The 72089-nt window shown below is 40.9% G+C and overlaps 1 protein-coding gene across 1 annotated transcript; it reads right to left on the bottom strand.

Annotated features, from left to right (window-relative positions):
* Window positions 1–5367: 5367 nt before the first annotated feature.
* fgf11b (fibroblast growth factor 11b) lies at window positions 5368–46244 on the bottom strand. The gene is made up of 5 exons (XM_085288529.1): window positions 45220–46244; window positions 24928–25038; window positions 23851–23954; window positions 11676–11874; window positions 5368–11580 (listed from the first exon to the last, which is right to left on the bottom strand). The coding sequence occupies exons 1-5, from the start codon at window positions 45410–45412 to the stop codon at window positions 11444–11446; spliced, it is 744 nt and encodes a 247-aa protein (XP_085144655.1). The 5' UTR covers window positions 45413–46244; the 3' UTR covers window positions 5368–11443.
* Between the last annotated feature and the right edge of the window lie 25845 nt (window positions 46245–72089).

Below are 72089 nucleotides of genomic sequence, written 5' to 3' on the forward strand. Positions count from 1 at the left end.
CACTCCTTAGACATGTGCACAAAGTTTTTCAATTCATACAGTACAAACCCTCCCTTTATTAAGCAGACTCGGCACAGAGCATCATGTACCCCATTCCAAAACACTTGCAAACTAAAAAACACATGCAAAATCCAAAACACGTACAAACGCCAAAACACATGCAAACTCCAAAACACTCACAAACTAAAAAACACATGCAAACTCCAAAACACGTACAAACTCCAAAACACTTGCAAAATCCAAAACACTTGCAAACTAAAAAACACATGCAAACTCCAAAACACGTACAAACTCCAAAACACAACGGAAGTGCTCCAGGACACTAGGGGCAGTGTTGAGCTTTTGTTACCTAGTAACTACACAAGCCAGGAGGTACCAATGACCGGATTTGGGGTTTGCAGCTGTCACTGTCACTACCCGATCCGTACCGGAAACCCGATCGGTACCCCGCATGCGCAAATCTTACGTCACTTCCTCTCTTTGCCAACATTGCGACATTCAATATATTTGAATGATACGGTTAGTGCCCAGTTAGCTCCTAGCATTTCTCAACAGCTCTGCCTCCTTTTCGACTGCCCGGGACATTTAAACAATGGATAATCCGTATACAAAGAAATTCATGCTTTTCTCCTCAACAGAGAGTGTCATTACAAACACACGTTTGTAATGACGCTAATTCAGTTTATAACAGGGTTTATTCGCTCGGTCAGCAGGTGGCGGTATCCTCGTACACTGGGGAGTACACTGCCATTAAACTAACAGAAGAAGAAGAAAACATCTGCACATGCGCGGTACGGATCGGGTAGACCCAATTTGTACGGTCAGACTTTACACATGCGCAGTAAGGATCGGGGAGTCCTGATCCGTAACTATCTTTTTATTTTTCGTTTTTGTCTACATTGTACTGAAATGCTTCATTATTGCAAACATTTTAAGATATACTTGTTATTCTTAACATCTTAACAGATACTCTGACCTGTAACTATCGTAAAACGCTACGACCGGAAGTAGAAACCACATGCGGGGTACCGATCGGGTTTCCGGTACGGATCTTGGTGGTTTATTTTGCAAATCGAGCTCAACACTGCCCCTAGCGTCCTGGAGCACTTCCGTTGTGTTTTGGAATTTGCATGTGTTTTGGATTTTGCAAGTGTTTTTGAGTTTGCAAGTGTTTTGGATTTTGCAAGTGTTTTGGAGTTTGTACGTGTTTTGGAGTTTGCATGTGTTTTTGAGTTTGCAAGTGTTTTGGATTTTGCAAGTGTTTTGGAGTTTGCATGTGTTTTTTAGTTTGCAAGTGTTTTGGATTTTGCAAGTGTTTTGGAGTTTGTACATGTTTTGGATTTTGCAAGTGTTTTGGATTTTGCAAGTGTTTTGGAGCTTGTACGTGTTTTGGAGTTTGCATGTGTTTTTTAGTTTGCAAGTGTTTTGGAGTTTGCATGTGCTTTGGAGTTTGCAAGTGTTTTGGAGTTTGTACGTGCTTTGTCTCTAGGGGCCACCATAGAGAATACATTTATAGTCCACGTCAATGTAATGGCATCCATCCTGTTCAAGCCATGTTTAGAGTGACATGAATCCTGTAAAAACCTGTCATTCATATCAATAGGCTATGTTTACAATGTCCACTGGCTTTTTTTAAGTGTGCTACTGGAAAGCACACTGAGCATCACTGAAATACATGAAAAAAAAAACCTACTTTGTGAAAAATAACTTTTGTTTTTCCAGTTAACTTCACTATTTGGTCCCTCGTTCTTCCTGTTCTTGTGCAACCTGTCCTCTCCCCCCCTCTATCTCCACCCTCCTCATTCAACTAGAAACTAGAAAATGACAAAAATATAATCTTTTTTTTTTTTTTTTTTTTTTTGCCTGTCCCGTTTGGCTCTTTTGCCATCAGAATTATTGTCTAAAGGCAAAGAAAGATGCCCAACAGATTTACTTTACCAAATTGACCATCCCAGCCTTGCCGTAATGGTCCATTTGATTCACCTTTTATTGTTTATTTTATTTTCACTTGCTGAATACGGGACAGACTTGACTGAGGGAAAGAAGGGGAGAAAGAAAGAGGGAAAGAGAAACAGCTGAGAAGAGGGACGGGGGAGAAGGGCAAAAAACAAAAACCAACAGAATGGGCAGAAAAAAAAAAGAAAAAAAATGCATATACTGATCACCTGGATCACCTGTTGAGAAAGAAAAAAGAGAACAAGCAGAAGAGAACAAGAGTAATAGAATAAACAACATCACAATGATATATGGGAATATGACAGTAAATACTAAATATTAAACATTATTGTGCAGCACATAAGATCAACATAACACAGTGTGCTTTGAGGTAGGAGCCAAAAAGGGTGTAGTTTGTGGGTGTGATCACCCGTGTGTACACCTGTGAGCATGGACGCGCTTGTTTTTAAAAGGTTCCTTCATGTAATGATCTGCTAGAGGGTGTGGGGGGGGCCACAGCCCCGTCCTCCAGGGCATGAAGCAGGTATGGAGGAGATCAAAACTCCAGACATCCAGAGGCCCCCAGAACACAAGAGACCAAGGAAGACCAACAGAGGGGCAGCCGCGCCACTGTCCCAGAAAGAGCTGAGGAGAGTCCCAGATGAGGGCTCACTCAGCAGCCGCGGAGCAGAAGCCAGGGGGGGTTGCAGTGACGCGCCTGTGAGCTCCACCGGCAGCCAGCTGTGCCTGAGTGACCGAGCCCCAGGCTGAGAGGCCGGGGGCACCCCACCTCCGAAGTGGCCCGAGCGAGCCCCAGGCTCCAGGCGGCCGCCAAGGAGTGAGCCGGTGTGTACCTGGACGCCCATCCCCAGACACAAAGAACCACCAACGCACCGATGTCTGAGGGAGTCCGCCACTGGCAGGGGAAGTGGTGGTGGTGGTGGGGGGGGGAGATAGGCCTCCAAACCTTGGAGGGCCTGAGATGTCCCTAGAGAGGTGGCGTCTGATACCCAACCTGACACAGACATACAGGCACACACAGATACAAACGTCCATTCCCACCCTCATGCTCTCATATGCACTTACTCCACACTCAACCAACGTGGAGACAAACATAAAGAGACGCTGTACACACGATCACACTCCCCAAGCGTACTCTACGAACCGGGTCTAGGTACCCTTGACCCTGGAGGGGGGAACTGCACCCAGACCCAGGTGGTGTTACCCTTTTCCCTGCGGTGGGGAGAGGCAGACCGCCCCGACTCCGCAGCAGCAGGGAGGCCCCACACTCCAGACCGCAGTCGGACGGCCAACTCCTCCTCCTAGCCCCCCCCCCCGCTCCAGCAGGCCGCAGAGAACGGGGGTGAGAGAAGACTCCAAACCTCCCTCCACCCGCTCATTGTAGTGTTGATGCATGTGTGTTCTAAGGTGCATTTAAAACCCAGGAGGGCTTGGAGCTACCTGCCAGAGAGCAGCAGGTAAGCGCATAGTCCCTCTTGCTAGACCTCAATGTCTACGTGTATTTAAAATTGAGAGGTGGGCAACGACGTCAGGGGTGAGGTGTACACCCTCAAAATATATATATATATATATATATATATATATATATGTATATAGCAAGTGGGGCGTCCACAATCGACAACAGGACAGCACACTGTTTAGTTATGTGAAATCATCATCGATGAATGTGTGGAAAACAGAAACTACAGCTTTATCATTTTTGGTAAATTTACATGTTACAGTGAATAAAATACATAAACGGATCTGTTTCAGTTTATAGCAATATTTAGACTGAATACAGGCTGCTGTTGGACATGGACAGGTAACATCTTTTTGACTTGCTATCACCAGGATCTGGAGCTGTATTGTAAACAAACACTGAAGCTCAATTTGATCAAAATAGGAATAGAAATGTTTTAACAGACTGAAATAATAACACATTAGCTCCTTGGCTGGCAACTCATGAGATACAAGCAGACCAGTGGATCAGAAGGTTACAATTAGCTAATAACCTTTAGTGATATAAGTAGCTAAAGATTATTAGCTAACTAGCTAGTTAGCTAGCTAACGTAACTAATGTCCCCACATTATCAAAACAGTTTACACTTTTGCTGTATTTCAGTTAAAGTGTGTTTTAAATCTACATCACTGATGTGTGTCATGAAATTACCTCTTCATCTTCTTTCTCCTGCAGCAACCATTAATGGCAAGCCATGCTTTTGTGTGAGTGCACTGCAACATCATGACATCAACAACACTGGACACAAAACCTTTTCATTCGATCCTGTATTGTCCTCAATAGACAAGTTCGGAAAATATAAGATTTGAAAGATTTGAAAATAATTCCAGAAAATGATGCTAAACTATGTTATTATTAGTATAATTAATTTGAGCCAGGACACTTACTTATACTCTTAAGAGAAGAAGAGCAGTTAGCAGGTGGGTTTGATAAGATCTTGCAGTACTGTCAGTTGATTCTGGGTAAGCTAAGTAAGCTTTGATAAAGTAAGGTGGCATATAAAAATCAGCACATGCCTGTTGATACTACACAATTCCAATAACAATCACCCTTTTATGCAGTGATTGCTGCTAATATTTAGCTAGCAGTACACTACAGATGGAAAGTGACTTTCTGTGTGCAGTTTACGGGCTCTCAGGTGTTAATTCAGGTTTGACACAGGTCATTAATTTGCACTGTAAATACAGCATCTTATTAGGAACTAACCAAAACTGTTCTCCTGTTATCATTGTGCTTAGCATACGTTACTCTGCCTGTTGTGATGTTCTCTTGCTACTGCTATTTTTTCTCCTTTTATTGATTGTATCCTAATTGATTTATGTAAATTATGAAATTATCTAAATGATATTGTTCTTTGCAGACTGGTTAACCTCTGTCCATCTTTTAGCTGTTACTTGAAATACCCATGCTGTCTTATAACTACTGTAGTCAACATAGTCTGACCCAGTGCTGTCAACATTACTATTTAAAATTTATCATGAAGGTGCAGTTTATTTGACTAGGAAATGAGGGACGAAGTACAATCTCACATGCTCTTTAGAGAAACAAAGGGAAGAATAGGGGCAGGTCAGCTGATTCATCCTGAGCTGCCACCCTCTGTTATTTGTCTCCCGTAGCTCAACTCTGACCTACATTTAAAAAAAAACAATGAGATACTTCTTTATTTCTAACATAATTGTAACTTGGCTCAAAAACATTTTTTACTTTATGTATTTTTTTGACATTACATAGATCAGACTATGGAATAATAAAAGCAATGTGACTGCAAGGACAAATAAAGGAAAGGAAAAATGTTAATGTCCTACAGCGCATTAAAGGGGAAACTCATTTTGTTACTAGCTAATGCCTTTAAGAAAGATTTAGAAGGAAGCTGAGACAAAAAGAAATCACACAGAAAAATCAGAGAACATTGCTTATAATCATACAAATATATGTTATTTTATTGAATATTATATCAGAATAAGACATCTCCTTTCATTTCATGTAGGAGTTATTGTAGAAATGTACACAGGTCTGATGGCAATCATGGAGAGAGGGTGAATTGAGGGCACGTGTCTGTCGATACTGAGAGGGAGTCATCCGTAAGGAGCCAAAGAACATTAAAGTATGCATGCTTTGCAAAAACCACAAAATTAAGAAAAAAAACAACCCATGTCAGTAATTCTTATTGCAGACTGTCATTATAGCCTGCAAGTTGTGAGTGCAGTTAGCGTGTTAGATTTGTTTCCCCTCCTTGAGTGCAGGCTGGTAGTTCTGGTTGCATATTGCTGGTCTTTACTCCTGCTTTGCTGCTTCTTGGCATATCCAGAAAAGCCAGAACGTCCCTGCTTCTGCTGCTTCTTTGGGCTCTTAGTGCAAGGAGTCCGTGTTTAAATCCCTGGTGACACTCGGGAGGTGCCTGAGGAGTCAGGCCTGCCCTCTGTGGATAATCGGTGCCAAGGCCAAGTGTTATTTATGGCTTCTTTATCTTTTTCATTTTTTAAAGTGTTTGTTTGTTTTTTGGAAGACAACGAGATCAGTTTGAGAGAGAGAAGTTAAGAGTCTGTAAGAACAAGAGTGGGAAACCGTCTGGAAGACTCGTGTGACCGTAAGTCTGATGCCACCAAGGTCATTGCTGAACACGTTTTGGCTTTAGAAACTGTTCTGCTGTTTTTATTTTATCTTTCTGACTCGGTCACACAGTGAGATTCTTTTTGGGGGAAGTTTCCCCATCGGTGTAAGTTCAACAGTGCTGAGCAAATACAACAAATAAAACCGAGCAAGTCCAACCAAATAGGAACAATTCTTCATAAAAACAACATCAACGAAAAACATGAAAAGGTATAACAACAGAAAGGCAGTAAAAAAAAGAGTACAACACTAACACAGTTAGTACAGTTTTAAGAAAATGAAAATATGTGTTTGTAGATCAGATATACAATATTTGTTAGTATTAACATATATGTAAACTGACAGCATCCTGCACATATAAACCATCCAGACGACTTCTGTTGTCTGGAAGCAGTCTGCTACCCTGTGTAGATTCCTCACATACTCAGGCATTCCTGAAAGATGCCATTCACTCACTGAAACAGCAGAAATATCAGCATACTCCACAGGTTCAGCATATTTGGCTTTGTGCATTCTGCACATTAAACAAATCCTTATTCAGAAAGAACTATTAAAAAAACAATGTTGCAGCCAAGACTCAATTTCTGTTAGTGTCCTGTTTTGAATATTTAAAACGCTTGGAACAGCGAGCGTGGCACACATCCATTTTGTACTGCTGTAATTCCAGGACTGATTTATAATTTATTTAGGATGGTTTTTGAAGTATTTAGTTGGCACAACTGCCTTCAAAAATGAGATCCATCAGTTTGAACCCCACTTAGGTTATGCAAGAGGGAAAGGATTTTTAGAAAACTGTATTTTATAATGGTGTGCATATTGTGTTATCCAATTTATATTAAATCTCTTGTGTATGGACCACTGTCATGTACCATTAGTGATTGTTTGTGAGTTGTAATAGATAAAATAATTCATTGGGATAGCATTAATCAAATTCAGTGAGATGCTGCATTTTGACTATTTAAACTTACAGCATAGCAAGGCGGTGGCATCAAAACCACATTAGGAACCCACGACGAGCACATTATAACCACATTAGGGTATGATGCAAACAGCCAAATGTCATGATATATTGCCATCTTATTAAAATTCTGTGGAAGGAAAAAAAATTCTTGAAGTTATGCCTTCAGCACTGTGGCTTTCTGCCCCTGATTAAAAATTCTGCCTCTTAGCAACCAACTACATCCATTAGAGGGTGCTAGTTAAACATAATTTTTCCCTTTAATTTGACAAACTCCATGGCGCACATTTCTGTACTGTGAATGCAGGTTAAGTTGGTTCACGGTTTTGTGGATTTTTGAGGATCATTAGTGTTCATTAGAAAGCAATAAGAAAATCCTGCATGCAGGTAAAATAGATTTTGTAAAATGTAAAACTCAAAAAGGTGCATGGCTCAGATTGAATTTGTGTAGCGCATGGATAAATGCTATGCCTGAAAAGGCCGTTTTGTTTTTGCGCATGTCAAATGAAATGTTACCAGGGTTTGCTGCAAAGAATTCCCTGGATGTTGGTTAGTTATTGTACAGTGCAGTAAAACTGCTGCTTCTAAGGTTCAGTTTACCTTTGGTTTAACTGGTTTACTTTTCGCAGATGTGTGTCTCGAAGCAGACTACGGCTACTGATGCTCACACTGTTCCAAAATGAGAGAAAACTATTTATTCATCATCCAGTGTAAAAGCCTCCTCCACCGGGGGTTGTCCATGTGGCTCCTTTGTTGAGTTTACAGGTTGAAATCAAACAACAGCCCTCTGAGTTCATCATGATCAAATGGATTTCCCTGTCTTTGGCAGACCTTGGGGAGATTTTTGCACCTATTGCAGGGTTGATGTTTTTTTCGTTTGCGTTTTATTGAGTCTATCGATCATTGTTTCAGTCTCATGCCCTTTCTTTTTTCTCGCCTCTCTGTCTTGTCTTACCATACTGTTAGTCATAGATACACACACTCACACACAGAGACCTTATAAAGACACTAAAGGTATGCACACCTACACAGGCAATGTGATGTTGAGAAGAAACTTAATGGGCTGTAGGTACTCGGTTAAGGGATCTGTGTGGGATAGGGATTACGACTTTAAACCTCTCATGTGTGGGCACGCAGACTATAACATTTTTTTTTTTTAAATTTTCCGTGTCACCACCTTACTGTTAGCTTTGTGAGACCTGTATTCATAAATGTATTCTCACTTGCAAAGCAGAACAATTCAGACTTTAAACTACAATAACAAAGATCCTCTTAACAGCTTTTCTACTTTTAGGACCACCATGTCTTTTTCCTCTCCTAACTTTTCCATTCAAGAGCATGACTAGTTTCACTTAACAGCTGCATTGCTTAACTTCTCTACATTGCAGAACATTGCTTCATGGCCATAAAGCCATACTTTTCCATTTAGCCCCGCTGGTAAAGCATTCAACTTTGTTCTTCATTTCACGTCAGACCTGACATTCTCTGATCTAGGCTGTCTACTTGCAGTATCACCATCAGACAACTTACTGTGGCATTCGTCATTACTACAGAGGTGAGGACTGATTGGCTTTTGGGACTAAGGAATCTACGGAAGAATTTGGATCAAGCGACAGAGGGTGCTGAGGGTTATTTCTTAAAATCTTCTTTAAAAAAATGAACTGGAGCTTCAGAAATATACATTTTTATACTCCTTTGTGTTTTTAAAGTTCCTATTAGTTGCAAGTCTGGTAAAAAAAAAAAAAAAAAAGCTATTACATCTCATTCCTTTCCTGTCAGTCATTCACTGCGTTGGGCTTCAAGTACTTCCCTTTCATAGAGTGAACTTGTGATCAACTTCAGAATTCAAAATCGTGTGCTGCCTGCTGTGCAGACACATTTATATCATGCAGTAGTTAGTAATGCATGGTTAGAACCCATACAAGGCTGTACCAGACTCCTCCGAGAGGCAGAACATTGGGTTTCCAAAATAGATATTTGTAGGTCTGCAATGCAAGGACAAAATATCCAAATTTAAACTGAGTGAAGCTCCCTCTGGAAAAGCCCAGAAAAATGAAAGACTTGATAAAAAAATGAAAAGCCCTCCAACTAATTTCCTCCATAGACCCTCTGTCCTAAATAGCACACAGTGCCTCTTTGTCTCACATTCATTATCATACCCACATGCCGCGCGCAATCCTGCCAAAATTCTTGCTTACTTTACTGCACACATTCCTTATCAACATTCCTCAAGAATACACCTCCTAATCCGTCACTCTTCCTAAATAACCGCCACCGTGTGATGACTTCTTTACAATTCCGCACACAATTTCCGACTTACTTTTCACCCTCAATACGGCACATTCGTAAAGCCTCTATTTCACTTTCTGTAGCATGTCTGCACATTTGCACATTATGTGACCATTCAAATTAAACTCTATTGCCAATGCACAGAAATTCCTAGAATTATCGGGGAATTTTTAGCAGCCATCTAATAGGCATTTTTTTTTCCCGTTTGGCTTCCCCATCTCCCAACATTGCTCTTTCCTGTCATAGCAAGGGACTTAACGCTGTCTGTGTTTGTTGGTAGTATCCATGCACCATTCACTTAACATTGTGGTGACATTTGTTTTTCCCCTCAGTGACTTACCAGAGCAGACAGCACCCAACAGCAGCCATTACTGAAATATCCCTGACATCTCCCATTTAGACACCTTGTATCAGGTCAGTTGCATACAATTCTAAAATTGCATGCAGTTCAGTCTCGATGCAATCAAAATACCGGTTAATTGAAACTAAAAAAAAAAGTTACATTTAATGAAGATTCCTTTGAGGACACTCATTCATTTAAAATATATACACATCACACAAAAGATGTGATGAGTGGTAAAAAGTATCACCTATTCCACGACACAGACATGTCAAAGACATTGTGCTGTGTCTGAAGGACATAGTAGAGGTTACCCACAGTTTCTCTTTCTATCCTCTGTGCATGCACTCATTCACAGAGAATCTTACCTCACATTTATACTCTAAAAGACAGCGACATAAGGGGGTTAAAATACAATCACAGCAAGACGTTCACTCAGACAACTACATTTTTGAGGGCAATTCTTCCAAGGTGATTTGATAAAGCTAGTGAGTGGATAAGCTGCCAGACATCCTCAGAATAACAAGTGCTCCAACTCAGAGGCTCCTTCGGCTTTGATGTTGGGCTTCAAACCTGGCTTTACTCTGACAGCAGATGCCGAGCAAAGTGTACACTGGCGTGCTTTTTCAGGTGACTGATCCACCCTGGGTTTAAAATATGAGCCAGTTGTTTCATTTGTAGCCTTTAATGAGCGAGCGCCATAATTAGCGATCACCCGTTAGAGATTACTGCAGTAGAAAGAGGGTGTCATGCACTGTCTCACTTACTTATGCTGCCCCTGTTTTTGATTTTGCTGGTATAAATATTGCTCAAGCCTTTTGACCCTTTCCATTAGAGTCTGGAAAAACAAAAACAAAAATACATGAAAGTAAATTATATTTTATGGCTCATCTTCCCAAGAAGAGTAGCTGCTTCAGGTTATTAATTTATTTTACTGGGAACCACTGCTTACACCTACACCAAGCAGTTCCTTGCTCCTGAACTTTATAGCATTTGTTGTGAAATTCAAATATTCCGCTTTCTTATCTCCAGCAGGACTGAAGCAACCATCCCCACCCCTCTGCTTATTCAATATAAGGTTTTTAGCATCATCCGGTTATTATCACAGCTAGCAAAGAAAGCAAACAAAAGAGGAAAAGGATTCGTTTTTAGTTGCTGCTGACCTGACCCGACCCAAGCTTCCTGCAGATTTCTTTCGTCTCTAAGCCATATCATCTCACTTTGAGCTTTAGTTGACCTTAGTGATTAGCTGGTAGGCAGATGGTGGGTGGAAAGCTGGCTGAGCCACACTGTCACCAACTTTAGGGCTCAAGAGGGAGCCCATGGGTGAGGATTATCCTGCGGAGTCAGTGCTGGATGTGTGTGTGTGTGTGTGTGTGGTGACTATACAGTACAATAGAGCTGATGATGGGGAAGGCATATGAGAAAAGATGAAACTGTCAGCAGACAAAGAAGCTTGATCCTGACGGAGAAATAAATGGGGCTGCACGTAAGCAAATCACAACAGGTACAGAAAGAAGTGACACTGGGAGAAAGGGTGGGGTGGCGGTGGTAGGAGTTCTGGCTCAGACCCTGGGCTTTCCTTTCACTGGTTTCAGGTGAGGGGGGACTCCTCTCTTAGGTCTTCTTGGCTGCTGATGGACTGCTGACTCTTTATCCCTCAGCATCTTGGAGTGCACTTCTGGAATGAGGTGGCCGCTGAGCACCATTCCCCCAGCCACCCTCAGTGCATAGTGGGCAACTTTGTTTCAAGTGTCACTGCTACCCTTTGTCCCACCCTCATTCTCCTGTGCTATGAGGCCTCAGCCTTGGGAGCTTCTTTCTGTCCATTCTTTAGGGACGGCGAATCTGATGTCTTCACCGTCTTCCGAGGTGGGCTCACTGGCTCACTGACTAGCTCGTGTAGCGATGGCTCCTTATACATTGCAACTGTGTAACAAAGATAGGAGTCGTCAGTTAGCAATTTAGGTTAATGATTAATAACTGAGAAATAAACTATTTCAGTATAGTTTTTTTAAATATACCCTCTATAACTTTAGGCAGGAAGTGTGCCGCTCCCTTGGTCTTCTTTACCCGGTTGCCCTTCATGACCTGACCGTCACGGTTGATACCGATATACCAGGAGCGGCCAGACTGGGTCTGCCGATAGAGCATGGAGGAGTACGTAACGTAGTAGTTCTCAAACACGCTCTCTTTGAACCTGCACTCAGGAGTGAAGTGCTCCTGAAACGAGATATGGAATAGGAGAAGAATTGCATTCATATTGTCAAACTGAACATAACAAGAAAAAGTAATCTGCAAATGTGATGAGAATATTTCTAAATTATCGCAAGTCTTTGAACTTGGACTACACTGCATGTCAGCCCAGACTAAAAAGGAAACAGAAAAAAACAAAAAGAAAAATATGGGATGCATACTGTGAAACACATTAATGAGGTGGCTGTTTCCGGAGGGAAAGGAAGGATAGAATTAGATCTGAACTTGTGTTTCTTTGAGAGCGTGGATGTTCCGGTCTTTTAAGAACAGCAAGAAAAGGTGCAGACTATAATATAGATGTGAGAAAAAGCATTAACATCTCTGCTAAACATAACAACTACCCAAAGGGAAAATGCATAGATGGAAAAAGAAGATGAAAGACACCTAAACAATGACACCAACACACTGCAGTGTGCACACATACATTGCTGTGTGTACATATAAATGACATCAAAGTGCAGGAACTGCTTCGGAGACATCACAATATGCTGAGCCTGGGATGATTATAGGGGTGAGGATAATACTGGTAAAGTTTACCAGTGTTTGGAATCACTGTTTCTGCAATATGTATGCCATAATTGGTTATGACATGCATACCACATTTAATTTGTGTTAAGCTTATAATTATGACATGCATAAGAAGTTGTTTTTAATGTGTTTCCTGGTTAAATAAAAGTTACATAGACAGAGACGCCCATTGCAGAGCCAAACACCACAGTTTCCAAAAAGTAGACACCTATGTGGAAATTACCCAACTGCAGTTGGTTAAAATTATTATTCTTTTTTTATCAATGTACAGTGGCAGTTACTAGTTAAAAGATGTTACGAAGCCACAATCCGCTACCCAAAATTTCAGCCCTGACAAATGGCTGCACCACCGCCTCTCTTTAAACCCTCTTTTTTGCTCTCTTTGTAATTAGACGTTGTAACATGATGTAAAGTAAATGGCTGAATTTCATTTAAAAAAATACAATAAAAATCAGTGAAGTCAAGTGTAACTATATTCTGTACTGGGACGTGAACGCCAGCATGGAAGAAGCTAACGCTACAGCTGCTAGCACTGCAGAGGCCAAACTAATCTGAAGTTCTGCACATTTCAGCGACACTTCTAGCAACGGTAACGTTATATTAGCTATTAGGTCTGGCTTTGGGGACAGGGATGGGGACACCCTTTTGCGCCTGGGGACAGCTAGACTGGGACATAACGATAAACGTGTTTAACAGTTTCAGCTCTTAAAATGCAGACTGAATACTCATTTGACCAATATTTAATTTTGTATTTTTAAAGCATGCTCACCTTCAAATCTTTTCTCAGGATTTTGTATCTTTTTCGACAATTAGAAGACTAGTTGCCAATAACATCCTTAGTTAAAGGCCCGGTGGAAATAGTTTTTGTTTCTGTAGTTAAATTTAACCTGTTGTGACAACAATATAGCATTTTCTTTTTGACATATAGTGAGTGCCATTTCTTGAGCATAGAACATAATGGCTATAACACTGCTAGCATTAGCTACAGCAGAAACAAGCAAAGAAACGGCACAGCCAAAATACCAAAGTTGAGCATTTAAACCAAGGGGTGGTCAAAGGAGCTTGCAAAGAAAAGCGTCTGGACTTCTTTAAGTTACTTGAAGACGTTTCCAGATATAAACCTAGTGGGAGTAACCCACTAGGTTACTCCCACTAGGTTTATATCTGGGACTCTCCACCATTTGACCTTAGAACTGAAGAAGCTTCTCGGATGAGAGGTGAAACGTCTTCAAGTAACTTAAAAAAGTCCAGACGCTTTTCTTTGCAAGCTCCTTTGACTATGATGACCTGGATGACTAAGAACCTTCACAGACAAACCAAGGGGTGGTTTCTCAGTGGCCCAAATTAATGAATTGACTTAAAACAAAACATTTTTTTGGGCAGAGTCAACGCTGAGGTGTGAGAAAGTTCACATCTATAGGACCTCTAAATCTTAGAAAAACAGGTTGAAAACAAACTAGATTTTAAGGGTCACAAACTAGTATTACATTTATATTTACGATACATGTTTGGGTTTTTTTTGTTGGTTTTTTCCAGACTCAAATTAAACAACAGAAAGATCTTTCACCCTGCAATCCCCTAAATGAGATTATTAATATAGGCCACTCTCATGTAATGCCAATTGTCTGTGACTGGCCAAATGTGTATAGACAACAGAAAATCAAATTAGAAGAACTTGGATCATGTCCAACAGTTAAACCATTCTTTGTAAGTGATCATGTCCCTGCAGCACTTTCCCTCTCTCTGTACTCAGTGTAAGGGCTACTGAACACTGCATAATGTTGGCTGGTGAGATTAACCAATTGTGACAGATATACATCACTCTTAGTCTCCATCAGGGTCTGGACAGAGTCTGTCCCCTGTCAGAGAGCAAAGCCAATCTGTTGGATTGATTAAGTGAGAGCAGCAGGCCAGAAATGGCTGAGTGGAGAATTTCTGAGACTCGGGACAAACAGTAGCATCAAACTTGGCGTAGACACGTTTTAATAAAGAGACATAAGAGACCTTCAGTTTCAAACTTATCACAGATCATCAACTTTCTGCTTTATAGGGGAGTTTTATCCTTTAGCAAGGTATTTCAGGACTGTGTGTCCTCCCTCCATTTATTTCTGACCCACTGCTCCACCAGTGTTCATGTCCATTTCACTGCCACCTTCCTACCATATGAAAATAAGCTTCTACCCTTAACTCAACAAACACTCCTGCTACCACCACATTGCAGAGCTATTTTAAGATCCACTGACAGGTTTGATATCTTCTGCTGTGCTAACACAGAGGATGGGATCGATAGATGATCTGCTTCATTCATTATTAATCAGACCAGAGAGCAAGAGGGTGGGAAGTGCGGGAGACAGAAGGGGAAAGGTAGGGGAGACAGGAAAGAAAGCAGAAGATCACTCAGAGAGGACAGAGGGGTTGGTGGGTAATAAAGGAGATTAAGAACTGAGAGAAAGGGAGATCCCTATTATCCCCCAGGACCAAAAGGAGCGCACGCTGAGCTGACAAGGGCTTTAGTCGTCAGCACCCCACAATCTAACACTCACATTCCTCTGGAAACAGAACCCATTACTACAGCGCAATGCCCCTTAGTTCAACCTCTGAAATGACACCAGTGATAACCCCTCTCCCAAGTCATCCTATAATTACCCTTCATAATCACGCCCCTGAAATTAGTCTAATGATAGAACTCATGTTTTCTGTACTTCATTCAAGTAGTCTCAGAAGATCTAAAGAAAAACCATTCTGCGAGAGCAGGCAGGACAGTAAAAAAATGTCCTTATAATACAAGGATTTTTGATGATGACCTACCGCAGTGGCTTCTATTGCTCTCCCTAATGGATACAAATATGTTACTGTAATTATCGCCATCTCTCAAACTCACCTTGAGGTAACCTTTAGACCCTAGCAAAACAATAGTTTCCGCTCCCACTGACAACATCACTCAAGCCACCAACGTCTGCAGATGAATTACTGCTAATGATGTGTGGAGCGTTGCACATTTTAAAGAGCAATGAGGGAATATTTCCATCTAAGTGGTGGGTACTTGGACTGAAAACGAAAAAAAAATCTCCTTCTTTAACCGTGACTTATTCGGAGACTTGGCTAGCTAGCTTCCCTCTTCATGTGTCGCAAGCCAAAAAATTAATGCGAATGAAAGCAGATGAGAAAGATAATATGTGCGGAGAATTCCTAAGATGGGTAGAACCTTTTTATGATGCAGAGTATCATCCAGACCTTCCCCGCCCACACACGCAACCTCCTTCCTCATTCCTTGTGTGTGATTACATCTGTTTGCTCTCCACCACGACCATACTCTGGAAGTGCATCAAGCCACACTCACACACTCACAGGGCAGAGTTCCCTAATCTTACCCTGCAGATAATTAGGATATAGGGGACAGGAGTGAGGTTGTGACTAATTAGAGAGAGTAATTCCATGCATGATATGTAATATCTTGTTCACTTTAATTTCATCATGCATGTACAAGCATGAAATCAGAACTGATGCCCCTGAAAATATAGCTCTATTTCTGTAAACCAAAACATCATTTGCATTTATCATGTTAAAACATTTGCAGTTCCCCATTTAGACAGCAGGGGTCATAGTGTCATGCAGGCTTCCTGCATCTATTAACCGGCCCATCAACTCCTTGTGTAATCTATGGGAAACTGTGAAATGTGCCCAGCTCCAGTAATCCCACCACATTCCCATAGTTCTGCATCACTGCTGCAGCAGCCCACTCACATGACAACATGAAATGTAAAGCTCATCCATGCAACATTCACCTAGTACACACACATACATGCTCTCTGCGTTCAGGAAGCCTTCCACCTCCCCCTCCCCAGCAGGGCATGTTGCTGATGTTGTTTGTCAAGCCAGATGTGGATGCACTATGACACGACGAGTTACATAAGTCAGTAGACTACAGAAGCTTATTAAGAGGGATTCAGAGAGGATGAGAATACTGTCTAGCACCACACATGTATGATCTGTCCCTAATGCAGTCCGGGGAGAAATGAAGCTCACATGACAAGAATAGAGTGGATGATAATGTGCTGAGACTCGTGGCTCTGCAGTGCTGATTGATAGCTGGAAGTCCCTTGTCAATATAATGCTGCTGAGAGTGGAGCTGTCGCTGACATTCCCTTCTTCCACCGTCGGCGACAGCGGTGACTGTTCCGCACTGCCCGCTGCCTTTATCAGAAAACCCTCTGCTTTAAATATTCTGGGACGCAGCACTGTGGTTAATAGCTATTCCATACTAGGGCTGCCACAAACGATCATTTTGATAGTCGACTAGTCACCGATTATTTTTGCGATTAGTCGACTAATCAGATCATCATCCATTGGACGTAAAACTACAGCTTATTGCACCAGCAGCATCTGCTCATATAACTATCATTAGCTTACAGCTTTAAGTGTTTAAGGTCTGTGCTAACTAAAAATAAAGACAAGATGATAGTTTATTAAATTTTAATTAAATTTGCAGATTGTTTCGGTGAAGTTTAATGAACTCCTTGCTATCTAAAATATAACAGGACACTGGAGTAAATTCTCCCGCATCTCACACTTCTGATAATCAGCTGTCTGCTTGACGTTTATTCAGCTGTGATTAAACTATAACTTTAATCTCAGCCAAACTGATTTACTCAGGAACAAATAAAATACTAAAAAAAAAAGCCAAACAATAACATTTTAAGTTATCTAAGTGACTCATATATATTTAACCTGAGTAGCGAAAGACGGCAGTGGGTTTGAAAACGATTTGCGGGGAGTCCGGTGTTCTCACGGCGCTAGTGACCTAGCCCCCGGCTCGCTAACGAGCTAGTGGGTAACAGATGTCTCCGAAAACGTTGGAGCGCTTTTGAAAATATGTGGTGTCCTGATAAACTGAGCAGATATTTGAGGTTTACACAGCTACATTCTCGCCTGAAAATATGTTAAACGTTTATTTTGTGACCCAGAAAGAATAATAAGAGTAACATTAAAACTAACTAGCTGCTGCCATTGTTGGAAACTGCGCTGGGCCGCGCTATGAATTCTGGGACACAGCTGTTTCTTCTTCTTCTTCGGGGTTTAACGGTAGCTGACATCCTTGTACATGCAATGCTGCCATCTTCTGTTTCAGTCCGTTATTACACTCTTAAATCCTGCCACTTATTCCTGCGTCTTTTGTGATCTTACAAAGCTTCAAACGACGCTTCGACTATTAAATCAGTCGTCGACGATTTTGATAGTCGACGTAATCGTAACTAGTCGACAAATCGTGGCAGCCCTATTCCATACAGTAGCAAATCGGATAATGTATCCTGACTATTTTGGTAGGAGAGCCACGGTACAGGCCGGCTCATGAATCCATCACAAAGAATAGGATTTTTGCCTTTCCTAAGTGCTCCTAATTGGCTGCCTTGGAAAAATGTCCTGCTTTATTGTTACATTTCTGCACTCTGCCTCTTTTCTTTGGCTCTGGCCAATTATTCTCCCTGCTGCTTTTTCTAATGTCCACATTTTCCCCTGTCCTGTGATAAAAGCGATGCTATCAAGCAGTGGTGCTGTCCTGCATCTCAATGTAATCCTTTCATGAAAAAGAATAAGAAGGACACAGGTTTTCATCAATACCTTCTTCACTATTCTTCTCCCTTTCCTGTGTCTGTCTATGTTTCGTCTCTTTTGGTGCCGGTCTGTTCTAAACACACCCATCAATACTTTAGTATCTTTTAATTAATTAAAAGACTTGGACACCACACTATTTAATTGCATATATATATATATGTGTGTGTGTGTGTGTGTGTGTGTGTGTGTGTGTGTGTGTGTGTGTGTGTGTGTGTGTACTGACTAGTTTTGACCAGCACATCTTTGGCCAAAACTTGCTTGTTGATGGTCATGTTAGCCTTCACTAACACAAGCTCTTTTCTCCCTCCCTCTCATTCTCTCTCTCTCTCTCTCTCTCTCTCTCTCCGTAGCACATACACACACACTGTTTCTCTCTCTTTTTCTCAGTGTCCATGAGGAGTTTTTCCAGAACACATAGATTATAAAATGGGGCAGGAACAAGCGAAGCTCTATTTTTGTATCGGAACCAGCCTTTTCCTGTTGTCACCCACAGGTAGTGAGGTTGAGATTTATGTCTGAGACAACGCTACTGTTGACTTCCTTCCTCTGTTTTTTCCAAGTCTGGCTCAACAGCCACACACTGCTGTATATGCATGAGGCAGGGGCATGAGAAAATTTTCCCTTGAGCATGCAGAGGCAAAACCTTCTAATAACTAACATAAGTGGCAGAACAAGCAGTGAGAAAACACTCTGTTAGCCACCTCAGCTCTGTTGTGACAGCCAAAAGCATATGTATCACATAGAACGCTGTCTGAGTAAAAAAAAAAAAAATCTGGCATCTTTTAAATGAAAAAGATGATTTACATTTAAACACAGCACAAAGTTGTGTAGACATTTGCCAAATGCACTCACTCAAAGAACTAAGATTAAATAAAATAAAATGAGACTACTAATGTTTCAGAAATTAGAACATGCTTTATGGCCAAAAGAAAATCATGTTCTGTTGTACTGCACCTATATGAGCCCATAACTGTGTGTAAAAGAGAGGAATCTCTCCGAAAGAGGTCAGTTTGGGATGTACTACAGCTATCGACTGCTGCTGAGGAAATCCCTTCTCTCCTCTTCGCACAGAGGAAAGGCACCAAAGTCTAATGCATGCTAATCAGGGGCTGAGAAGATAATAAGAGATGTTGCAGTCCATATGCCAATATTCAAGATTTGACTCTTTTATGCACAGATGGTCCTCTCGCATTTATATGCATCGATGCACACTTGCATTCACTGATTTTGCATGTAATTTTCTGTTCTTGAAAGCAGCACATATAACCAGTAGAGAGAAAAGATCCTAGTTATACAACATACATGAATAAATAAATGTGTTTTTACAAATGGGTGCATGAGTGATTCAATATTTGTACTTTTTCATAGCTAGGATATTGACACAAGGTGAAAAATGATCAGCTGTGCACAGTCTAACTTTCTAGTGACTTTAAGATAACCTGGTCTTTGTTATTTATAGCAACAAATGTAACTTTATCACCTTGGTATTTTTTTAATCTCATGCAGGATTTCATAGAAAACAAAGTTGTCACAGTAAGGTGTAAAGAGTCAACATTTCCTGTAGTAGTCATAAATTTTTAAGCATGTAGCCATGGTTAAGTGATTTGACACTAATCGCATGTAAGCAGTATTGCAAGCACTGTCCAGAGTGCTGATCAGACTTTATCCTCTTGAAGTGACACCAAAGCTGTCCAAGGTGCTGACTGAAAGAGTCAAGTGTTCTGAGACAGACGACATTGGAACTATCCATCTGCCCTTTTTGTCCATTCCTTCACTTCTTAAAGTATAAACTATTTAGTTAAAACTCCCAGATGAGTTGGTACTGTATATGCTTGGTCTCAAAGCCTGAACATTTTATTTTCTTAAACAGTGAAAGGTCGACTTTTAAGAATATAAATGACTTCAAATAAATACTTAAATATCTAAAGTGGTAAAATGTAATATATACATAAAACAGAGACCTGGGACACATTTCTGAAAAATAAATTGTTGTATTTTGCTACTAAGCATTGCCTCACATATTCTAAGTTGACAGGATATTTATTTTGTTGTGGAGTATTGCCACAGTGTGGTATTGCTACTTTTACGTCAGTTAAGGATCTGATGACTTATTTCACTACTATGGAGCAAAAACTACAGAACTGTACAAGTGTTGAGCTATCTCTTATTATAACTTGGAAAATTGGAAAAGGGTGTAGCAATCTATTGAAATTTGTAAATAGAGCATCCATCCATCCGTTCATTCATTCATCCATCTGCTGTGGCATATCTGGCTTTAGGTTGCGGGGTGCAGCAGTCTAAGCAGAGTAACCCCAACCTCACTCTTTGGCTATTGTTTTAGATGTACAGCAATTGTTTTTAAGTATGCTATAGAAATAAACATGACTTGACCTCTTCCAGCTCTACCGGGGGATATTGAGGCATTTCTAAACCAATCGAGAGATTTAAACTCTCAGTGTGCCCTCCTCTCAGTAGGACATGCCCATAACACCTTACCTAGAAGGAGGTGGTTTGGACATCCAAATCAGATCTCCAAACCACCTCAACTGGCTCTTTTCAATGTGAAGAAATGGCGCAGGGCTGTCCAACTCCAGTCCTCGAGAGCTACTGCCCTGCACCTTTTAGATGCATCCTTGTTCCGATACACCTGAATCAAATGAATGGCTTGTTACCAGGCCTTTGCCAAAGATGATGGCATGCTGAAGAGAAAATCCAATCATTTGATTCAGCTGTTTTGGAGTAGGGACTGAAGTTAGACACCCGTCGAATGGTGGGTGTACTCCAAATGAATGAGCTCCTGATGCTATTTTACCATGCAATTGACATGATTGAATGCCTTCTGTAAGTCACAAGGCACATAAACTCGTGGGGCTAACTCTGATATACGCTTAAATATCCTCTCCAGTATCCTGGCATGAAGCTTCCCAGGTGGGCTGAGGAGTATGATCCCCCAATAGTTGGGGCACACTCTCTGGTTCCCTTTCTTGAATAAAGGAACCACTAGTTTTTGAGATGTGGTGGTCCTTGAAGGGTTCCACCAACCATTGTGGTGCCTCTTGAGGTCTGGCCTCTTGAGGTCACTCCCTATTGTTCCCAGACTTTCCTTCCATTACAGAAGGCAAATCAGTGGGGCCACTTTTGTGCTGCTGGCCATCAGATACTTTCCAGATGGTTTTACATGGTGGATCACAATCTGATGGAACTTTTCTGCTTTCATATTTCTATTAGTTTTGACAAGATCCCCAGCACCACTGGCTGAAATTGATCCCCAAAACACGACAAAGCCTCCACCGTGTTTTACTGATGGCTGTACATACTCACTGTTGTACCACTCTCCTGACCTCCACTGTACATACTGACAACAACTTGAACCAATTTTTTTTTTAACTTGGATTCATCACTCCTTAAGACCCAAGTACCTCTGACTTTCAGTCCAGTTCTTGTGTAATTTGACATACCTCAGGCTTTTATCCCTGTTTCAAGTACGGAACTCATTATATTCTATTGGTTGCAATAAAAAAAATAAAACGTCAACAGTTAAAAGGTTCTAAAGATGTTTCTGAATTATAAACTATCTCAGTAAAATATGTGTAGCGTAACCTGTTTAGCATAACTCACTTGACCAGAGCTGTTTATTTTCTAGCTGTACTAGGACAAGAAGATGATTACATCAAAGTCCCCAAATTAATGTTTTTTAAAATACTGCAGCATAAAGATAGGTTAAATTGTTTTGGTACAAATGATCTGTAAGGTGTCTAGTATCAATGTCTATATTTGCAATTATTTAGCTTTGTTCAGTATAGCCATAGACTGACTGAACATTTTAATGGCAACAATAGTGACCAGAATAATGCTGTATATCTAGGCATGCTCAGAAAGGATCGTTCTTGCGCTTACTATCACAATCAATGAATGATAGTTGACAGCAAAACCCTGCTTTGAGGCACTATTTCTCATCCCAGTCACTTCACACTTATAGGTGCAAATCACCTCAGTGCAAACAGAAGGTCATTTACTCGGTGAAGCCAAAAAAGCAGAGATGAGAACCTGAAACCACTGAGCCCGACACCTTCCACCCCTTGGCTGCACCTAGAAATAAAAAAGCCCAAAACAGACTTTTTTTATCGAATTTTCCCTTCCCTTTTTAATCGGTGACAAACAGAAGGCCTGGTTGAATTTAAAGCCCACTTAGAATCAAGCTAACTTATTGCTGGCAATGAAAGTCAAGCTCTTACTATGGTTTTACAGGGACCAAAAACAGTCCTGATACCCAATACCACCACAAGCATCCCCCGCAGGATACCCCAGTCCACATAACACATGTAGACTGGTTGAGCAATCTCCCATACACCCTCAAATATCATGACCAGGATGAAAACCACATTATTTGTCCAGAATCCAAGATTCATCTAATGGTTGAACTCTCCTCTGAGGTATGCTGGCATAGACCTTACTGGTCAAGCTGAGTAGTGTGATCCCCTTATAGCTGCAATGCAGAAGAAACTTAACGTGAAGCTCATCCACCCCTAGTGCCCTGCCACCAAAATGTTTTTTAACTACCTCCTGACCTCTCTCTTCACTGTCTCTCTTTCCACTACAAAAGGTGTGTCAGTGGGATTGAAGAGATTCTCGAAGTACTCCACTATCTGACTATATCCTCTGTTGAAGTTAGCAGCTCTCCATCTCCACTGAATAAAGTGTGAGTTGGAAGCTGCTTTTCTCCTTGTGTCACCTGACAGTTTGCTAGAATTACCTCAAGGCTGACTGAAAGTCATGCTCTGTGGCTTCAGTTTTTGCTTCTGCTACTGTGAGAACCACACTTTGCTTAGCATTCCAGTACTTGTCAGTTGCCTCCTAAACTATCCAGGCTTGACAGGACTCATCTCCTGTGTCCACTTTCTGGTTCTGGGCTCACTGCAGTCACAACAGACATCGACCACCTTATGATTGTAATCTGTACACTAATGGCAGTAGGGAAAATGGTCCATTCATACTTGTGAGGTCCTTTCTGAAGTGCTTGAACTTATAGCTAAAGAATATTTTTATCTACATAGCTGTGATTAAGACGTTGAAGATTACTTTAGCATACAAGATCACAATCTAGTTGACCAACCCCATGCAACCCAAAGGGAGAAAATTGTCATTATTTATTGACATCCTATTTAGTAGTGTGTGCTCAAATAGCTTTACAAACTGTAATACATCAACTTATATTAATACCCATACTAATATATTGTTCTTTTCACTCTTTGTTACTTTATTTCTGTTTTACACCTTTCTAAGTTCATAAATTAGAAAAATGATTTAAAATTGAATTTATGTTTTCAATGCAATAAATAAGCGAGGCAAGAATCAAAAAATATGCAAGCTTTTGTGGTAAGTGGGCTCATATCTTGAATTTACCCTCATTTTTACAGTTCTGTATATACATGCATTGCGAGGTTTGTGATGCATGTACGTATACATCATCAGACCCATGTCATGCAAATTATGCTGAAATAGAAGAGACAGTAAACTGAAGTCTAAGTGACAGACAACTGAACCTCTAAATCCAATATGACAGTTGATGATAACGCCCTGATTGGTTTTCTCCTTTTTGATTTCCTTGTCAGTGATGTGAGTAGGCATTAGCTTTTCTGTAGGAAAGATATCAGGACCCCGCAGCTGTTATCCAAACCTGAATGGATGCATTCTAATCCAAAAGCAGAACAATCATCTTGGATTTAGTGTCACAGCAACATATCTCAGATATGTCATGAAATGGAAGTATTTTGTTTGTATAAGCCTAATGGGTATACTTACTGATGTATAGAGGTATCCTTCACTATTCATGGCGAGGTACAACCCTGTCTTTGCCCCCTGAATTGCCACAATCCGCAGCCCCACTGGAATTAAGTTGAACTGTGCTAAATTGGGAAATAAAGTCAGAGATAGAGAAGGAAGGAAAGGAAAAAGTCAGAAAATCAAACTGCAATACCATATCACAACACATTCTGCTATTCTGTATTCATATTTGCAGGGTGAATGGCTCCAGTGTCAGTGCTGCCTGCGGTTTCTCTCTTAAGCCCAAATGCAGTGACCTCTTACTTTATGTTTATGGAAACATAACACTCTGTCACCTTCACTGAGCTTTGTGCTGCCACTAAAACTGAACAATAATGGAAATGTTCTGCCATGCCAACTGCAGCTTAGAGTAAAGACAGCAACGCAGTGTTGGTAAAATACACTAGTAAGCTAGTTAACAGTTCACCAAGAAGTAATGTTACATCGAGAGTAAATAAAATGCCACATTCAGACTTCGGCTTTAAAAAAAGGCCTATGTCTGACTCTTGAAGGTCAAAAACAAAGAAATGATAAGAGAGCACTGCATAGTTTCCGCTCTGATGGCCAGATTTAGTTTGCAAAAGGTCAGGACGAACATTCACATCGTCTCAACGGTTGTAATATGTCACTGCTCTCTCTGGTTTATAAAGTGCATATAGTGACCTGCAGATCCAATCAGAATCTGTGATCCAAGCGTTTCTGCACGAGAGCCGAACACACTAAATTGCCAAAGTTTGACAGGCACTGCGACATGATGTGCTTCCTATTAAGAGACAAAAATAACAGTCCTAATTGAACCAATTTTGACAGGTGAGCTGACAAAATCCTAACTTTTTCCTCCACTCTTCAGCCATAGGCCCTTACAGCACAGCACGACACCTGCTGTTGTTCGGTTAAGTTCTTTACAGCATTAACTTTGGCAAAAAAATTACGAGCATTTCCATTTTCCAGTTTTATATATATATATAAGTGGGTAGAAGCAATGCTGGAGGCTAGATTTGTAATAATTGTTAAAAACTTACAACATAAGCATGATATCTGTACACTGATACTCACAAAATGAGCTGCTTTCATCCCTTGTGCTGTCGACAGTGCCATCAGGCTGCATCTGCAGGTAGTATCCATGTTGGCTGTACAGCCGGGTAACGATGCCTTTCAGCTGTGGCTCTGCAAGGGAGGACCAGAAAGCAGCGTGGCATTAGACAGATGTGACATTTACTAATTTAATGGCCCTGAAAAAAAAACCGAATGGTTAGTCAAATATGTCATTTTAAACAAAGGCACCAATGAGAAAAATTAAGAAGTGTATTATATGAAGCTAGGATGTGGTTTATGTGCGACGTAACCTTAATGATTTTCTGTTATGAACTAATTTAAAATGATCATGTATGCTGAAGGGCAACTGGGCATCAGCATTACACATTTATAAACTTTTATTGGCGGTGGAAGATCTCTAATATTATAATAGAAGAATATTTGTACAACCTTAAAGCAATTTGCAATAACATGTAAGAATATTACACGGCTATGTATTTTTTTGTACAAGACAGTGATTTCTCTGTAGGGAAACCAGTGGGTGATGTCATGCTGGTAACATCCATCTTTTTTATATACAGTGCATAGTTTGTTTCACTGTTCTTCTTTAGCCATGTGCCATGAGCAAATAAAGTAAAGTGAGATACTTCACAGTCTCCTTCTTGCTAAATAATATATTCAAGGGGACTGGGTGCTAAATGTGACTGACTAGAGGAGCTGAATGTTTCATGAGCGGAGTCCCCACAGCCTACTCTGTGTCCATTTAACAAACTGAATCTCTGCAGCACCAGGCTCTTTGTTGTGATTTCTCTTTTGAGCTCAGCACCTTAATGTCGTGCTACTCCAACAACAAGGATAACCCTGCATTTCCCCTGATTTTGCTTGTAGCAGAGTGCTTTATTCAGTCAGGACTAGTGACCTGATCAGCCCCCTTCATTCCAGCTTTAATAAGGCAGATGAAAGATGGTTAAAGGAGCAGTTTATGATGGAGCCTCTGGAGGGCCATCTGGGAGTTCCCCTTCCACTATACTCCTCACATGCACTCGCACACACTCCTCTGGGAATGACCTGGGGCACTGCGCAATCTGCCCGTCTTCTTCACACTATAGCGCGAGGAGCCTGAGCGAGGCAGAGGATACAGGGATGAGATCTGTAGGACTATTTCCCAGAGGAAGTGTGCCAGGGCTGAAACATCAGTGAAACTGTGACCTACTCCCATTGTTACACGCATGCACGTCCTTTTGTTTTCAAAGCCTCCTGTCAAAACATTTCTCTGTCTCCACTCTCTCACTTTCCTCTCCTTTTCCATTCCATACCCTCTGAGTTATATTTGCTTTCATCCCACCTAATAACATCATGCATCATCCAATCAGAGGAGGGAAGCCGTTCATTAGTTGTCCCCGCAGATTCAAAAGAGAGAGATGAGAGACAGAGAGAAAGAAAGGGAAATGGGAGGATCGGGGAGGACAGAAGCGAGCAGAGGGACAGCGAGGGAACAGTGAATGAGATGACACTGACATTTCATGAAGAGCTGTATGTGCAGGAGAGGGGGGGAAAAAAAGCACATTTAGGCAGAAATTCAATAGACAGCTTGTGCAATATAGCTGCAATCAAAACTCCCATGCTTGGTGTCAGGCGCACTAAAACTAATGTTTCACTTAGCAGAGCTGGCTCTGACTCCACAGTCCTCACCACAGCACCAGCACACATTAGATTTTGATCCAGCATAATGAGAGCAGGCTCCCAGGAAAGAACACGACAGCTGTATTTTACCACAGCTGCACTGAGGGTTCATTGTGGTCAGCGGATTGGTCATGTCGTGTGAAAACACTGATGTCACCACAGTCCCATCACCATTTATACTGGTGATCAAGGCACCAGATTGCTGAAATAGTCTCCTAAATGATATGTGTCAGAACTCAGCTGTTGCAACATCTTCCTCTTGTAATATGGGAATCTCAGAGCTTTTGCAATGGTGTGTCACTGAAATGTTGGCAGAAACCAGCTCAATCGTACTCTTGTATCTTCAAAGCGCAGTTTAAACCAAATGTCCCACCATTTCTGGCACACGTCACCATTTGTGAGGATGTGAGACGCTGACATAATGTGCCCTGCAGAAATGCAAGGATCTTTAGGTAAAAATTTGTTTGATCTTCAAAGATATTTCTGCTCTAGAATAAAAGACTGTAAAAAAAGAGTGAAGCTAATATGGAAGTGACTTAAACTTCTATAGTAGCATGTTAGCTTATAACTTCCAGTTCTTTCCAATGGCAAGTATTTTAGCAGTTGCAAAAATTCAATTCAGGGTCACAAGAGGGCTGGAGCTTATCCCAACTAGCATAGGGTGACAGGTGACAAATATTTGCACTCACATTTAAATCTTATTGAATACAATAGTGCATAATAATACTGCTTCTTGCATCCTTTATGTACAGTGTATGTCTAAAACTCAGGCAGATAGACACTCACTCTCTGACTTTGGCCCAGAATATTTTTTCTTGTCATATTTTTAAAAGAATGAATTAATAAAGGAAGTAATCCATTGATTAATAATTAATTAGTCAAATTAGCTGCAGCCTTGAACTGATTAGTTGTTTTCTGGTTGGCTATTTTCAAGCTGAGGTAGTGCAGTTTCTTCTTTTCAATTCTTTTTTACCAAAAGAAGATTAGTGGAGCAACTGAGGCCAAATCCGCACAACAAATGTCGACAGTGATGAGATATAGTCCTGTCTTTCGTGTCTGAATTCTTCCCGGTAATAAGAGGTCTCTGATTATGTGGGCTCGCAATATTAAGATTGATGAAATAGGGCTTTATGAAGAATTTCACTGGGTAGCTAATTCTTTATAGGGCACCAATGGCTTATGTAAAAAGGAATAAATATGTTTTCTATTGCCATATTGTAGTTGCTTGTTGTATTAATGGATTGGAGAGACAAATAAATAAGCTGGAAAAAAAGAGGATGGTTGTGCCAGGGATTAAAAAACAAAAAAAAAAAGCAGACTTCATAAGGACAATGAAGACGAGGAGTTTGGCCAAACATTTAGATTTTCAGACCAACATGGTGAGAATGGCAAATAGGTTGTTGTGTTTACCGTCCAAAAAGAGGGGATAGTGTAATATATCACTGGGATTTAAAGCAAATTGGAATCTGAAGTCTTTTTAAACAGCAAACTGAATGAAATTCACAAAATCATGAGGAGAAGAAATCTGAGCAAACGGTAAAAGTAAGAACTTATTGTTTATTCAAGAAAGATTACAGATGTCACAAATGTTTTAAATATAATTTTTCTTATTTTGCTCATTAAAGATGGGGAATATTATCATTGCATATTAAACGTGGAAGATACAGGAAAATTCCCTTCATTTTATTTTGAAATTATTTATATTTTATTTATTTAAGTCCACATTCCTGATTTGGATAGGCTTTGATATTGAAGATTCATTTAAATGTATTTTTATTAATGTTTTTTTTTTCATTTTATAAATATATCTTTCTAAATCATGTAAAGAGGACAACAGTAACATGTTAGACAAATTCTTCATATTACTCCATGCGGATTATAGACTTATATATATATGGATTGTGTCAAATATGCACATGCAGCATTTACATCTTTGGTTAGAAAACATAGTAAAATATCTCCTGGAACATTATTACATTATTATCTCTGTTTATGTTTACGTTATTATACAACTCTGATATGCTGATGTTGACCTGTTTAAATAAGCTAGCTGTGTTGTAAATGTAAAGAACATTTAACACTTTGTTAAAGAGTCAACTAGAAACACCTGAAAATCTTATTTTCTGCCCATTGTCCAGCATCACTACTGAGAGATTTTTGTTTCATTTAAATAGAACAACTTAGATTAAAGGCTTAAACTAAATAAATATCTTACTATAATGATTGTATCAAATGCACACGTGTCTGTTCCCTAACTCCTCCTAGACTTGTTAATCAATGGGAATGAAGAAAAATTAAAAATATATGTATTTATTATTAATTTATCTGGTGTGTATAAACAGCCATTTTTGCCATCTGACTTTATCTGACTTTATCTCACTATCACAACAAGATGGCGGCGCGCACGGGTGCAGCGGCTCTTAGCTCTCCAGTTTGGTGCTCGTTTTTACTTTTAATGTGGATATTTTTGAATGTTTGCAATGCCGCCATCTCTTACAGTCACCAGAACCTAATTGACCTAGGTTTTAAATATAGTTTGTCTGTTTCTGGCGACTATCAGCGAACACACAACATCCTGGTGGAGATAGCGAGACCGCCAGGGTCACCGTGGATGGTCTGCCCGCCCAGCAAGCGTAGAAGGCGACGGAGGGAAAGAAAGCAGAAGAGGGGATGCCGGTCGGGCTCAGACGCTAGGCTACGCAAACATCCACACCGGCCAGCACTTCCGAGCCTTTTCCTATCGAACGCCAGATCCATCACCCACAAACTTGACGAATTGGAGCTACAGATAGCCAACACAAGCTTTGCACGTAACTGCAGCATTATTCTTATTACGGAGACGTGGCTTCACCCGCTGATTCCCGACGCTGCAGTCGAGTTAGCAGGCCGCACGCTACACCGGCATGACAGAAACAGCAACTCAGGTAAAAGCAGAGGAGGGGGGCTATGTGTTTACGTGCATAACGAGTGGTGTTGTAACAGCAGGATCATTCACACACACTGTTCTCCTGATTTGGAGGTTCTGGCAGTCTCGTGCAGACCTTTTTACATCCCGAGGGAGTTTACAGTAGTTATTGTGATAGCTGTTTATATACCGCCGGATGCTAACGTTAGCACGGTTCTCAGCCTCTGGCTCAACACCATAAACAAACAACAGCTTGCCCACCCCGATGGGGTTTTTATTGTCGCCGGCGACTTTAACAAAGCGTGCCTAAAGACTGTGCTTCCTAAATTTGTCCAGTTTGTGGACTTTGCTACGAGAGGAGAACACACTTTGGACCATGTCTATTCAAACATCAGGCATGCTTTCAGAGCGACACCCCTCCCCCACCTGGCTGGATCTGACCACCTCTGCATGTCCCTCACCCCCACCTACACCCCCCTGCTGAGAAAAACAAAGCCCCAGACAAAGACAATAAAAACCTGGCCTGAAGGAGCCCTTTCTCAACTGCAGGACTGCTTCTCAACAACTGTATGGGATTTATTCTCCAGCCACAACCTCCAGGAGTACACGGACACTGTACTCTCGTACATCAGGAACTGTGTTGACAATGTCACCGTCAACAAAAGGGTCAGGGTATTTCCAAATCAAAAACCCTGGATGAATAGCGAAGTGCAATCCCTCCTAAAAAGCCGCAACACTGCCTTCAAGTCAGGGGACAGGGCTGCGTATAGGACGGCCAGGGCAGACCTGAGTAGAGGCATCAGGAAAGCTAAGGCTGCCTATAGGAGGAGGATTGAAGATCACTTTGCTGACAACGACCCCAGAAAAATGTGGCAGGGGATCAATCACATTACCAACTACAGAAGCAATAACCAGGCAACATCTAGGACTGATGCCTCACTGGCTGAGGATCTAAACCGTTTCTTCGCCCGCTTTGAGACGACCAAGCCCTCAGCTGCCACACCACTTCCACCCGCCCCCAGCACTGGCACACTAACACTTAGGGAGCACCAAGTGAGGTGTGTTCTAAGGTCAGTGAATCCCAGGAAGGCAGCAGGTCCTGATGGAATACATGGAAAGGTTCTTAGAGCATGTGCTGACGAACTGACCGGAGTCTTCACTAAAATCTTCAACCTTTCCTTGTCATCAAACACCGTCCCGCCCTGCCTCAAAACCTCCACCATCATCCCCATCACCAAGAAGACAGCTGTGGCCAGCCCAAATGACTACAGGCCTGTTGCACTTACGCCTGTAGTGATGAAGTGCTTTGAGAGACTGGTCTGTCAGCACATCAGGGCCGGTCTGCCTCCCACTCTGGACCCCCACCAATTTGCCTACAGGACAAATCGTTCCACCGAGGACGCTATCACCATAGCGCTCCACACTGCGCTGAGTCACCTGGAGCACCGAGGAAGCTATGTGAGAATGCTCTTTCTGGACTTCAGCTCAGCATTCAATCATATCATCCCGGAGATCCTGGTCCAGAAACTGTCTCACCTGGGACTCTCCACCCCCATCTGCCTCTGGATCAAGGACTTCCTGACAAATAGACCACAGTCTGTCAGACTCGGCCCCCACCGGTCCAGCACCATCACACTCAGCACCGGGTCTCCACAAGGATGTGTTTTGAGTCCCCTCCTGTTTACGCTCTACACATCCGACTGCTCCCCTACCCATCTCTCAAACACCATCATAAAGTTCGCGGATGACACCACAGTGGTTGGACTCATCTCAAGGGGGGATGAGTCGGACTACAGAGATGAGGTCAACCGACTGACTGAGTGGTGTTCAGTTAACAACCTCCAACTGAACACCACGAAAACTAAAGAACTTATCTTGGACTTCAGGAAGGGCAGAGCAGACCCGGCCCCACTTTACATTCACGGGAGCTGTGTGGAGAGGGTACACTCCATGAGGTTTCTGGGCGTGCAGATCTCTGATGACCTCTCCTGGACTGCAAATACTACAGCGGTGGTTAAAAAGGCCCAGCAGCGTCTCCACTTTCTGAGAGTGCTCAGGAGGAACAACCTGGAGGAGAGGCTGCTGGTGACATTTTACAGAGCCACCATAGAGAGCATCCTAACGTACGGCATAACAACATGGTATGCAGGGTGCTCAGCTGCAGACAGGAAAGTACTGCAGAGGGTCATCAACACAGCCCAGAAGATCACTGGCTGCTCTCTGCCCAGCCTGGAGGTCACTGCAAACTCTCGGTACCTCAGCAGAGCTGGCAATATCATCAAGGACCACTCTCACCCCAGCAACCAACTGTTTGAACTATTACCGTCAGGCCGACGGTACAGGTCACATAAAACCAGGACAAACAGATTCAGGGATAGCTTCTTTCCCAGAGCTATCACCGTAGTAAATAAGCACAAAAACAATTGAACCTATTCCATACCGTCACTGTCATTATATTATGCTGCTATTCATACTGTCATTATATTAATGCTGCTATCCTGTATATATTGTACATACTATTGTTTGAGTACTTACGATTGTTTTTTTTGTACCTTTTATATTTTACATTTATATTTATTATTGAAACTTGCACCAAGGGAGTGGCACTCCAATTTCGTTGTACTCTGTACAATGACAATAAAGGCTATTCTATTCTATTCTATTCTATTCTATTCTATTCTATTCTATATTGCGATATAATGAAGAACAATAACATGAATAAATGAGCAGAATCTGTATCTGCAGAAAACTGAGTGACTTAACTAAACTGACTTCATTTTTTTAAAGTTACAAATGGTGCTTTACCCCCTAAACTAGTTTGTGTACATGCCACAGTATAGCAAGCGCACATTATTAGGCAAGCCAACTTCTCCTGCTTTTATAAGCCCTGGAGGAGCATTCTGATAGATAGTGACACAGTCTGACAGCAGTCTACCTCTGGATTAGCAAAGCACACAGAGTTGTTTACATGAGCAAAAAGCCAGTGTTTGTATCATGAGCATGCTTAGTGTGCACACTGAGTATCTACTTCTGCTTCACAGGGGTAAACAGAGAAGATGATAACTTGGAGAGCTACTGGATCAAAGGTCATGTGTACTGATTTTGGCATAACAGGGCATACTTGCTCTAAAACAGTAAAAGCATATTTGATTTATTGCAGGGGACAAAACAGTGACCATTTTATGGTCCTCTAAGTCAAAGTACTGCATAATGGAGTGATAGAAAGCACACAGGTGCAAAAGTAAAACTTCGGGTTGCCATTTCCGCTGTTTCTCAGTTCTGTTTAGCTGTATTCAAAACAAATATTCTAGCTCAGAGTGTAAAAAAAATGAGGCCCAGGGGATCACAGACAGACCAAAGACTGCAATTTGGCCCAATATGGATTTTAATTGTATTTTCATAGGTTTTGCAGCTTTTCCTGCTGATAAAGAGCTCCACCATGCCCATTCATACAACAACAAAGTAAATACGTAATAGATAAACACAAAGTTTCTATTTTCTCTGTCTATTATGGAAATGTATGCTTTCTACAAATGGATTTACAGTAAGAAAAAAACAAAAATAATAACATTCAATTGAATCTTTTATGTAATTTTCCACCTTTATTTCTTAATTAAGCCTAAAGAGTCGTGCTGACAGAGTTTTCGTTATCATGTTGAAAAACTGAGGTGTGTTAGCGAAGTAATTTTTTAAAAAACATATCAGGCATTAAATGTTTAGTTAAAGTTCTTTACACTGACATAAAGAGGAGTTTCACTGGTTTCTGCCCTCTTAAGGGGTCTGAATGTGGCCCACCGTGCACAGCTATAGTCCCAGCTTTAGTTGCTCGTTAATTGTTACTTTTATGTCCTGTTAAAGATTCAGTGTGGTTTTAGCTTGTGCAGCTTTTTTAGTTAGGGCCTTCTCTTGTTTCAGCAGAGTAAATTTCCAAACTGTGTCTAAAGTAGTTAAAACTAGCTCCGCTTCAGCCAGATGCTTCTGTAAGAGGGCATTTACACATTGTTGCGTAAGCATTACCAATGATATAACGCCTTACTCAGTATTATAAAGTGACAGGGGACTTTCTGTAGATGCCTTTTTAATATTTAAAATTACTTTTATCTGTCAGCTTTTTGGAATTTTACTTAAGTAAGCAGGACTTTTACTAAGAGTGCTTTAAGATCAGTTTACTGTTTTGGGGGCAGTTACAGTCCCATTAACTGTAATGAAGGGCTGCAGCCTGTGATATACACTGTGAGAAATTATTGAAACATATTTGCAAATCCAGTTTGCTTACTTTAATTGGATTCAGAAACGGAACTTTTTATCAAAGTGGTTGCAGGCTCTCTGCAATTCTATAAATTCACTAGTTGGCCAATTGTTTCAACTTTATATATTTATGCACACATTATCTAACACAGTAACGTGAGACGGTTAATCCTTTGGGGGGGGGGGGGTTGAAACTGAGGCCATTAATCAAACCAGCCTTGTTTTTGTAGAAAAGAAGAACAATGTATTTTTCATTGGGTCATGACCAGACGCATGACATTGAAAGTGTGCTGGAAAATGGAACACAAGCTTTTGGTAATCAGTGTTTCTGCACTCAAACGTGACCATATATTTAAAAAAAGAAAAAAAAGCTCATGATCATCATTAATCCTACCATGTTTATCTGCTGTGATTCATCCAGAGTCAGTTGCAACCCTGTTCTGTAGTTACACGAGCAGCAGGCAGTGCACACATTCTTTCAGGGTGAACACACCTACATCTGCCTTGCAGAATTTTCTCTAAATATGCCAGCAGCACAACGTGCAGCTTCCACCGTCCAGGGTATTTCCCATGGAGAGGAAGTGTGTGTGTGTGTGTGTGTGTGTGTGTAAGACTACATTCATCACTCCTGGGACATGTGTGGGCTTGAGTGACAGGAAACATTCGCTGATCCAGGTCAGTGGAGTGTGGGTCAAAGAGAGCTCCTTGTCTGTTTATGTACATCAACACAGGTGTTGTCAGCTCACCCGACAACATGTTGACTCATCAGCCGGCCCATTTTCAAGTGACCTCTCCACACATGAGAGGAAATATGACAAGCAGAAAAGAAAGTGTGTGGCGAGTCTCCCCTTAAGAGATGTGGATTTAAAAGACGCCGCATAAATGTGACACAACACAAGTCCCACGTTTGCTGCACAAAGTATAACGCAGTTTTCAAACGGCGAGACGGAGACATTATTAAGTTAGGTAAGTTGTCGAGAGCAGTTTGTTTATTAAATTGACTTTTCCTCTAATCCCAGCAGAAGCCGCTGCTAGGTTTACACCGGGACGCCCCTCATCAATTTGCATTCCACATCGATAATCATTTTGAGAATCGCACGGGGGAGAATGGAGCCCTCCAGTTCAACCATACACACAGCAATTATGTGGGTCTCTGTATAAATGAGGTCAATGCACATAAGAACCCAAGGTAATCACTTCATACATCCCGGCTGCCATCAAGGACACTTAAACCCTTCGCTGCTGTGTAATTGCTCTGAAAAATAAGCAGCGGTTGAGATTTATCTCTAATCAGCGTAGTGTATGTCTCAGTGTTGGTTATCATTACACTAATGTATTTATCTGGCTTGATTTGAGCTCAGTATGTTGCTGGCTGATCTCCCCAAAGGCGAGCTCCTCTCGATAAGGTTGGAGGTAATTACTGGGGGCCTGCATGACTGAGCAGCCAAGGGCATTTTCCTCTGCTTTGACCCAATCGAACAACGGGGGTTTTCCTTGGCTTATATTTGCAGGAGTTCCCGATTCGCTCTTACCTTTTGCGTGAAAATACTCCACTCTGTGTTTTTGCATGCATGTACTCTACTGTATTTTACACATAAAAGAACGAGTCGGCCTCCCGCATGTGTGTTTGATTCTGCATGTAATAAAAGGAGAATACAGTTTCTCGTTTTCTAAACTGGGCCAGGTCTACAGTACAGTGCTGCTAGTAATTATCAACCTTGTGGAAAGAGAGGAGGGAGAGGGAAGGGAAGGAAAGGAGAATTGGAAGCCTGAAGTCATGGTACCCAGCTAACAACTTTAACAAGAGTGAGGAATGCTCTGTGTATGTCCAGAAATAAAAGAGATAAGGACAGCAAGTGCGACACAAAAAAGGGCAATGATGGAGTGATGGAGCTGCAAAAAGATGCGACAAGAATAACGGGGAGGGAGAGGAGAGATGGGAAGACGCACCGGAAGGGATGTTGTAGAAGAGGGATAGGAGGACGGGGCGAGGTTAAAGAAAGAATAGGAACGAATGAGGTGTATCTCATCAGCAGCGAGTTCAAGAGTGGCCTCTTAATTTGAATTCAAGGCTTCATAAATCATTTCCTGTGACAATGGCAGCGATTCACATAAGTGAGGCACAGTTATTGCTTGTTATTAATGGCACTGACAAGAGCATGTCACACACGAGCACGAGCAAATAGGACTCACAACGCTTCCCTGACACACATTCAATATTCACATATGTGCTTCATTAGCATTATGACAGAAACGTATCAGTGACAGTTAACAACATGCTCAGCTCAGGGGATTCAGAGTAATGTGGGGCAGACCCCATGCTGCAAGTTTCTTCAGGTTGAAACGTAAAACACACACAGACATAAGTGGAGAAGTGCTCAAGCTCACGCCTCACCTATCCTTTTTTCTCCAATTGACCCGCCAGCAAGGACACAAATAGGCACTTGATATATGCAGAACAAACAAAGACAAACATCCTCTGAACTCCCACAGGGGTCCAGACCTCTGTCAGAATGTGTGATGATCATGCCAGCGAACATGCGACTGCGCTAAACAGTGTGATTGGGGCCAGGAAAGGATTTACACATTAAAGGTGTGGTTTGCAGTGTTTTTCTTTACTGAACCACTTATATGATGAGGTCCCCGCACAGCAGAGGAAAGTCATGCATAGAGATGCTTAAAGGCAGCTTCTCACCCATTGTAGATTTTCTGCCAAGCTTTGACTGAGATTAACTTTAGCAGACGCTGCCACACATATAGCATTTAAATAGGAAATAGAAAAGACCCTGACAGAATATACAAACAAGGAAACAGCCACAAACATGTCCAGTGGAATAATTTGCATGTATTCAAATAAATTCAAATTCAAATTTTATTTGTCACATACGCAGTCATACACAGTACGATATGCAGTGAAATGCTTACACAAGTGCTCGTGACTTAAAGAAAAAATAAATAAATAAGGGTATGAATAAGATAGGAAATAAATATGAAAATTAAAAAGGGTAAATTTAACTGGGAAGAATAAGATAAAAATATATAAATTAAAGTTGAAAATAAAATAACTGTACAACAAAATACACAATACACAAATACACAGTCTAGAAATATATAAGAATGTATGAAGAAATATAAATATATATATACAATAACAGCAGCTGTACAAGTATTAAATGGAAATGAAGAAATATAATGTCCAGTGTTGTGCAATCCACATTTGTAAGTGTCTTGTGCAGTGCAAATATGCTTAAAGTGATTTAGTGATGAAGTGATTCGATTAGATGACCACGCATCTAATTGAATTAGTATAAACAAAGTCCAGAATGTCCAGTGTGTGTTTAAGAACCATATGTGTGGGTCAGTACTATGTGGTGGTGTGATTGAGAAACCGTATCGCCTGCGGGAAGAAGCTTCTCCTCAGTCTCTATTCACATTTTTAAGTATTGATGCTTAATCAACATGTAAGGTATCAGAAATGGCAGACTCGTGACATTTCAGTACCATATTTATATTGCACATTATCATAGACAAAATACTAGGAGAGCATATTGTATATATTCCATTGCGAGTAATTCTGTTATGTAATTGAAATAATAGCTATTTTAGGTTAAAGACCTCATTATCATTTCATTGGTCCTATCTCTTAGCTTTTCTGCTTGGACTGGTGCCCTCATGACCCGAACCCAGATAAGTGATTGTAAATGGATAGATGGATATCTTACATTGGGCCTTGGTGCAGTCCCTTAGTTCATCGTCTGAAACAAGTCCTTTTAGCTACTTCCCTCTCTCTTTAATCACAATAGGTAAAACAATTGTTGGAGAAAAGAAAAAAGATGGCAATTTAACTGCAAAATTATATAGGTGCTGGACAACCTTGGTTTTATATGGGAACATATCCAGAAAACTGGCAACCAGCTGAGTCCAGTCTCCTATTGTAAAGAGAAGTGCCAAGACGAGTTGCGCATATCGCCACAGACTGACTCAGATTGATTGCAACGTGTTGGTAATCTGTCTGTGCTTATAAATTAGACTGCAGCTCTTTGCAGACTTTCACCAACCTGTGTGATAGTGATGGTCGTCAGCCTAAGATGGGCCGCCATTATTTGGAGACAGGTTACCTCCCACCAGGTGACCATAACAATTGCCTTGTGATCGAAAGTTGCTGTCCAGATTCTGATGGTGTTGCAAGCTCAACCACTGGGCAACCATTTGGTCACTATAACTACTAGCAATCAGTCACTGAGCCATAAGTCAACTTTCTTCTCATTTGCTGTCTCTTATAAACTCAAGGGTTTGACACCATGGGACGGAGAGCTTCTTCACTCACAGCTCATGCCGTGTGCCTGAGATGACCAGGGATATCTGCTCTCCGTGACATTGTAGAGCCAATAATAGAAAAAAAAAGAGCAGTCCGAAGCGACTGGAATATACTAGTTTAACAATATATATGAGGCAAAGTATGTAATTGCATAATAGGTCTCTTTTTATGTCCCTAAAATATATATTTTTTGGTTTCCCATCGCAGTATCCCATGGTTGTCTTCCATTTATGATCGCCTTCCTCTTACACTCTCCAAATTTCCCTCCACTTGTCTTTTCATCATTACCTCTTTACAGTAGGTGTCCTCTATTCTCAGTTTTTCTCTTGTTAGAGGTAAATTCAATCTCCCCTTGTCAGCTTTAATCAAAGCACCCACAGATTCAATTTAGCAGGCATGTGTGGGAGGTTAAGGTGGCATCTTCAGTAGGACAGGAAGAAAAAGAGGCATTTTTTGTACACACATCCTTCCTCCTGCCTCACTTTGAATAAGATTTAAAGCCATTGTCAACAAGCTCTCTAAGGCAGGATCTTTTTCCACAAGCCAACTCCTAAACTCTAGCTGTAATAATACTTTAAAGTAAAAGAGATCAGTCTGTCATGTCCACTCACTTTATTTGTTAGACATAGGTAACTTAAAGATATAAAGTTAGGTAAACCATCAAAATTAAAATAACTAAATCTCTTAATCTCTGGTGTTTTTTACTTTACACAAGAAACTGCAAAAGATTAAAGCTTAAAACTTTTTCTTTCAAGACACACCATTTGGTGCCAGATAGTTTAGATGGCTGTGGAATACCGCGGGCTCTTTCGTGCTGGAAATCTCCTGACGTTGGTGGGATGACCTCATCAGCAACCAACGACTAATCTTCTGTTTGTCTCATCTAAATATGTCAAATTGTGATGAATACTAATCTTATTACAACTTTCCTGCAATGATGCGAAACAAACAATCTTCTACTGCAAAATTTTAATTTCGTCTTTAAAATTTAAATCAATAGCTGTCTAATAACATAGATAGGGTTAGAAGTCTTAAGTAAGTCTTGAGTTTTCTGTTCTTGCCCAGACTTAATGGGCAACAGGACACTTATAATGTATCTGGTAACAGCTGGGCAGTTAGAAATGAGTGCTATTATTGATCCTGCTTGTCAGTAGCCAGTCTTGTTGAAACTCATTAAGCTAATGAAACCTATTAATGTTATTCTACAAGTTTTGCACAAAATAAGCTATAACCTAGGTACATTGTGACACTCACCAATGATATTTTCACCTCAAATTCGTAATGAGGAGGAAATAGTTTTTGGTACTATGCCTCTGGGTTGGATGTACAGCAATCTTCTTGCAGGTAAAGGTTTTAATAACTAAAGAAAGTAAGGCATTTGTTACCTCGTAATGTCAGGACAGTAAATTCTAGTTTAAACTTCCACTGAGTGTTTTTTAAAAATCTTGCAGTTTGTGTACATGCATAATACTGACATGGTAACACTATTGAATCTGAAATAAACTTGCCAACACTCCTTGTTTTCCCTCAACTAGCAATTAAGAAGGGATTTGACTTGAGTGTGTGACTGCTCTCCACTGATGAAGCTATTGCTGCTGCTTGTCCAAAAACTAATTAGGAACATTTAAAGAAGTGCTAAAGCCCCAGTGCAAACGGTGCCCAGAGTTAATAACTACAGGTTTAATTTGATGACGATTGCTAACGTTTCCGTGACTTGAGGTTGGGACAGTTGCATTTTTTCTTCTTCTTTTATTTAACTTTAGTAAATCCCATCAATATCAGAGCTGGGAGCCGGGTGGATGCACTGATGGTGCCGGTATAGCAGGTGCACTCAAACCTGCTGCACAGCTTCAGATAAAGATGCTGTTTTTTTTCTACTGAGCTTGCTGTTTTTATTCCATTTCGATTTGTCTTTACCTGCAATTTCAACACATGTAGTAAAGTGAGCTTACTGAGTCATTCGAATGACACCATCCTCACCAGCTGCGGCAGCCAACTGACGATCGGCGACCTAATCCAGCGCCGCCGACTCCGTTGGTTTGGCCACAGTTTTCGAATGGACCCGAGCCGCTACACCCATGGCCTACTCTGTTTGACCCGCCCCACCGATTGGAGGGTGCATCGAAATGCACCAAAGAAGACATGGATGAAACAAATCCAGGATTATTTGAAGGCCCTTCGACTTGACCTCGAGCAGGCAAGAACCATCGCCTTAGAAAAGCGTGGAAGATAATTGTTGGTCAAGCAAGAGAACCTGCGGCACCTACAGCAGCGTACTGGTTGTGCGGCAGACCACCGCCGCTGGTCGCCCGCTAAGGACAAGAAGAGGAAGAGAGCCTACGGGAAGTAAATCTAATCTAGGGCAAGATTACTTGAAACCATCAGCTTCACTATGAGGAGGCAGTTTCTAACTTCTGCATGTCAGAATGAATTACTGTAGCAACAGCATTTGTCTTGGCACTTATTAAAAGTTTGGTACTGACCAGTCTGGCATAAGACCAAGTTATATCAGTCCTTGTTTCCCATCCCTGGTCCGAGTGACAGGATTCTTATTCAACAGCAGCAGGCAGCTGGAGCTCAGCTGGTGGAACAGGTTGTCCTCTAATTGCCAGGTTGAGGGTTTGTTTGACAGCCAGGGCATGTTGCTAAAGTCAAAGTTGCTCCCAATGGCAGGTGAGCACCTTTCACGGATGGTCTGACACCAATAGTGTGAATGAGAGAGAAAATAATGTATAAAATAAATTGCTGTGGTTACCACTAAGATCAACCATTTAACCCATACCACACTGAAAACCACCTTTAACCCACTACAATGCCCGCAAACCTTCATTCCAATTTAGGAAAGATGCTCAACTTTCGAACCATGACTGACTACTCTCTAAACAGATTAAGAGGATAACTGAAGAAGTGTTTTGCAGTGGCACTTAATATCCAACCCCATGGTTTCCCATCTCATCTTCTTCTCCACATGCTGCAGCTATGACAGTCTGATTCACAGCTCTCTGCTGTCCCACCCGCCTCCCCTTTAATCTCTCCACCAATATCTCTCCTTACTCTTCTGCATTTTTGATCTTTGGATCTGAGTCCACCCCCGTCATCACCATCCACCCCCAAAAACAATTTTCTGTGGCATTAGTAATATCTTCTACTCTTTTCTTTAAGCTTGTGTTTACCTCTACAGACTTGCCCTGCTTCACTGTCTCTTTCTCTCTGTCTCTCTCTCTGACCCCTGTCACAGTCAGTAAAGTTCTGATGAGAAGCTACCTAACACTGCATTGTCTGATCAGGTGTTGTTGAGTAAGCGAGTTTGCAGCCTCGATCTCTTGGGGTCAGCTTAATGCTATCCTCTGCTGGATCTCTCCTTGTAACCCGGTCTGCTGCCTGCCAGCCAGGCCCTACATTTCTGCTCCAACTGTTGACTGGCTTCTCCAGTGCTTACACCTACAACATACTACTGCACCTCCATGCCAAACAGCATTTCCAATGCTACAAGATGTCCAGGTCTGCACTATATTTGCATGCATTAGTGTCTAATGACTCAGCTAATAGTGTTACTATTTTTAATGTGTATTAATATGTTTATGGTAAAACCTCTCTGAAGCCTACTAACATTTTTCGTCCACCAAAATCAAGATATATGGTTTATCTGAATTTTTTTCTGTATCTCATTTTATACCTACCTGCTAGTGCTTGTTTTTTCCAGATCTGTTGTCCGTGTGCTTGTTTGATTTAACTTAGAAAAAAGGTACCAAAGTTAATCTGCAGGGCCAGGGAGTTTGATATCCTTTCACTTTTCAAGTCAGATTCAACCTTGAACAAACCAAGAGGGAGATTATTGATTAATTGCTATACATTAATGAGCCAAATTGATCTGAAAGAAGGGCAGGAGTATAGATCCCTGACAGGGCAACCACTTGAAAGGGTTTTCTGTACAGTAAGGGACTATGCAGGACACCCAGAGGAAGGTGATTACACGGTAAAATCAGGTAGATGATCATCCTTTCTGTGATTTGTGCCAGCCACATTTACAAGTGGTGGGCAGTAGCAGTAATAAATTTAGCTTGTGTCTGCTGGTGTGATGCTAAAATGACAACTGAAACTATTCGCGGCTCAAAAACACTGCAGGAAGAGAATTTACATGTGGAGACAGAAAACATATAATTATATTTTTTGGCATCAGAGTATTAACTTGTGCAAATGGCTTTTATATGTACATGTTTTTAAAAGATATGCACTTGTGTTATATAATGGAAGTTTAATCTCTAATCTCTAAGCCTTTTTTTAAATCCATAGAACTTATATAAGATATTTACATTGCATATCACGTGCAGATTAGAGGAGCCGGGGGTCGAACAGCTCACCTTCTGATTGGGGAGATGAGCTGCTTTACTTCCTGAGAGTTTTAATTTTTTATGTCAAAAAACCCTCAAACCACCAAAAGTGGTGGTGGATTGTAACGCTTTCCATCACATTACATTTTTCTATTACATCTTTAATATTACCTCATTACAGTACTAACTGTATTAACATTGCTACTGTTCAAGCAACTGTTATTACTACTAACACAAAGCTAGCTTGATTGTCAACAGGTAACAAAAGCAGTAATAAGCGTTGTTGCTATGTAGCATCCATTTTTACCCATACCTGTCACTGTAGAAGTATTCTTTGGGCTGTTTTTCACCAGCTTTTCTGCTGGTTCTGTGTTTATACTTCAACACTAAAAGAAAATGTGTGTGCCTTCATTAGCATAGGGATTTATATGGCTCTGTACTCTCAGGTTTACATTTTTAACTCATAATTATGTGCATTATTTTTGTATGACGACCCCAACACTGAATGTCACACAAAGCTTAAAGCTCAAACAGCAGATGGGATATCTGGTGATTTTCCCTGAAAACACGATTAACTGTACTATATGTGGTCATAGTCGGTTCATTCATGTCCACATCAAATCACAAGCCACTGCAGCTCAGACAACTCATTATGTAAACAATTTACAACCCATTTCATAGAAAACAGGAATCGTTTAGGCTACACTGAACAGATGCATAGTGAGGGGAATTTAGGGATGCAATATTTTTTTCATTGTTATGTCACATCTGTTAAATCTGAAAATTTTAGCAATGTCTTGTCAAAACAGACGTGGTTTCTGAATAGTTCATTGGATGTGACTGACAGGAAGTTATTCCCGTTTTAATGATATGCGGGCTTAAATGTATTAAGCCAGTACAATCTTATCATCAAACAATACCACCAACACAATTAAAGAAACTCCAAGAGTAAAACACTCAGATGCTCAGACCAAATGCAGTAAATAGTGTGAACTAAGATAAATACAGCAAAGCAATATTTTGGCAATGAGGATCCCGTTGAAGCAATGTAGACATATGTGAACAAAGGGATGCAGAATGAAATGAAAGTCCTCGTCAAGCATGAAGCACTGCTCTTCGCTTTTGATTCTCATGTGGGGGAAACACTCTGAATTCACGGTTTCTTCTCCAATCAGCCGTGAAGGTATGTTTCCTCTTTAAGAATGATGTTTGTTCAGCAACATATTCTGTAGCATACTACTGTCGCTATTTGTGCACCAATGAGCCTAAACATTTCGAAGTCATCAATTCATTGCAGCAGTCACACCAAAGAAGAAAAAAGTACTTTGAAAATAAATTAAAAAAACATGATTTTTCTCCTGAATTAAAGCACACAAAGGTAAACATATAAGGAAAAGCAAAGACGCTTACTTTGTACGAAATGTTAAAAAAATAGCAAGCCATCATATAATGAGCACTATCTTATGAGCACTAATACTACAAAGCTTTTGTTTTGCATCCTTAAAGTGGTAAGAAAGAAAGGAATCTTAGCATCACATCACACGAATCTCTGTTCAGAGACTCAGAGCTGAAGTTCTGCTTTCAAAGACCAAGCATATCAGACAACCTGACAGAATTAAGCCTGCACTGGGATTGCAGTGGTTTTTAGCTATTTTGACAATTTATTGTTTGTGCAGGTCTGCATAATTATGTCTGGAGATGCAAAAGCTCTGTTATGTGCATGTAAACTCATGTCAGAGTTTTGTCTGACTAAAAACTTGTTTTATTTTTATTATGCAGACTTGAGAGATGTGGCGACCATTGGGAGAGGTGAGGATGCAGGAGGTGGCTGAGCTGAGAATGACTGCTAATGTGAAACTCAGATATGACAATGACAAGTGTGAATGGTTGGGTGTGAGCTTCACTGTTCATTAGAAATAAATGAGGACTGACAAAAAGAACTCTTAAACTAGTAAACAAACAAATGCATTAAAACTGCTTACTTTGTCATTGATTTTGCACTAAAATGTGTGTGTGTGACTAGCAGGAAGCTACTCCTTTTGAATGATATGGGGGCTTAAATGTATTGATCCAGCACAATTAATTCTTATTATCAAACAATACCAGCGGCAAAATTTAAGAAGCTCTGAGACTTAAAACAACCAAATGTAGTAAATAGTGTGAACTATGATAAATATAGTAAATAAACCTTTTGGCAATGAGGATCACGTTGACGCAATATAGACATATGCAAACAAAGGCATTCCGAATGAAATGAAAGTCCACATCAAGCATTAAGCTCTGCTCATCAATTTTTACTTTTCATCACTTTTCTCACTCTGAATTCACAGTTTCTTCTCCAATCAGCCATGAAGGTATGTGCCCTCTTTATGAATGATGTTTGTTCAGCAAAATTTCCTTAAGCTGTGGCTACCATTGGGAGAGGCGAGGATGCAGGAGGCGGCTGCACTGAGAATAACTGCTAATGTAAAACTCAAATATTACACTGACAAGTGTCAATGATCAAGTGCGAACGGAGCTACAAGGCATCTTGTTGAAGTGTTGATCATCATTGTTTGGACAGGGAATAAAAGAGGACCAAACAATGTGAAAAAGGACTAATAACAAAACCCTGTGAGTGTCTTTCAGAATGAACGTTGAATTGGAAAACTTTGTATAAAAGTGACTTATCTCATTTTAGTGCATAGGTAAATTTTCCATTTACATGAAGTGTGAAAAGTAATTTTAGCCCAGTTTTAAGATAACAGGTGTAGCTCTCACCTCTGGTACAATATCCCAAAATATGGGTGAACAGAGAAGCAAGATGGAAATGATATTAGTTGACTCACCTGGTCTTTTGTCATTTCGCCCTTTTCGACCTCCGCATAGCCGTACTTTGGAGATCAGGACAAGGATCTGTTTCTGGCACAGGGACTTGTTGCTCTTAGGACAGGGCTTGCGCTTGCTGGCTACCGGTCGGTTGGCTTGGTCGTCCTTGACCGCCCGTTTCTGTCTAATGAGAGAGCTGGCGAGAGCTGCCATCTTCCCCCCCTCTCACCTTTGGGAGGGGGGTGACTTCCTTCCCGGTACCCCCTTTGCTGGTTTGGCTTTTGCTTTCCTCAGTACACTAGAATAGGACGAATGTTATAAAGAAAACCCCACAGGGGAGATCGGGAGTCTAAGTGGGTTAACAGGGAAGAGTTTAGTTTGAGGGTTCCCTTGGAGAGGGATGAACTGGATAAGATGCAAGTTCACATGCAGTCCAATGTAATGGACCCAAAAAAAAAAAAAAAAAAATCAAAATCTGACAGTAACAGATCCCAGGAAAAAATTTTTTTTAAAGTGATACAGTCACATTTTCAATGTAAAACTTTGAGACCAGCTTTAAAAAGACAGACTTTTCCAAAAGGTTACGCTCGAGACATGATTCTATCCCGCTTCCCCACTCATCTTTCACATCAAAATGTGGCCTGGCAGCCAAGTACAAAATGTTATATTGCAAAATAACTAACCTACTTTAAACAGGCGATACAGAAGAGAAAGAGCTCAAATTAATTTACGTATAAAAACACTTTTAAAGAAGAAAAGTGGGCTCATTTTGAATGCTAGGAAGCTCTTAAAAGCGCAAGAAAAACCAAACTGTTTTTCACCATTCGTGCATTCCATGGCGGTCCAACTTTGCCTCCCATTTAAATGTGGCAGCGTGGAATAATGAGCCGAGAGTCCAAGCAGTAATCCAGCTGACTTAAATCCAGAGGTAGCACAGCAGGCGGGACACTGACGGTCTTTGTCGGAATGAAGCCGGGAACGGAGCAGAGACATGGACACAGACAGGCAGAGACTCCTCTTCTGCCTCCAATGGCATGCCTCTTTCCCACAGACCTCACCAAAACCCCCCTCTTTCCTCCTCCCCTCCCCCCTCCTCCTCCCATCCAAAGTCAGCGAGTGGTTGTGAGAGTATGTGTGTGTGAATTCCAGCAGCCACCATCAGTAGAGGTGACATTCATGACAGAGAGAGAAAGGAAGGGGGGGAGCGAGAGACAGCAAAAGAGACTGAGGGAGGGGAGGGGAGGGGGAGGCAGAGGCTGTGATGTGTAAGAATGAGCTTGGCGGGGAAGACGGAGGAAAATGTGGGAGAAGGACGTCTTAACAGCCACTTCACCGAGGCTACAATTTTGTTATTTCACAGAAAACATCCCCCTAAAAAAACAAACTAGAGCCCCCCTGAAACAGAGACACAGCGCCAGAGTAGGAGAAAGACACCAGAGAGTGCTGGAGGTGCAGATTGTGACAGTTCTCTGTCTCCTCGAGAGGAGCAGCATCACCACGTGCTACCTTCCTGTCACATGCACCCACTCACACACACACCCAACACACACACACAGAGCAAATCAGCATATTTTGTAATGGAGCCTTCCCTGCTGTATAATTGCTCATCTCTAGTCTGTGTTTTTCTTCATCTCCCTCTTTGAAACTCACTTACATGATAGTAATCTCCATATTCTTCTTTGCTTCCTTCAGCTTTACATATACAATTGAGTGGGGGGGGGGGGGGGGGGGGGTGTCTCTGTACCCTGAAACTGACATTTAGTGTCTGACATAGCCGACTGCTGGCTTACACTAACCCTGACAGAAACATGAGTTAGGACAGATTGAGTAAGACAGCTAGCCCTGCCAACACACACATACTGTCCTGCTCTTCCAAAGGCAGACTTTATGTTTGAAATTTTAGAAAAAGAGCAGGTCTGATTAAAGTTTTTCCTTTATTTCACTGAATGGAATGAAAACAACCCATGCATTTGACTGCATTTATACACGAAATGTCATGAATTTGCTTGTAAAAGTAGATATATATAAATTATCTTAAAAGATTTGGGCCATAATTTGAAAAAGCCATCAATGAATCTGTAGCAAAACTGGATATAAAAACACTAGACATCTCTGGCCCAACCCCTCAGACTCAGAGCCAATAAATTAACTTATCTGATTGGCAATCAATCCAGTTTTATTTGACACGGCACCTTTTTACAAGCCAGTCGCTGGGGAAACCAGCAGTAGAGGCGACTTCAAAATGCAAGCTCAATTCAGATCGTTTCTAACAATGCCACGCAAGGTCACTATCTCTCAGAACTTGATTGACAAGTGACAGCAGATGTTTAGTCTCAGCGACGGACGAGGGCATGCCTGGGGCAGAGGAGAGAGAACCACGCATGAGATAATGCAGTTTGTATTGATGTGAAAACATAAAAAGGATTTTTTTTTCTAATGATCCTCCCCTCCCTTCCAACAATCCCCACCATTTCCAACAATCCCCAGCCACTCCCTAGTCTTACTCTGGGTTAAGAATCAATCTCCTAATGGACATTGCATTGCACACATTGCCAAAGGTTGTTCTTCTTTTTGCTTTTCCCAGTCACAAGTACATGCCAAGTTACACCAAAAGAAAGCTAAGTAGGGATTCTTGGGACATTATACTGTCTCAAGGTTAAGAAATGTGTCCAATATTATAATGAAATATCACGCTATATACTTAGAGGACTCATTAAGACCCAGCATTTTTAAATTTCTTTGTAAGACCTACTGTATCAGCACAAAACCAAACTAAAAAAAAATAAACACTCATTATGCCAGAACACTTTAATATCCTGGTTAGAGTCAATTACTTACCATATCACTTTTGCCTCAAACACCTAGCTAGGTTCTTATACCCACAAATGCTCACACAGGAAACTCTGCCTTAGGATGTTTTATTCAGGAAGGAAAGAAACAGTAAATCTAAATGAAAGTAAGAATGATAAAAATAGCAAATGAGCTTTCTGTCAAATGTACATGTATAAATTCTCATCATCTGAATAATATACAAAAGAGGATTAAATTATGTTTTGCTAAAAACAATCCATTGCACAATCCCTGCATGCATATCAAATTACATGGAAACGGGGGGTATTAACAGCATATCCTCTTTTAAAGGGCTTTATACAGAAATGTTTTTCCAAGGATAATGATTCTCAGGTTTTGGTACATTCCATGTTACTTAACAGTCTTTTATAATCTTCCCTAGATAAGCCAGATGGATGAAAGATAGATGGAAAGGAGGGATTGTTTATCCATCTTCATCCTGAAAAGTAATTACAGTTGTGAAAAGTACGTAGCTTGGACAGCTATTAGTTGGCTAATAAAAGTGCACCAGGTTGCAAAAAACCCCATAAGTAAGACTCTTGAAACTACCAAACTGATAGCTTGGCTGCCAGAAAAGATACATCAGAACAAGAGTATAATTGGTCTGCAAATGTTGTCCAAGGAGTCATAAAGAGCCTACTCTCAGCTCCAAGGGAACAGCAGCACAAAGACTGAACATCCATAAATGACACTAAGTAGTGATGCAAGGATATCTGGGAGAAAGAGACATTACACAATACCATTGGCTTTGGTGGATGGAGCTAAGATATACAGTAGCTACCAAGAATAAGAAGATCACAAAGGTGGTCCACTGCCTGGACCAAGTACGATCCAACTCCTTTTGGCCAAAACACCTAACAGATATCTGTGATCACCTGGCAGAACAATTGTATGAGCTACAAAGAATAGGCACACCCAGACCTGCCAACACAGAGCAGAACAATGCTGATGAGGATTCACACAAGGGTAACTTCCAGCTACTGGCGAGTAACTTGCCTTTCCGTAGGATGGAATCTCCTGTAAATTGAGTAGGCACATAAGCTGACACATGCCCAAAGCTCAGAATGGCACTGGAAGCAACGCCAGGAGATCAAAGCACCAGCTAATAGGGGAATCAACATAATCAGTGCCTTGATTGACTATAAATAACCCTATCACTGATGCCCCATACATGTCATCCACCTTATTGCAGAAGTGAAGTGACCATCAGCCATCTACATGGATGACATCAAGCCATATGGCAGGAGTCAATGAGACATTTGACACACTAATCCATCCAACATCTATATGATAGCAAAGAAAGGGCAAATAAAAAGTCCTATCAGTCATTAATTAAGCTGGCCATATAAGAGGTAATAGATTGATGCCAAGACGTGAAAACTTCTCACTGTTCCATGCGAAGAGGGTCTATGTGCAATCAAAAGAGGGAGGATGTGGATTAGTGTGTGTCACAATCACGACTGAGAACGAAACAAGAAAAATACATCAAAATGTCCCTCTGTGAAGAACTGCTATATGACTGCCTCAGGCAGCAGAAGACAGATGACCTGGAGGAGGAAGATAAAATATAATAGAAGACCCAGCCCCTCCATGAATGCATCATCTGCAGATACTGGCAGACATCAAGATATTCTTCCAGAGGATAGAAAAGGCCACCCTGAAGAATAGCACAGAGTCTCGGATCACGACAGCACAAGAACAAGTCCTAAGCACCAGATCCGCAGAAGCAGGCGTCGAGCACAGCAGCCAGAACCCAATGTGGTGATCCAAATGAGATAGTCCAGCTATCTCTCTGTCCACTCTGTCCACTGTAACAGAGTGTAAGACAAAACAAACCCTGAAAGCCTTAGCCAGGTGGATGGCATAGCATATAGCCACATTTGTGTAGGAGCCCCAAAGTCCTGATGGAACACATATCTAAAAGTGGTTGAAAATAACCAACAACTTCAAATTCCAGACGGACAACCAGATGCTGGCTAACCAACCAGACACTGTGGTGGCTGACAAGGAGCAGAAGACTGTGACAGAAGTCTCCATCCCAGCTGAACATTTTGGATTTCTTATCAGTATAGATTATAAAAGTTATTTGGAAATAAGATGTTTGTTCATTTCCTCAAACGTATGATTGCTCATCGGACACTTTGTCTTGCAAGATCTTTTTCAGACCCGAGTAAAAGCAGTGAGCTTGATAACGCCAAAGCAATTATTTAATTGATGATTGGTTATTTATTAAAGAACTGCAAGAAATGTTGACAGGGATTTATATACGGATGGAAATACAGACAGTAAAGCTGCTGCAAGGTGCTCCTTGAAAACGCTGCTTCATTGAACTGTGATGGAGTATAGCTACCCTGAACTTTAGACATGCGCCCATGTTTATGTTAACACATAGACAGACACACACACACACACACACACACACACACACAGCCAGAAAGAATTAAGCACATCAAAACAATTGGCCCAGTTCTGTCTCTTTCTCCCTCCTCTCTTCATCACTCTCTCTCCTTCAATCCGCTCTCAGCTCATCATACTGTCCACAGATGACAGGAGGTATTCTTCGTAATCCCCCTCCATTATGCGACCATGTAGAATCCGAGGCCCGCTTCTTGCATACAGAAATATTCTTTCCTGTGTCCATGACCCACGGGTGAGTTGCCCATTAGCTTTGAGCTGCACATATCATTCTCAGTTTCATTGCTTTTTTTAACAGTGTTCAGACCATTCTGGTAATTAGCTTTTAATACTGATTATTCGGACAGATACGGAATCTCGTTTTTTATGTACAACACCTCCTGAGTTTCATTTGCAGACACCTGGTTTCTAATTAAAGCTAGTTATGCTGATTTTTTTTTTTAAATCATTCAAGTAGTTATGTTATTGATAATTTTGTTTCCAATATATTCCCAGTGTACAGAAAGTTTATTTAGGAAACAGTCGTCTGTTATCAGATAGAGTACCATCTTTATGCAGTTTCCCACAAGAACAATCATCAACACAACAATGTAAGTATGACTACCACAACCTTACTATGTTTATAATTGATAAATTATGGCTATTATGTATTTATTCAGAATTGTATTATGCTTATGGTTTGGGGATAGTGTAAGTATGTTTTATTGTGTGACTGTGTTAATGAAAATTTTATTTCTACATACATCGTGTGCTTAGATGTATCTATTTATAATGTTTTTGTAACCATGCTAATGCCATGGCTCTAGATATGTCTAGTTGGCCTGTCATTTGGCCAATCTGTCATTCAGTTGTCCTGGTCTAGACAGAAATATCTCTGTGTGGTGTTAATGGAAACATTTCATGACTTTGTGGGCAGAACAGTCTGCAACATTATTGAGTTTAATGATCCCCTTTCAGTGAGGACATGTGCAGAATACTGGAGCTACCTAGCAAAAGTTTGAACCATAAATTATAATATCAAAATGATAACACTCACCTACCCCAATTTCTTAATTGAGAAAGGTGCTTACCTTATGTACATGGTGAAAGCAACTTTGGTGCAACTTTCTGCAAAAGCACGCAAAACACAACAGAAATAGAAAAAAACACAACAGAAGAGTTTCTGGGGATACGGCAATGTGACGGACCAGCTACGAAAGCAACAGAAACCAAAGTAAACTAGCACTGAAACAGGCTTAAAAGAAACAGAGGATTCATCAGTGCTGTAAGAAAGAAAACAATGTAATTTAATGTGTTTTCATCACATGTTGAAGAGGCATTCTTGCCATTAGCCATTTACTGTTTACTTGTCACTTTGCAGCTTTTCCGTCACATATTGTCTCCCAAAAAACAAAACGTCAGTTTTGTTACATGATTTTAAATTTTTTATATATATTTTTTTAAGTCTTGCAGCATATTTTTCTATTTCTGTTGTATTTTATTCAACTCTCTCTCATCGTGTTTTGTGTGTTTTTGCAGTGTTTTCCTAGTTGCTGGTTGGCAATGGGCAAAATGCTCAAAGTGTGTTGGCTACATCCATGTTTCTCTATGGTGTTCACTCAATAACTGTGCCTCTTTTATTCTGCATGCTAATTCAGCACTGGCATGGGTATCAGGTAGCTAGCTAAACTGGACAGCTACTTGAAAACATATTCAGAATTTATGTTGTCCATCTATAAAGCTGCTAAAGTTACAAGAGCCATGCAGACAGAGAATTTTGCCATCTTTAGGCTCTATTTGAACCTGTTTGCACCCCTCATGAACACTCTCACAGCAAACTAGTGTTTCCAAGCAGACTACAAAATATTATTTGAAACACGGATCTTACTGATCTTATTACTATCGTCACTTCTTTACAGGAATTGCAAATCCTGCTTAGAATTCTTTTGAAACATTCAACTTTTCTAAAGTTTTTTGTGTCAGTAAACCACAAGAATTAACAAAAAGGAAAACACACCCATCTTCTCTACATAGTCTTTGTACTTGTACGTGATGTTTTTCTCATTGTCTTTGTCTACGCTGTTGCCTGAGGTGAAGTCTTAGCAGGTAGATCTGTAAGATTAAGCTTGACTTTTTCAGAGTAAGTAAAGATTTCATGATGAATATAGATTTTTGGAAAGCCTCTGTGTTTAAAGTTTGCTCTCACCACAGCTTGTTCAGCCATCACCACACTAAAGCCCTTCCCTTTGTCCTGTGTGATCCCCTTCCATACTGAGTCTGACAGTACTGCAAATTTGCATTTATGTACCCACTTTTGAGGGACTCAAGAAACTTTGGGCATATAGAAAGAGAGGCAGAAGATATAGCCCTAGAATAAAAAATGTAGCAATGTGGGAGTCTTTTGCAAGTGACAGTAGGTCCATGCAGGGGGAGAATTCTAAGGGATGGTAGGTACCACTCAGTTGTCCAAGGACTTCAGACACTGGGATGGAGTACAGGGTGGGACGAGGCCAGATAGGTACTTAACAGCAAGGTTATAAAGCTTTTGCAGGGGGAACATTGTGTTTGCAATATTGAGATGTATAAAAAGTGTTACAGTTTTAATTCTGGATACTTTTAAAGAAAACCAAGCAAGAAGGAGATTCTCTGTGTCTGATTTTAATCCTCCATTCATCTGAATGTCAGGGCACTCAGAACAAAGTGAGATGTTGTTTAATTCCCCCAAACTAAATTTTCTGTCAGTGAGCATTAGACCTGCGAGATGCAGTCTATAAATAATATTTTTTTTAAACCAGTTAACTGTGACACATCTCTAATGCTTTTGTTTGTTTTGTTTACAGTCACTGTAATGTGTTGGTAGAATATGAATTTAACCGCTCGCATGCAACAGCAATATTTTAGTGTCATTAATACAAGCTGGGGATCATTATTACTTCTCTTTTTCCCTGCTTGCCAATATTTATCCTCCAGTTTCTATAAAACAGAAATAGACCAGATTAGGGTGACCTTTCATTTCATGGTTCAGGAATGGAAATGAAACGTTTGGGTTTAAATAAAGACTCCTGATTTATGAACCAGTCTTGCTACAGCCGATTCTCATCATCCCCAAAGGATTGGGTTTTTTTTTAGTGAACACAAACGGCTCAGAAATGCAATCATGGTGTGTTTACATGTTTACAGACCAGAGGTGATACAGCAGATATTTATTTATTTATTTTTATTGCGTGTTCTCGCATTTATGAAGAGCGTTCACAGAGAATCAGTTCAAAGTAGGAATACAGAAATGGCAGCAAAATGAGGTCGAATAAGTGGGTTTTGAGATTGGCTGTGTGTTCAATATAAATATTGATTTTATGTTTCTGGAGATCTCTCAAGTGTCCCATCAGTCTTTTTTGGCATTTCACTACACAACACTTACTGCAAATTCTGAGAATAACTCACTGTGATTGACTCACCAAAACTAGAATGACCTTATATATATGTGACGCTGGTATAGATTTACACACAGTGCTGTGTAACCAGCATTATTCATTTAGCTGTAAGAATGTGATTCAGACATCCAGTTAAGGTGGTTGAGGAGAGAAGCGGTAGGCGAAAACTGGCATGTCAGATGGGCACCTCCCATCGCAGATGTAATGAATTAAGATCATAACGTCTCTAGAAGGCTCTAAACTAACCAGGACTACCCCACCTGCTCTCAACACAGTTTCAGTAGATTGTTCTGTTTATTATTACAAATATTCTTCAAATGTAAAATCAGACGGCAGCACTTCTTCTCTACTCTTTATTCTCATTAAAAAGGCATATATGTGAAAATATAATCATACTACTACTGTACAAAATAGCAGTGCTGATTATCTCAAATTCAAATTCAAATTCAAATTTTTATTTGTCACGTACACAGTCATACACAGTACGATATGTAGTGAAATGCTTGGACAACTGCTCGTGACCTAAAGAAAACAAAAAAGGAAAAGGCTATGAATAAGATAGGAAATAAATATGAAAAATTAAAAAGGGTAAATTTAACTAGGAAGGAATAAAATATAAATTAAGGTTAAAAATGAAATAACTGTACAACACAAATTAGAATGAAGGGTAAATTTAACTGGGAAGAATAAGATAAAGATAAATATATAAATTAAAGTTGAAAATAAAATAACTGTACAACAAAATACACAATATAGAACTATATAAGAATGTATGAAGAAATCTAAATATAAATAAATATATACACAATAACAGCAGCTGTACAAGTATTAACCGGAAATGAAGAATATAGTGACCAGTGTTGTGCAAAACCAAAGTCCAGAAAGTCCAGTGTGTGTGTAAGAACCATATGTGTGGGTCAGTACTGTGTGGTGGTGTGATTGAGAGACCGTATCGCCTGCGGGAAGAAGCTCCTCCTCAGTCTCTCTGTGTTGGTCTTCAGGGAGCGGAATCGCTTTCCTGACCTCAACAGAGAGAACAGTCTGTTGTTGGGATGGCTGAGGTCCTTCACGATCTTCCTGGCCTTGGTCCAGCACCGCCTGCTGTAGATTGAGTGCAGGTCAGGGAGCTCGGAGCGGATGGTGCGCTCAGCTGACCGCACAACCCTCTGTAGAGCTTGTCTGTCCTGCATGGTGCTGTTCCCGAACCAGGTTAAGATGTTTCCCGCCAGGATGCTCATGTTTTATCTCATGTTTTTGTTGTTGATGTTGTTTTTTTCTAATCATACTTATGGTATTAATAAGCAAGTCCTCAAGAGTAATAATGCCCAAACCACACTGCATCGTGAGCCATGAAGCACCAAGCAGGCAGACATGGGGTGTATAAAAATCACAGAGTACATATTAATTAATGTATTTATGTCTCATAGGAAGAAGCATATTTTGCTCATCTTAGACATGCCATCCAATGTTTTCACTGACTTGCTATGCTGATGAAGTTGAAGCATATTTCTACCCTCCTTATCTACTTCCTTCTGCTACACTGATAACTTCAATGATTTGTGTTGGGCTCTGAAGGTTGCCAAGATGTGGGTGATCTACAACTTAATATGGTTCTTGAACATTTTGTCCAAACACACATGGAGCCAGAGCTATATCAGCTGCTTACAGACATAGTGTGAAGAGCACGAACCCCACCTCCTTAATCAACTGAAAATACCTTTTCTTTATAACTGTATTTCTAAGAATGCAAAAAATAACAATAAGGAAATATGGCAGGAAAATGCTAAGTGCATTAGTAACTCCGGGGATGGCTATATCGTTCCAGCACTTTGGTTAAGAATGAAATATCTTAAGAATTTTTTATGGGTTGCCTTTTTTGCAATATTCAAGAACCCCACATGATGAATCTTATTAAAATTTTAAAATGAGCCGACTTGATGAAGGAGAAAGTGGTGTACTTATCAAAATAACAGTGTAAGTGCAGGTTTGAAGCACTAAACAGCATGACAGTTCAGATCAATGAGTGGCACCTGAAGGAGAATTGCTGTGTTCTGATATGAGGGTGAACTCTTCTATTAGAAACTGATGGAACTGTTTGAGACTGATGAATCATCCCAGAATGCCAGAGTTACCCACAGAAGGGCTGCTTCATTAGAAACAAGTTTGCTGAATAAACCTGAAATCTGTGTATAATTGTGAACTTGTGGGATGAAAAACAGTTTTTACAACAGAGTTTGATCAGCTTGTAAGTTAATGAAGTTACTGTTGTTGTGCCACATGTGTACATGTGCAAATTTTAAGTATTTTCTTTTTCTATGCCATGTGAAGCTACAGCTATTAATTACTGTCTAACTAACTACCAACTAAACTACTCAACTACTTAACTACTGACTTAACTTACTGACCTGGTAGCCTGGCTGCCCCTGGGTGGGTCCGGGATGGGCGTGAGGTTCTGGGGGTGCTCCGTCTCTGGGCTGGGGCCCTGGCCAGGCCTCGGGGGCTTGGGTCCTGGTTGGTGTGTTGCCGGGGTTGTGGGCGGGTGGGTGCATGGGGGCCCAGCCCTGGCGCAGGGTGCAGCCGGTGCGTCGAGCCACCTGGGGGGCTCTTCAACTGGTGGGGGAGATTGTCACATCTTGCAGGAGCTTTCCGTTCTTCAGGAACTCTCTCTGCAGGAGGGGGAGATGCAGGAGAGGTGGAGGAAGAGCTCAGCCTGGGCGTCTATTGTCTTATGTAGTCTGGAAGATGAGTGGATGGTGGGGTGGGTGCAGTTTTCTCTGTGGTGGGGTTGGGTGGACTGTCCCGGGCTCTGTGGGGCCGGGAGGCGCTGCTGCACTGGGCCCCGGTCTGGATGGGCCTGGGCCCCCTTTCCCTGGCGGGTCGCGGAGTATGGGAGTGCCTACTGGGGTCAGCGGGGGAGCTGGCCCCAGGGAGGGGTCACTTGCCCCTCCCTTCCTTCCCTCCCCATCTCCAGCTGCCTCCCTCTTCCCGCTCCAGCACAACCACCCACACAAGCAGGGCCTTGGAGTAGGGGTATGTCACCAGGGTGCAGAGGAGGCTACCCCCCCCCCCCCCCCCCCCGTCCCCTTCTGGCTGCCTCTGCCTCAATTTTATCCCACAACTTGGACATTCACATTACTCAGACTCTCATTACACATACATATAGGATCTTGGGGGTGGGCACGATACACGGAATCCAAATTACCATCAGGGTGTACACCTCACCCCTGGCGTCGTTGCAGACCTCTCAATTTTAAATACACATAGACATTGAGGGCTAGCAGGAGGGACTATGCGCTTACCTGCTGCTCTCTGGCAGGTAGCTCCATGCCCTCCTGGGTTTTAAATGCACCTTAGAACACACATGCATCAACACTACAATGAGCGGGTGGAGGGAGGTTTGGAGTCTACTCTCACCCTCATTCTCTGCGGCCTGCTGGAGCGGGGGAGCTAGGAGGAGGAGTTGGCCGTCCGACTGCGGTCTGGAATCCACGTTGGTTGAGTGTGGAGAGAGAGTGATATTATACCCCTCTTGTCAAACTGTCAAACTGACAGGTCATGAATTATTCATGAGAAGTAGGAAGTAATTAAGGAAGTAATAAAAATATGATATTCATAAAAATATGATATTCATAAAAATATGATATTCATAAAAATATAATTGATTATTTAGAAAGTTTCTTATATATCAAAATAGCATTCTTTTATTTCTTTAAGCAATTAAATTTTTTTTATTTTTTTATGCTCAAAAAACGCCATCTGGTGGCGGGTCAGTGTGTGTGTGCGCGCGCGCCCGCGCGCGCCCGAGGCTGTGTGTCTGGGCGTGCGGGGGCGCGCCCGTGTCTCCGGACCGTGCTCTCTCGCTCGGGCTCCGTGCTCATGTGTTTAAAAATGTATTAAACCATATTAAAATTGTTTAGTTAAACTTGTGCTTTTGTAACGTTCAGTATGGCCACAAACACATGCTGCATGCCTTGGGGGAAAACTTTATTTCGATTTATATGCATTTGTAGATTTAGAATAAAACTCATACTGATGTGACAATAAAAGTGATTTGATTTGATACTCAGAAAAAACTCGCGATCCCCTAACCCTAACCCTCCTTAGAAACATAAGCAGGGAAAACTCCTTAAAAAACCCTCCGCGTTTTCTCCAAAACCCTACAATAACTTGTTAGGGTACCCCCTCTATTCCCAAAACCTTATATTCGATAACAGGGGAAATCCTGAAAAAATCCTTAGTCTTTTTTCTCAAATTCAGCGCCCCGCGGCTCCCTTCATGCTCAGCCAAACAAAGCCAAAACTCCTTTAAAAAAAAATTTCTCCGCGATTTCTCCAAATCCCTAGAATAACTTGTTAGCTACCCCTCTATTCCCAAAACCTTATATTCGATAACAGTCTTTTTTAGTCTTTTTTCTTCAAAAACTTCCCTCTTACTAGCAAGCTCTAAAATTCAACGCACACTCTAAGTTCTACCTCGCTCTTAATCTCCGATCCACAACTTCTTGCAGAGCACAATTTTTTCCTGCTTGTTCGCTCCCCGCTCTGCTCCCGAATGCGCTGCTTACCTCGTTCGAAATTTGCGCCGGAGACCAACTCCCCCCCTTACTTCGCCCCGCTGCCAATCACATAACTATTGCACCGCTCCCTTCGCACCCCGGTTAGCCAATCCGCTCCAGGTCCGATTTTTATGATCTCCCGCTCAGGTTAAGACTACCCCCGAGCTCCCAGAAGACCCCTGCCTTCAGCCATATCAACAACTGGAACCGCTCAGACTGCTTGCGAGTTCGCATAGGGAGCGGCCGATTTCAACAGCAACTTGCGTCTCTTTCCTTATCCGCATATCATTCGGTAAGTGTTAATCTTCCTCTCTAACTACATTTTTGCATTTTCCTTTTTACCATTCTGTCAATCCTTTCATTTAAAAAAATAAATAAATATCACAATGGTTTGTAACACGTACAATACACCATCCATCCATCCATTCGCCTCCACTTATCCTTTTTTCAGGCTCGCGCGGTGCGCTGGAGCCTATCCCACGTACAATACACTTTAAAATATATATAAGCTCCACTTTTAACTCCCGTAAAAGTTTATACATTACATGTCTACATCACCTATCATGGCCTCATCAGGTATCTCATATCATCTTGTTATTGTTATGTTATGCTCCTTTGATATTTTGCTAGTTTGCGTGTTTTAAAACTCTTTTTGTTTTTCTTTATATTTTTAGACCCAGATGTGTTAACCTGATCCCTGTGAAACACCAGCTCTGCGTGGATTTTGACCGCGAGTGACCGGATGTTGTTTCCGGCCTGAGGTTGCCTGAAATGCCGTGAGGCTCGTTTGAAAGATTGCGCCCGAGACCAACTCCGCCTCCAAGGCATGCCTACCTTTAGCTGCCACCAGTGAGATATCGGAGCCGGGCTCCACATATCCAATCAGGAGCACGAGCAAGACAGCTTTTGCAGACTCTCCAGAAATATACAAGTCCTTACCAACTGCTCTGCAACCCAGTGTTTCTGGTCCCCTCACTAACATCGCTTTTTGAGATATTTTTTATGAACCACCAAAAAAGCAATTTTACCCCACAGTACAGAAGACTGGGTCTGAGGGCAGCAGCGGGGACAAATGATTGTAATGAAGCGACGGACATTTCATGGCTGGTCTTGCATAATCGTGAGTTATTATGTCATATGGTGATAAGTACATAGTTTTGCAAGAGGCATACAAGCACTGTGGAAAAAGTAATCATAAAACTGTTTTTGTGAACACCCTACGTTATGCTTTAAAAAATGTGATACATGTAATGTGATCATCAAAGAACATGATTTTTTTTTAAAAAACTTTTATTCTTATGCTTTTAAAGTATGTCAGATTATCTTAAAACACTTATTTGTATGTTATAATGTTTTTCTTACACCATGTGTAATTTTTATAGACACCTTATTCATTGTATCAATGTGTAATTATGTATCTTTGATAAATAAAAAAAAAATTTAATCTTGTATTTGTGTACTTTCTGGTGATTCAATAAAAAATTAGTCACATATCGCTCTGATAAACACAGATGGCTGAAAGAAATGTTTGATGGAACAAAGGAAACAAGTGTCTTGCTGCTAAACTTTTAAGTCACCATGGTTTAAATGAGAAAGTCTGTATGTAAAACATGAAAAACTCCATATCAGTGATATCTACAAAGGTGTACTCATTTCTTTGTAATGGTACTTTACTGTTCCAATGAAACAAAAAGAAAATCTCATTTTTAAAGTACATTTTTCGGCCATCCTGACCTATTTTCAGGGGCAAGAATGTTGATGTTAGACTGTGTTTTAAATCAGGTTGTGATCTTAAACTAACTATCACAGCACTGATTTCAGTTGTAATCTCAATTAGAATCCCAATTTGGCTTTTCTCCAGTCAGTGTTATGGTGAAATTTAACTTGTTCTTTTGTTTAATTGCACATGGCCCAGCAAAGGACCCCTTAGTAAGCTGTACAGCATAAGTTTTCAATTCACTTTTGTCAGAAAACTTCACAGTATGAGAAGTTACAGCACAGTTTCTCCAAACGTGTGGTTCTTTTTCAGCCAGCGTGCTTTTAGAGCATCTACATTAGCTCATGTAGTAAAAGTACAATCAGTAAGTGTACTTTAACATTTGAGATTCCGAGTCACTCTTGCTTAGATCATGTGAACTATATCATGAACCTTTTTTGTATAATGCATCAAACGTGTTCAAATCAGTTTATTTTCAATTTATTTTAACTAATCTAGAGACAAGCAACTCCTTTTTAGCTTCTGTTATGTATTTACCTCTCACACCTTAATCTAGATGTTAGTGTTCTCAGAGTTAACATGTCTCATGTTGCCATGTTGTATTTCTAATACCCAGCCTCAGTGTTCGCCCTGTTCACCCTCAAATCCAAACACCAATGATCTAGATATTCACAACATTCATAAGGAGATTCTTAAGGTCTTAAGTTTTGTTGTTTTTATGTTTTACAAAAAAAAAACTTCACATTTTTTATATTTTTAAACAAAAGTGACATGCAAGGATATTTTTCTTTAGTGATGTTGCTTCAGCAATCTCAAATACTAATTATTCTGGGAATTTTTATGGTCAAACTATGTTATTTTCCAAATGTGTGTGTGTGGAGTAAAATGACCTTGTTCTTATGATGTTGTCACCGTGAATCATTTAGGATTAACAACACAAATTGTATCGATAGCAGAAACAGTCTTATAACTTATAATTCTCACACGTTACCGCTAGTTTTACAAACGCAGTCTTCTTCAGCTCTGTTTATGTAGCTTTTATGAAACTGATTTTCCATAGTACAAGTAGAATTTAATTTTTCTTTGCTCTCCAGTATAAATGCAATAATTTGCAGGCTTTTTACTGAAACTCTCACAATGCAACACTCAATGCTCAGAGCTTCATATATCAACAGCTCTGAAAATATCTTCTTTTTTAAAGTAATGTAGGACAGGATCTCTCACTCTCTGTGTCTCAAAAAAACCCAACTAAACTGGCAATCACCACTAAACAAATGAAAGTAGTTTATGGCTTTTTTTTATCAGCTGCATTTCTTTCATTTATGTATTGATCCCATTGTTTATTGGTAATGCTTTTAGGTCACTGTTTTAGCATGTCTGCCTCACACTCCATTTAAACAGTTTAACAGATAGTGGGGTCTGGTAAGGAAGTTGGGGGGAAGCAGACAACTCCACAGGAAGAGTCTTTTTGTCTTTTCTCCACTGTAAAAGATAGCAAGGCAGTGTGAAACTTTCTTTGCGGGAAAGACAAAACTGAGAGCCATGCTAGGCTCAGTGAGAGACTCTGCTCACCCTCTGCCCCAGCGATGGCAGTCCCTCACCAAGCTTGATTTCTGTTCTTTGTCTTGATTAAAGAATGTTAGCTACCGCTCATCGCTTGTCTGCAGGCTTTATTAAACGGAAAACTTCCACAACAACCTCTAAACAGTGGTTTATGGCTTTTTGTCACCTGCAACATCATGTAACACTTGGATGTTAGATTCTTTTACCAGTCAGTGTTGTTAGCCCCAACCCCCAGGCTCCAGGTGTCTGAGCTCTAACCCTGGCTGCCAAATGTCCCCCTGAGGCCTTTGTGCCTTTTACCACCAGACTAAGTTTGTAGTCCTATCTACTAATATTATTTTATTTTTTTATTATAGCACAAGGTTCAGTTAGGTTACTACTTTGACTTCCTCAATTTGAGCACATTTCTGACCCGATACTTTATCAAGCTTTTACTCGAGTGTTTTTGACACTAGCAGCTGTACTTCTACTTAAGTGAAAATTGCCTGCAATTTTGCCACCGCAGTTGCCACTTTTCTGGAGTTTGTACACTTTTTATATTGAAACGTTCAACGTTTTACGTGTTATCCTTGATCACAGTTCTAAACAAGTTAACTTTCTTCACTTCAAAGTAACCCAAAAAAGAAACTATATGTCCAGTTCTCTTTACTCCAAACCTGGTTTAAGGCTATGCTGTTGTTGTGATATGGCCATACAAATAATATTAAGTTTAATTAATCTTTAAAAAAAAATGGCTGCTTCATGGCTACCTGTTCAGAGAATTTGCAGACTTTTATGGAAACTGTCACAATGTAACACTCTCACTGTCAAAACAGGGTTGATCCATGTTTCTATGAACACTGATTAATATATCAACAGCTCTGAAAATCCTTTTTTTTTTAAGTAAAGCAGAACAGGATCTCTGTATCTCTAAAAATCCCAACAAAACTGGCAATCACCTCTAAACAAATGGAAGTAGTTTATGGATCTTTATCACCTGCAACACCATGTAACACCTAGATTTTAGACTCTTTTACCATCACATTTGCAAGGGTTTATGTGTTATCCTTGATCACAGTTCTAAATAAGTTAACTTTCTTGACATAAAAGTAGCCCAAAGAAGACAAATATATGTCCAGTTCTTTTTTACTCCAAACCTATTGATCGGAAAACATTATGTGATGCTGGAAGTTTTCATCCTATCCATCTGCAAAACAAGTTTACCTGTAAGCCAACACATTAGACGTAAGCAAATTTGTGAAATTCCTGAACAATGTGCTTTGTGGAGTAGCAGTAGTACTAGAACTAGTACTAGTAGTCCTAGTATTCTGCAGCAACCAGGCTTCAAGAGTGATCACTCTTCTGGCTTTCAAATGGTGAAAACATGTCACAGTCTTAACCGCAAATCAGAAATGTTGGTAAATTTAAAAAGGAATTTAAACGTCAGCTTTGACATAGACACAGACTTTATTAATGCCACACTCAGGAAATTCACATGTTACACATGATTTAGCTCACCTGCTAAATCCCCAGAGCAATAACCCCATCAGCATCATTAGCCTGAGTGTTGATCCTCCAGGTGAGCGTTGTTGTCAGTCAAAACCTTTTTGGAAACTCTTTACAAGAATCAATGTAATTATTTGTTTTACTTGAATCAAATGTAATGGTTTATATACCTGAAATAAAACTTTTTTTTGGAAACCCGTTACATCAAATAAAACTTTCTTGGAAAAGCATTGCAAGAATCAATCGAGTTATTTGTTTTTCCCCGTTTCAAATCTATTGGTTTCATTACATCAAATTAAATAATTTTGGAAACCCGTTACATCAAATAAAACTTTCTTGGAAAAACTTTACAAGAATCAATGTAATTATTTGTTTTACTTGAATCAAATGTAATGGTTTATATACCTGAAATAAAACCCTGTACATGAAGTAAAAGGTTTTTGATCTTGTAAGTTCTGGCTTTAATATTTTCAAACTGTGTCTCATGTGTGTGTATTGTGGCTGCTTTCTACAAAGTTGTGTGTACCTCACAAGTCAAATTATACATTGTGATGGAGCAGTCACAATACACACGCATGAGACACAGTTTGAAAATATTAAAGCCAGAACTTACAAGATCAAAAACCTTTTACTTCATGTACAGGGTTTTATTTCAGGTATATAAACCATTACATTTGATTCAAGTAAAACAAATAATTACATTGATTCTTGTAAAGAGTTTCCAAAAAGGTTTTGACTGACAACAACGCTCACCTGGAGGATCAACACTCAGGCTAATGATGCTGATGGGGTTATTGCTCTGGGGATTTAGCAGGTGAGCTAAATCATGTGTAACATGTGAATTTCCTGAGTGTGGCATTAATAAAGTCTGTGTCTATGTCAAAGCTGACGTTTAAATTCCTTTTTAAATTTACCAACATTTCTGATTTGCGGTTAAGACTGTGACATGTTTTCACCATTTGAAAGCCAGAAGAGTGATCACTCTTGAAGCCTGGTTGCTGCAGAATACTAGGACTACTAGTACTAGTTCTAGTACTACTGCTACTCCACAAAGCACATTGTTCAGGAATTTCACAAATTTGCTTACGTCTAATGTGTTGGCTTACAGGTAAACTTGTTTTGCAGATGGATAGGATGAAAACTTCCAGCATCACATAATGTTTTCCGATCAATAGGTTTGGAGTAAAAAAGAACTGGACATATATTTGTCTTCTTTGGGCTACTTTTATGTCAAGAAAGTTAACTTATTTAGAACTGTGATCAAGGATAACACATAAACCCTTGCAAATGTGATGGTAAAAGAGTCTAAAATCTAGGTGTTACATGGTGTTGCAGGTGATAAAGATCCATAAACTACTTCCATTTGTTTAGAGGTGATTGCCAGTTTTGTTGGGATTTTTAGAGATACAGAGATCCTGTTCTGCTTTACTTAAAAAAAAAAGGATTTTCAGAGCTGTTGATATATTAATCAGTGTTCATAGAAACATGGATCAACCCTGTTTTGACAGTGAGAGTGTTACATTGTGACAGTTTCCATAAAAGTCTGCAAATTCTCTGAACAGGTAGCCATGAAGCAGCCATTTTTTTTTAAAGATTAATTAAACTTAATATTATTTGTATGGCCATATCACAACAACAGCATAGCCTTAAACCAGGTTTGGAGTAAAGAGAACTGGACATATAGTTTCTTTTTTGGGTTACTTTGAAGTGAAGAAAGTTAACTTGTTTAGAACTGTGATCAAGGATAACACGTAAAACGTTGAACGTTTCAATATAAAAAGTGTACAAACTCCAGAAAAGTGGCAACTGCGGTGGCAAAATTGCAGGCAATTTTCACTTAAGTAGAAGTACAGCTGCTAGTGTCAAAAACACTCGAGTAAAAGCTTGATAAAGTATCGGGTCAGAAATGTGCTCAAATTGAGGAAGTCAAAGTAGTAACCTAACTGAACCTTGTGCTATAATAAAAAAATAAAATAATATTAGTAGATAGGACTACAAACTTAGTCTGGTGGTAAAAGGCACAAAGGCCTCAGGGGGACATTTGGCAGCCAGGGTTAGAGCTCAGACACCTGGAGCCTGGGGGTTGGGGCTAACAACACTGACTGGTAAAAGAATCTAACATCCAAGTGTTACATGATGTTGCAGGTGACAAAAAGCCATAAACCACTGTTTAGAGGTTGTTGTGGAAGTTTTCCGTTTAATAAAGCCTGCAGACAAGCGATGAGCGGTAGCTAACATTCTTTAATCAAGACAAAGAACAGAAATCAAGCTTGGTGAGGGACTGCCATCGCTGGGGCAGAGGGTGAGCAGAGTCTCTCACTGAGCCTAGCATGGCTCTCAGTTTTGTCTTTCCCGCAAAGAAAGTTTCACACTGCCTTGCTATCTTTTACAGTGGAGAAAAGACAAAAAGACTCTTCCTGTGGAGTTGTCTGCTTCCCCCCAACTTCCTTACCAGACCCCACTATCTGTTAAACTGTTTAAATGGAGTGTGAGGCAGACATGCTAAAACAGTGACCTAAAAGCATTACCAATAAACAATGGGATCAATACATAAATGAAAGAAATGCAGCTGATAAAAAAAGCCATAAACTACTTTCATTTGTTTAGTGGTGATTGCCAGTTTAGTTGGGTTTTTTTGAGACACAGAGAGTGAGAGATCCTGTCCTACATTACTTTAAAAAAGAAGATATTTTCAGAGCTGTTGATATATGAAGCTCTGAGCATTGAGTGTTGCATTGTGAGAGTTTCAGTAAAAAGCCTGCAAATTATTGCATTTATACTGGAGAGCAAAGAAAAATTAAATTCTACTTGTACTATGGAAAATCAGTTTCATAAAAGCTACATAAACAGAGCTGAAGAAGACTGCGTTTGTAAAACTAGCGGTAACGTGTGAGAATTATAAGTTATAAGACTGTTTCTGCTATCAATACAATTTGTGTTGTTAATCCTAAATGATTCACAGTGACAACATCATAAGAACAAGGTCATTTTACTCCACACACACACATTTGGAAAATAACATAGTTTGACCATAAAAATTCCCAGAATAATTAGTATTTGAGATTGCTGAAGCAACATCACTAAAGAAAAATATCCTTGCATGTCACTTTCGTTTAAAAATATAAAAAATGTGAAGTTTTTTTTGTAAAACATAAAAACAACAAAACTTAAGACCTTAAGAATCTCCTTATGAATTTTGTGAATATCTAGATCATTGGTGTTTGGATTTGAGGGTGAACAGGGCGAACACTGAGGCTGGGTATTAGAAATACAACATGGCAACATGAGACATGTTAACTCTGAGAACACTAACATCTAGATTAAGGTGTGAGAGGTAAATACATAACAGAAGCTAAAAAGGAGTTGCTTGTCTCTAGATTAGTTAAAATAAATTGAAAATAAACTGATTTGAACACGTTTGATGCATTATACAAAAAAGGTTCATGATATAGTTCACATGATCTAAGCAAGAGTGACTCGGAATCTCAAATGTTAAAGTACACTTACTGATTGTACTTTTACTACATGAGCTAATGTAGATGCTCTAAAAGCACGCTGGCTGAAAAAGAACCACACGTTTGGAGAAACTGTGCTGTAACTTCTCATACTGTGAAGTTTTCTGACAAAAGTGAATTGAAAACTTATGCTGTACAGCTTACTAAGGGGTCCTTTGCTGGGCCATGTGCAATTACACAAAAGAACAAGTTAAATTTCACCATAACACTGACTGGAGAAAAGCCAAATTGGGATTCTAATTGAGATTACAACTGAAATCAGTGCTGTGATAGTTAGTTTAAGATCACAACCTGATTTAAAACACAGTCTAACATCAACATTCTTGCCCCTGAAAATAGGTCAGGATGGCCGAAAAATGTACTTTAAAAATGAGATTTTCTTTTTGTTTCATTGGAACAGTAAAGTACCATTACAAAGAAATGAGTACACCTTTGTAGATATCACTGATATGGAGTTTTTCATGTTTTACATACAGACTTTCTCATTTAAACCATGGTGACTTAAAAGTTTAGCAGCAAGACACTTGTTTCCTTTGTTCCATCAAACATTTCTTTCAGCCATCTGTGTTTATCAGAGCGATATGTGACTAATTTTTTATTGAATCACCAGAAAGTACACAAATACAAGATTAAATATTTTATTTATTTATCAAAGATACATAATTACACATTGATACAATGAATAAGGTGTCTATAAAAATTACACATGGTGTAAGAAAAACATTATAACATACAAATAAGTGTTTTAAGATAATCTGACATACTTTAAAAGCATAAGAATAAAAGTTTAAAAAAAAAAAAATCATGTTCTTTGATGATCACATTACATGTATCACATTTTTAAAAGCATAACGTAGGGTGTTCACAAAAACAGTTTTATGATTACTTTTTCCACAGTGCTTGTATGCCTCTTGCAAAACTATGTACTTATCACCATATGACATAATAACTCACGATTATGCAAGACCAGCCATGAAATGTCCGTCGCTTCATTACAATCATTTGTCCCCGCTGCTGCCCTCAGACCCAGTCTTCTGTACTGTGGGGTAAAATTGCTTTTTTGGTGGTTCATAAAAAATATCTCAAAAAGCGATGTTAGTGAGGGGACCAGAAACACTGGGTTGCAGAGCAGTTGGTAAGGACTTGTATATTTCTGGAGAGTCTGCAAAAGCTGTCTTGCTCGTGCTCCTGATTGGATATGTGGAGCCCGGCTCTGATATCTCACTGGTGGCAGCTAAAGGTAGGCATGCCTTGGAGGCGGAGTTGGTCTCGGGCGCAATCTTTCAAACGAGCCTCACGGCATTTCAGGCAACCTCAGGCCGGAAACAACATCCGGTCACTCGCGGTCAAAATCCACGCAGAGCTGGTGTTTCGCAGGGATCAGGTTAACACATCTGGGTCTAAAAATATAAAGAAAAACAAAAAGAGTTTTAAAACACGCAAACTAGCAAAATATCAAAGGAGCATAACATAACAATAACAAGATGATATGAGATACCTGATGAGGCCATGATAGGTGATGTAGACATGTAATGTATAAACTTTTACGGGAGTTAAAAGTGGAGCTTATATATATTTTAAAGTGTATTGTACGTGGGATAGGCTCCAGCGCACCGCGCGAGCCTGAAAAAAGGATAAGTGGAGGCGAATGGATGGATGGATGGTGTATTGTACGTGTTACAAACCATTGTGATATTTATTTATTTTTTTAAATGAAAGGATTGACAGAATGGTAAAAAGGAAAATGCAAAAATGTAGTTAGAGAGGAAGATTAACACTTACCGAATGATATGCGGATAAGGAAAGAGACGCAAGTTGCTGTTGAAATCGGCCGCTCCCTATGCGAACTCGCAAGCAGTCTGAGCGGTTCCAGTTGTTGATATGGCTGAAGGCAGGGGTCTTCTGGGAGCTCGGGGGTAGTCTTAACCTGAGCGGGAGATCATAAAAATCGGACCTGGAGCGGATTGGCTAACCGGGGTGCGAAGGGAGCGGTGCAATAGTTATGTGATTGGCAGCGGGGCGAAGTAAGGGGGGGAGTTGGTCTCCGGCGCAAATTTCGAACGAGGTAAGCAGCGCATTCGGGAGCAGAGCGGGGAGCGAACAAGCAGGAAAAAATTGTGCTCTGCAAGAAGTTGTGGATCGGAGATTAAGAGCGAGGTAGAACTTAGAGTGTGCGTTGAATTTTAGAGCTTGCTAGTAAGAGGGAAGTTTTTGAAGAAAAAAGACTAAAAAAGACTGTTATCGAATATAAGGTTTTGAGAATAGAGGGGTAGCTAACAAGTTATTCTAGGGATTTGGAGAAATCGCGGAGAAATTTTTTTTTAAAGGAGTTTTGGCTTTGTTTGGCTGAGCATGAAGGGAGCCGCGGGGCGCTGAATTTGAGAAAAAAGACTAAGGATTTTTTCAGGATTTCCCCTGTTATCGAATATAAGGTTTTGGGAATAGAGGGGGTACCCTAACAAGTTATTGTAGGGTTTTGGAGAAAACGCGGAGGGTTTTTTAAGGAGTTTTCCCTGCTTATGTTTCTAAGGAGGGTTAGGGTTAGGGGATCGCGAGTTTTTTCTGAGTATCAAATCAAATCACTTTTATTGTCACATCAGTATGAGTTTTATTCTAAATCTACAAATGCATATAAATCGAAATAAAGTTTTCCCCCAAGGCATGCAGCATGTGTTTGTGGCCATACTGAACGTTACAAAAGCACAAGTTTAACTAAACAATTTTAATATGGTTTAATACATTTTTAAACACATGAGCACGGAGCCCGAGCGAGAGAGCACGGTCCGGAGACACGGGCGCGCCCCCGCGCACCCAGACACACAGCCTCGGGCGCGCGCACACACTGACCCGCCACCAGATGGCGTTTTTTGAGCATAAAAAAATAAAAACAATTTAATTGCTTAAAGAAATAAAAGAATGCTATTTTGATATATAAGAAACTTTCTAAATAATCAATTATATTTTTATGAATATCATATTTTTAGGAATATCATATTTTTATGAATATCATATTTTTATGAATATCATATTTTTATTACTTCCTTAATTACTTCCTACTTCCGGAGCTCCGGAAGTAATTACTTCCGGAGCTCATGAATAATTCATGACCTGTCAGTTTGACAAGAGGGGTATAATATCACTCTCTGTGGAGTAAGTGCATATGAGAGCATGAGGGTGGGAATGGATGTTTGTGCCTGTATGTCTGTGTCTATATGTCAGGTTGGGTATCAGACGCCACCTCTCTGGGGACATCTCAGGCCCTCCAAGGTTTGGAGGCCTATCTCCCCCCACCACCACTTCCCCTGCCAGTGGCGGACTCCCTCAGACATCGGTGCGTTGGTGGTTCTTTGTCTCTGGGGATGGGCGTCCAGGTACACACCGGCTCACTCCTTGGCGGCCGCTTATCGGGGCCTGGAGCCTGGGGCTCGCTCGGGCCACTTCGGAGGTGGGGTGCCCCCGGCCTCTCGGCCTAGGGCTCGGTCACTCAGGCGCAGCTGGCTGCCGGCGGAGCTCACGGGCGCGTCACTGCAACTCCCCCTGGCTTCTGCTCCGCGGCTGCTGAGTGAGCCCTCATCTGGGACTCTCCTCAGCTCTTTCTGGGACAGTGGCGCGGCTGCCCCTCTGTTGGTCTTCCTTGGTCTCTTGTGTTCTGAGGGCCTCTGGATGTCTGGAGTTTTGATCTCCTCCATACCTGCTTCATGCCCTGGAGGACGGGGCTGTGGCCCCCCCACACCCTCTAGCAGATCATTACATGAAGGAACCTTTTAAAAAAACAAGCGCGTCCATGCTCACAGGTGTATACACGGGTGATCACACCCACAAACTACACCCTTTTTGTCTCCTTCCTCAAAGCACACTGTGTTCTGTTGATCTTATGTGCTGCACAATAATGTTTAATATTTAGTATTTACTGTCATATTCCCATATATCATTGTGATGGATTCCCATATATCATTGTGATCTTTCTAAGATGGCGCCGGTGAGGTCGGCTGCCGTCACGACTGCTCCGACCACTTTTTCTTTGTCTTTTTTTTTAAGTTAGTTTTCAGCGTTTCTAAATCGGCAAAATCATCACCATTGGGTACATTAGGTATGACAGTGACACTCTTGTTTCTATTGGTATACAATGTACTCACAATTCGAAGTTTTTAACTCCGGATCCGAGCTGGCCGAGTGAGATCTCGAGGGAGAACAAAGGGAAGCGGCGGCGGCCTAGAGGGAAGCGAGCCGGCGTCAGGAACAGGCTGAGAGCTCGTGCACACCGCACACCTCTGCCTAGCATCCTGCTCGCCAACGTCCAGTCACTGGAGAACAAGCTTGACGACCTCAGGGCCAGGATAAAGTTCCAGAGAGACATTCGGGACTGCAATCTCCTCTGCTTCACCGAGACATGGCTGAACCCAGCGGTGCCGGACCACGCCATCCAGCCGGCCGAGTTCTTCTCGGTTCACCGCATGGACAGGACACGGGACTCGGGGAAGTCAAGGGGAGGCGGCGTGTGTTTAATGGTGAACAACAACTGGTGCAACAGTGCGAACGTTGTTCCTCTCACACGCTCCTGCACACCAAATCTGGAACTACTGTCCATCATGTGTCGTCCTTTTTATCTACCTCGGGAATTTACATCGGTCATTGTAAGTGCCGTTTATATTCCACCACAAGCGGACACGGTCACCACCTTATGCGAGCTGCATGAGGCACTCACACAGCACCAGACACAACACCGGGACGCTGCGCTTATTGTGACGGGGGACTTTAATAGCGCCAACCTCAAACGCGCAGCGCCGAACTTTTATCAACACATCACCTGCCCCACCAGGGGTGAAAGGACACTGGACCACTGCTACACTACGGTCAAGGACGGCTACAAGGCACAATCCCGCCCCCCGTTTGGCAAATCTGATCACGCCGCCATCTTCCTCATGCCAAAATACAAACAAAGGCTGAAACAGGAAGTTCCGGTTCAGAGGAAGGTCGCGCGCTGGACGGATCAATCGGTGGCCGCGTTACAGGACGCACTCGATGACGCAGACTGGGGCATGTTCAGAAACAGCTCCGACGATGACGTCAACGTGTTTACGGAAGCGGTTGTGGGATTCATCGGGAAACTAGCGGATGATACCGTGGAGACAAAGACTATCACAACGTTTCCCAACCAGAAGCCGTGGGTGGATAAAACCATCCGCGACGCTCTGAGATCCCGCACCGCTGCCTACAACACGGGACTCATGACGGGGGACATGGACCCGTACAAAGCCGCGTCATATAACGTGCGGAGGGCGGTGAAAGAGGCGAAGCAGCGCTACGGGAGGAAACTAGAGTCACAACTCCAACAGAGTGACTCTAGGAGCCTGTGGCGGGGACTAAGGACAATAACGGA

Source organism: Mchenga conophoros, linkage group LG10 (genome assembly GCF_057382185.1).
Source record: "Mchenga conophoros isolate Kocher_MC1m ecotype Shallow Benthic linkage group LG10, M_conophoros_male_GT1.1, whole genome shotgun sequence".
Lineage (NCBI taxonomy): Eukaryota > Metazoa > Chordata > Actinopteri > Cichliformes > Cichlidae > Mchenga > Mchenga conophoros.

What these genes read in the sequence shown, in the direction of transcription:
- fgf11b (XM_085288529.1), bottom strand. Translation starts at nt 45,412, where the DNA reads ATGGCAGCTCTCGCCAGCTCTCTCATTAGACAGAAACGGGCGGTCAAG. An exon ending in GGATGAAAGCAGCTCATTTT is followed by an intron (nt 23,955 to 24,927) that starts GTGAGTATCAGT and finishes TTCCCAATTTAG; the next exon opens with CACAGTTCAACTTAATTCCA. An exon ending in CCTGCCTAAAGTTATAGAGG is followed by an intron (nt 11,581 to 11,675) that starts GTATATTTAAAA and finishes TTTGTTACACAG; the next exon opens with TTGCAATGTATAAGGAGCCA.